This window comes from Ochotona princeps, chromosome 3 (genome assembly GCF_030435755.1).
Source record: "Ochotona princeps isolate mOchPri1 chromosome 3, mOchPri1.hap1, whole genome shotgun sequence".
In the NCBI taxonomy this organism is placed as follows: Eukaryota; Metazoa; Chordata; class Mammalia; order Lagomorpha; family Ochotonidae; genus Ochotona; species Ochotona princeps.
The window spans coordinates 40,840,422-40,912,510 of record NC_080834.1 but is presented as its reverse complement, the minus strand read 5'-3'; positions in this window follow the sequence as shown (position 1 = coordinate 40,912,510).

Genomic DNA, 72,089 nt, shown 5'->3' with positions numbered 1-72,089 from the left:
GACATTGAGGTGACACAGATGTTGAAATAATCTGATCAGGTCTTTAAAGGAAGTAAGGGTGAATGCTTTTTAAATGAATTAGAACATGGGAAATTCCTGCAAATACATAGATTTCTTAAAGAGGACCCAAATAGAAAATTTAGATCTGAAATATACAGTAATCAAAATGAAAGCCTCACCAGATGGCTTTAATGGCATGGTGGAGATGGAAGTGGAAATAGTGGCTTCTAAGATTAGAGATTATATAACAAAGAAAAAAGATTAAAACAGAAATAGACAGCACTGCCTAATACATGTGTCATCAGTGTCTCAAAAGAAAGAGAAATATTGTGATGCATTAAAAAAAATACTTGAGGGGCCTGGCACGGTGGCATAGTGGCTAAAGTCCTCACCCTGCATATGCCAGGATCCCATATGGGCGCTAGTTCTAATCACGGCTACTCCACTTCCCATCCAGCTCCCTGCTTGTGGCCTGGGACGACCCTGCACCTGTGTGGGAGATCCAGGGGGAAGCTCTTGGTCCCTGGCTTTGGATTGGCTCAGCTCCAGCTGTGGTGGCTGCTTGAGGAGTGAATCAGCAGATGAAAGATATTTCCTCTCTGTTTCTCCTTCTCTTTGCATATATGCCTTTAAAAAGAAACAAATTTAGTTTTAAATTTTTTCTTTTTATTTATTAAGAAGAAATAAATTTAAAAAATACTCAAAGAGAAATGTTCCTAATTTTGCAAAGTTGGAAAATTTATTTGGTTTTAGCAGTTTGAAAGGCAGGAGAGAATAGAGATGAGACGAGAGAAAAGGGGCGAGGAAGGAGGGGAGAGAGAGAAAGAGAGATTGAAAATTGATGTCTTACATTGGCTGGCTTGCTTTGCAGGTGACCGCAACAACCAGGCCTGGTCTAGGTCTCCATCCAGACCATGCACGTAGGTGCCAGGGACTCAGGTATTTGAGACATCGTCTATTGTCCCCAAAAGTGTGCGTTAGCAAAGCTGGACTGGAGGTAGAGGTGGGATTTGAATTCAGGCACTTGGTTTGGAATGTGAACACCTCCAACAACAGTTTAATTTGCTATACCACAACACAGTTCATTGAACAAAAATTCAAGGAACTCAGAAACCAAAACTAGGTAAATCAGAAAACTTACCCCTAGTGCAAAGTTTGAACATGTTGCTCAAAGTTCACATGGTGGAAACTTGATCCTCAGGGTAGTGAGACTGGGAAAGGAGCCTTTATGGAATAAAGTCATCATGGGATTGGGTAAGCCATGGTTATAAAACAAATTCTGTCTTTGCTTTCTCTTTTGCATTTCTGTCTTTGCAGAATGATGCAGTATGAAGACCCTCACCAGCTACTTGCAGCTTCATTTTGGACTTCCTGGCTTCCAGCACAGCAAGCCATGAACTATTTTTCTGTGGTAGTCCATGGTTTTCTGTGGTAGTCACACATAAACGGACCAAGGCACTTGGACACATCAAAAACAAGTGGTTGAAAGCTAAAGACAGTGAAAAAAAAAAGCTTGCAAACAGCTTGACCAAAAATAACTCACTACTTCTAATGGAGCTCTGATGTTAAGACTGCAAATTTCTTGCAAAAATATTTCAGCATCACCAAGAAGTGAAAAAAACAAAGTTTTATATAAAAGATTGTGCTGCTGGGGGCCTGTGTCAAGGCACAGTAAGCTTTAGCATCTGTCTGTGCACTGGTATCCCGTGTGGGTTTTGGTGCAAATTCCAACTGCTCTACTTCCCATCCAGCTCCCTGGGAAAGGGAAATGGCATGGGTAAACAATGGAGGAAGTTGAAGCCCTTAAGGCCCTGCATCTATACGGGAGATCTGGAGGATTTTCCTGGCTCCCAACTTCAGTTCAGCTCAGCTCTGGCCCTTGTGACCATTTCAAGAGTGAACCAGCTGATGGAAGACCTCTCTCTTTGTCTCTCCTTATCTATGAAAAATCTGCCTTTCACATTAAAAAAAAATCTTCATCTATATAAAAATTTGACCAGCGATTGTATTGAATTTGTGCATACATTTGGAGAACAGATATCTTTTTCTGTTGAATTTGTCCTCTAGAAGCATATTTTTTTTGTGTTAAATTGGGAAACTTCAATTTTATTTTGTAAGTTTTACACTAAACCACATCATATCCAATTGTGGATACACTATCGTTTTTCTTGATCTTATTTTGGGATTTTCAGCTACATCCTAATCAGTGCTTCAGTTATTTAAAAAGTTGCTACTAATTCTCATTTGAACTTGCATCCACAAAACCAAACCTTCTGTTTGTTGAATATGCTTATCTTTTGAACTGTGCATTCTAGCTTGGCACTCACATTGTCTGATAACAATAATTATTGTTTTCATTTAATTTTCCTTTCCAATAGCTGCCTCAATATTTTTGCCTGCCTTTTTTTTTTCTGATTCTGGCTTATTTCCCCCAGGATTTTTCATTGTGGAGTTTTTTTTTTCTTTAAATTTATTTTATGATACAGTTCTATAGGTTCTGGGATTTTCCTCCCCTCTTTGCAAGTTCCCTCTCCTACCCCCAACGGTTGCTCTATATCATTACAATAGTATAGTCCTTCAAAAAACAGTCATAAGTCCATCATTCTGTTATTTAAGCATATCCTGATATTATAGGTATGGACAATGGAAGAGTGTACAGCATTCTGCTGTCAAGATATATTTAACACTTTCATTGCAAGTCCATACTGTATTATATCTTCACATTTGGATATGATAGTTTCTATTACACAGTTACTGTACATCCTCTTAAATGAAAAGCCATAAAGCAAAATCAACAACAGAAGGAAAAATAGAAAATTTACAATAAAATGAAGTTGAATATGCTACTGAATGATCAATGTGTTGCTAAAGAAATGACAAAGAAAATTAAAAAAACCTTGAAGCAAACGATGCTACTGTATGATCCATGAATCACTGAGCAAATTAAAATAAAAAAAAAAACTTTTTGAAAAAATGAAAATAAAAACCAAAATATCAAAATCCACGGGATCTAGCAGAAACAGTATTATAGGTATGGACAATGGCAGAGAGTCCTGCATCCTATTGTCACGATAAATTTAACAGTTATATTGGGTGTCCAGCTTTGGCTTGAAAGTAAAGATGTGTGCTGCATATCTTCACGTCTTGATAAGATATTATACAGTTCTTGTATATGACTATATGCACTTGCATGTTTGTTTATGTATCTATTGTATTTTGCACAAAGGTTACCTTATATCAGTGAGAAGCAGAAAAAGATCAATGAAACTGAATATGAATCACAGAAGGGAGCCCACACATACACAGGCAACTAATCTTCAGCAAGAGAACTAAAACTAATACAGAGAAAAAGCCTGGTCTCTTCAACAAATGTTCTTGGGACAATTGGATAACAGTCTGCAGAAGAAAGAAGCAAGACCCCCACCTGAAACCTTACACAAAAAATCAGCTTTGCCTACCTATCATTTTAAACATTTTCCAGTTTCCTCTAGCAGTGATTTATTACGTATTAATACTTAGCATTTCTTGTTGGCCCTTATTTACAGATGAAGTCCCAGACTGTACTGCTTTTGGGTTGTGTTTTCTCAGCTCAGTTGAAGATCCCTGTTTGGCATTATGTAAATTCTCTGATGATTTTACAGGAGTTAAGGACTGAGTGTGGCTAGTAAGACGTGAAGATGCCTTACATTTCTGAAATACATCCCTGTGGCTCTGGTAGTTTCAAATGTTCGTAGAAGCCGTATTCTGGAGACAAATTCACGAGGTGAGAACAAGGAGGGTAGAGGTTTTTTGCTATTCATGCCATCCTTTGGATAATTTCCTTGAATGCTGTTTAACTCTTTCATGCTTTCCTGCTTTTCACTTTGGACTTAATTCTAGAATTCTACATGGGGAATGCACTATTTTGCCATGTTTTACTTGTGTACTGAGAGGTTCAGTTCTTTCGGGATATTTTATCAATGTAGTAACTAACTCTATGGTACCTCTTGAAAACTTATTATTCTGGCCTGCTGGTAAACCTGCCTTCCAACGGCATTTGGAATTTGCTGATTTGTTTTCTTTTTATCTATTGTATGCATGCATTGATTTCATGTTACATCATTTAAATTCATCCTATACATATGGCTAAACATGATGCCATTCATGCTTAACTGTCTGAAAAACTAAATAGGTGACAGAGAAGGTCAGAGCTTAATTTTATTCACTACTTAAGATTCTTTTTTAAAATATTTGTTTTATTGGAAAGTCAGATTTACAGAGGTTAGAAGAGACAGAAAGAAAGATCTTCCATCTGCTGGTTCACTCCCCAAGTGTCAGAACATTTGGAGCTGAGCCGATCTGAAGCCAGGAGCCAGGAGCTTCTTCTTGGTCTCTTATGTGGTTGCAAGATCTTAAGGCTTTGGATCATCCTCAACTGCTTTCCCAGGCCATAAGGAGGGAACTGGAATGGAAGTGGAACAATTGGGACACGAACTGACACCCAAATAGGATCCTGGCATATGTAAGGCTGCTGAGCCATTGTGCTAGGCTCAACTATTTAAAATTCTTCTTCTTCTTCTTGTTTTATTTATTTATTTTTCTTAGAAAGTCAGATACACGGAGAGGAGGAGAGACAGAGAGGAAGGTTTGTCTACTGATTCACTCCCCAAGTGGTCGCAACAGCCAGTGCGAAGCTGATCCAAAGCCAGGAGCCAGTAGCCTCTTCCTAGTCTACCACGCGGGTGCAGGATCCCAAAGCTTCGGGCTGTCCTCCATTGCTGTCCCAGGCCAGAAGCAGGGAGCTGGCTGGGAAGCAGGGCCACCGGAACATGAATTGGCACCCTTATGGGATCCTGGCACATTGAAGTCGAGGACTTTAAACACTGGGTTACTGTGCTGGGCCCCAACTATTTAAAATTCTAAATGCTTTTTAAACTGTGACATGGCTCATTATCAAGCATGCAGAAAATACAGAAAAACAAAAGGAATAAAGCACCCTTCATAATTTATTCATGATCAAAATAGGTAATGCATAGATAATTTACTTCTAGTCATCTAATGCATATTTTAACATCCTTGTTTACATTTTCTATGGCATTTATATTCACTTTATCAATTATCAATCATTCATGTTTAAATTCTGTAATAATATAGAATGCAATACAATAATCTTCAGGGTAATATTTCAAGGGTAATATTTACTTGTGTTAAGTAACCATGGGTTAGTTTTATTTTTAAAAAGAAAACTTTAGAAATATTATTTATTTTTTTTGTGAAAACTACACTGAAATGCATAGTACACAACTTATTAGATGAATTTTAAATAATCTTTTACTGATTGTATTTATTTTATGTATATGTTTATTTGAAAAGCAGAATAAGAGGAAGAGAGAAAGAGGAACAGAGAAATAGAAAAACAGAAAAAGAGAGATCTTCTACCTGTTAGTTTCCTCCACAAATGGCCACTATGATCATGTCTGGTTAGCAATTCCATCCTGGTCTTTCACATGATTGTCAAGAGGTCAAGTATTATATCTTCTACTATTTTCCAAAGCATATTACCAGAATCTGGTCTGGAAGCAGAGTAACCCTAATAAAGTTTGTATTCACAGATAGGATTTTGGTGTCAGAGGCAGTGACTTAATATACTGTGCCACAATTTCACCTGTTGATGAATTTTTAAGAATTATTTATTTGAGAAGCAGAAAGACAGGGAGAAGTAGATTGCAGGACTGAGCACAATCCAGTTTTCCAATCCAGGCCTCTCACCTGGATAATTAGGAACCTAATTACATTAAGTAGAAAGTTTAATACAGGAGCAGAGAAGCAAACCCAACCATGGCAGTGTGAGTCAGGGACTCTTCCTCCCACTTTTTTTTTTTTATTTTTAAAGATACACAGAGAGGAAGAAAGACAATAGAGGAAGATATTCTGTTCACTACTTCACTCCCCAAGTGGCCACAATAGCCAGAGCCGAGCCTAAGCCTATCTGAAGCCAAAAGCCTATCTGGGCCAGAAGCTTCTTCCATGTCTCCCATGCAGGTGCAGGATCCCAAGGCTTTGGCTGTCCTCAAATGCTTTCCCAGGCCACAAGCAGGGAGCCATGGGAAGCAGTGCTGGGATACGATCTGGCGCCCATATGGGATCCTGGTGCGTGCAAGGCAAGGAGTTCAGCTACTAGGCTATAATGCTGGGCCCCAGTCAGGGACTCTTAACTGACGTCTTATTTGTTAGGCCCAACACCTACAGAGAGTCTGATGATTTTTGATAAATGTTTACAAACAGGAAGCTATGTACATGATATGCTGAGTAATTTCAGTGGTAAGTAGGCGACTCACCTAGGCCAGTGTCTGCCAGAGGAGACCATGTCTCAGGAGCTCTTTTGATTTCTTGTGAAGAGTCTTGGGTGCTTCTAGTAACTTGAACTCTAAAACTCAAGACATCAGCTAACGTCTCTCTTGCTCTGAGTGATGTCAACCATTATTTATTCTATTCCTCCAACTCTCACTTCCCCTTTTCTCTTTCTGGTTCCATTCCTAGTCTTATTTTTTACTTTCTGGCTACACATTTTTTTTGGCAGTTGTCCCATAACAAGTACAGATTGCCTGTCTGTGGATGCAACCATTTTGAATAGAAAACACACCTCCCACTTACATTTAAGAGATTTGAAAAAGCGAAACCTGGACTAGCTCTGTGCTGAGTACTGGGCTAAATCATGAGTGAAGTGCCGGGCCCAGAGCAAGGTTCAATGACTAGATCCTCACCTTGCATGCACTGCAATGCCACATGCATTCTAGTTCCTGCCCCAACTGCTCTGCTTCTCACCTCCAGCTCCCTGGTTGTAGCTGGGAAAGCAGCAGAGGAAGGCTGGAAGGGAAGTGGAACAGCCAGGTTATGAACCAGTGCCAGATGGTATCCCTGTGCATGCAAGGTGAGGACTTAGCCACTAGGTTAGCATACAGGGCCCAAAATAAATAAATGAGAGGGAGAGAGAGAGAGAGAGAGAGAGAGAGAGAGAGAGAGAGAGAAAGAAAGTGCTATCAAGGCAGTCTGAGCCTGGCTTCGGTTTGGCTCAGCTCCAGCCGTTGCGGCCACTTGGGGAGTGAACCATCGGATGGAAGATGTTCCTCTCTGTCTCTCCTTCTTTGTATATCTGACTTGCCAATAAAAATAAATAAATCTTCTTAAAAAACAGAAATGCAGAGGTCAGTGGAAAAGCATATCCCCTAATGTTGTTATAAACATATAGAAAGAATTAACATTTGTCTATAATGATTCAATATGACTAAGGCCTAACAAGTTGTTGTTTTAATCTATTTTTTTTAAAGATTTATTTTATTTTTATTGCAAAGGTTGATATGCAGAGGAGGAGAGACAGAGAGGAACATCTTCCATCCGATGGTTCACTCCCTAAGCGGCTGCAATGGCTGGAGCTGAGCCAGTCTGAAGCCAGGAGTCAGGAGCCAGGAGCTTCTTCTGGGTCTCCATCTGGGTGCAGGGTCCCAAGGCTTTGGGCTGTCCTCGACTGTTTTCCCAGGCCACAGGCAGGGAGTTGGACGGGAAGCAGGGCCATCGGGATTAGAACTGGCTTCCATATGGGATCCCAATGCATTCAAGGTGAGCACTTCAACAGCTATGCTATCACTCTGGGCCCTGTTGCTTTAATCTTATAGAAACTAAATATTTATTAAAAGTCACCATCTATCACTTTAGTTGCTAAAATGGTATGTTTTTAGGACAGAGCCCATGGTGTAGACATTTAGCTTATTAGTTAAGACTCTGGTGAACCACATCGGTGTGTGTGAGTTTGATGGCAGTCACTGCCTTTTGACTGTAGCTTCTGCTGATGCAAATCCTCTGAGATAGTTGTGATGGCTCTAGTACCCCGATTCTCACCACTCACATTGGAATCTTGAGTTGGGTTCCCTGCTCCAGGCTCCAGCCTTGGCCCAGCCCCTGCTGCAGTGGGCATTTGGAAAGTGAACCTATAGACAAGTCCATTTATCTGCTTCTCAAAAACAATTCTTTTTTAAGGATAGAGTAGCTTCTTCATGGTAGTCTTACATTTTCCAGAGTAGGTGGGCATGCATCTTACATAATCATTTTGTACACATTGTAATGTGGATTTTGGTTCTGTCTGCTGCCTTCGACTTCCACCACTTAAAGATGTAAAATTCTCACTCTTTGTGAGATATGGCCACTATGTTGCAGGCTGTTCTCTGATTTTTTAAAAAATATCTAACACCTTATAGTGAATTGGCATTTTCTTGCTATCCTACTTACTCTTAACAAGGTAAAATATACTCTGCCAAGCAAAAAGTTTATCTTGTTATCTTTCAATAACATTCTGGAGACAGAAAATCTGTCATTTATAAAACCAGAGCATAGGAAGGATTGTTTTGTCTTTCTGCACACTGGGGGGTTCTCTTGCAGAGCTCTGCGGTGACCCCATCTTCTGCCTAGCCCATCACTCTCCACCTACATCATTAATCTGAATAAATTAGCCTCATAGCTAGGGGCACTGCAGCAAAGAGTGTACCTCCAATGTAGTGTGACTGCTGCAGCTTAATCAGGGGTTGCTGTGGAAGCAGGTATTATAAAACAGAGGAGACTTGCTAAGGTTTGGCTGTGAGTGAAATTTGTTTGTCAGAAAACATGATGCATTTGGACTAACGTGTCTTCAGTTTCCTCTGGCAGACCGCCTCCTCACTACCCACAGCCCCCAATAACTGCACCCATTTTTAGGACTTTCACTGTTTTATTGCAGATTATCATTTTAACAGGGTTTTCCTCTCATAGGCTTCTCCAATAACCTTGCCTTCAGAGAGGTGAGTGGTTGAGTTGAGAAAATGTATCAGCTGGGGATTTATTTGTGTTAGAATTAGGCCAGAAAGGACAGTCAGACCCCTCCTAGCCCCTAGCCTGCATTATCATTGAGCTCTCTTGTTTGCAAGTCAACATTCCTCTGGAACTGGAGGGCAGTTTGATAAGGTTCCATAAACCCTGGTCCTAATTGCTCGCAGGGCAGTGGGACTGGCTTAGGGAAGGCTGTGAATTTTGGAGGTAAGGGAGGGCAGAGACAGGTGGTAAGGAAGTCATCACGGTGAACTGTGTAATGGGAACTTCCTGGTGTCTCAAATCTTGGGTGGCCTTTCTTGTTTGAGATGGTGGGTGAAACGTTGAGGCTGGAGTATGATGAAATATTCACCTAGAAGCGATCAGTGGCAAATTTCCTCATCACATTGACTTGCCATACTTTGTGCTTCTGCCCTTTGATTGTCACCACAATTTGAGGAAATCTTGCTACTTTAACTTTCCACATGACACAATGGGAGTGCAGGAAAATCCAGATGAATGGTGAGAGACAGCATGGACAGAACATCTTGAACTCTCACTCTGCTTTCTGGTAAAGCATCTCTCAAGGAAGGGGTGCACTAACCTTCTGCATTAGAATTCTTATGTGATCTTTCCTTATAAATCCATCCCAGTTCATTCGTGGGGTTCCATCACAGCAACCTCGTCCATCCCAATTACTTCCAAAGGTTCCTAACTTCAGTTACCATAATTGGATTAATCTCTAATCTTAATTTACTAATGTATGATTTTTTAGGTTGACATCACATGAATGGGGGAGACAAATCGTGTTGAAACCATACCAGGTGGAAAATTCTATCTGTAAAGCATCTGTTGACATTTTCTCTGAAATAATAGATGGTGAAGAGGGGAGGGTGAGCTTCTAGGAAGGAAAAACTGCCTTCACAGTTTAGAAGTCACTAGTGTAAGCAGAGCTACCGTTTTAATTTTATTTCATAGCTAAATGATAGTTGTGAATGAAATAAAGGCCCTAATCCAGCATTTGTTGTCTGATTCCCTGCAGTAAATTCTAAAACAAAGGAGACTCATCATTTGCTTTAATAACTCTGTTCTGCAGGGACTGAGAGAAAGCAAAATTCCAATTAAAAGGATATTGATTGCTCATAAATTAATGCCTTCCGAACCTCTTCCAGTGATTTTTATTGTGATCCCTTTTGACTCTGGGGATTTCTTTGTTAAATACTTCACTGTAATTGTATGCCCGTTTAACATTGGTGAATCTTTTGCTGTAAACATGGACTTTTCGGTTAGCGGGGATGTACTTATAACTCACTGGGTGGGACACAAAGATTAGTTACTCCTCACTGGGGTATTGACGATTTCTCTGCACTCCCCTCCTAAAACTGTTCACCTAAACTGTTGACATATGTCTTGTTAGAGTTATAGAGTTAGACTAGCCGAAAAACAGCCAGGTTCAGCAAAATCATGCTTCAACGCTATAAACTGTTAAATACTAAAATGAAAATAGACACGAGACAGCTGAATAGTAATATATAGCCATTTTAAGGTGTATAGAACCCGGTTGTATATAAACTAATAATTGAAATGTCAATGTAGAAGTCACAGGATGTGGTTCACAACTTGCATTGTTTTTTTTTTTTCTTTTAGCATATTGATTACTCAATACTATGTCAACTACTTCCATAACGTTATAAATTGTTACTGATGGGGCCTGGCGGCGTGGCCTAGTGGCTAAAGTTTTCGCCTTGAAAGCCCCGGGATCCCATATGGGCGCCGGTTCTAATCCCAGCAGCTTCACTTCCCATCCAGCTCCCTGCTTGTGGCCTGGGAAAGCAGTCGAGGATGGCCCAATGCTTTGGGACACTGCACCCATGTGGGAGACCCGGAAGAGGTTCCTTGTCCCAGCTTCGGTTCGGCGCGTACCGGCCCGTTGCGGCTCACTTGGGGAGTGAAACATCGGATGGAAGATCTTCCTCTCTGTCTCTCCTCCTCTCTGTATATCCGGCTTTCCAATAATAATAAAATCTTAAAAAATAAATAAATAAATTGTTACTGATGTTATGTCGGGGCTTTTAACTGATCGGGATGATACTCTGCCGGCTCTACCTTCAGACCAAAGATGGTCTCCCCAAGAAACCGTTGAACTTATCTGGACAATAAGATGCTGGACTTTATGCTTGGTAAATGCTTGCAATGAAAGAATCTCAACTGAATTTGAACTGTGGTAATGGAGCAATGTGTAGGAATCCACCATGGGGGTGTTTGGGAGGGGTGGGGAGAATCCCAGTGCCTATAAAACTGTGTCACATAATGCAAAGTAATCAATAATAATAATAAAAAATAATAATAAAACAAAAAACTCCAAAAAACATGGACTTTTCAATTTTAGTCTATTTAGCCCTATAAGTCATTGTAAATGAAAGCCATTGGTTTCTAACAAACTTAAATGTCTTTTTTGCTTGCTCCCAGAGATAATTTATGTATCCGTCATTCTTTGGAGCCCAGAGCAGGTAAACATCTTCAGTTAAGCTGAATAGAAAAACAGAAATTCTCTAGAAACAGAAGAAAATCAAACCAATCATCCAAGCAACCATACAAACAAAATCAAGAAAAAAAGCATAAATGTGCTATAGGAAAGTCTTAACTGTATCCACAGAAGATGTAATATCTAATCTGGTATTCTGAGGGTGAGGGCCACTACCCCTCTGTGAGGCCCGTGGAGTCATCCAGAGCATCTGATTCATTCTGAAGGGGAGACATATTGGGTAGCCACCAGGTGCCAGGCAGGCGTCTGGCAGCTAAGTAAAGGGAACTGGGAATGCTGAAGGAGCACACATTTCAGGAGACTGATGTGATCACTGTGTGAGATGTGGGTGAGATTTATCTTCTAGTTCAATGGCTGGCCTGGGACAAGAAAGTAACCTGCGGCCAATCAGGATGATCTTGTGACTAATGTGACCCCTCCTGACTCCCAGGACTTCATGCCACATCTTTCCACTGGTGCCCTAGTGAGAGCCCATTAAGAATGAGCAGTCCAGTGGATTCTGCCTATGTGGGCAGAATGCTCATTTATTTAACCAGTGTCTGAATTCTGCATTAATGGCTCCTGAAGAGAGGAGTAGGGGTGAAAGAGAGGGCAGAATTCCAGAAATGAAGAGGATGAAATACAAGCATTCCTTAGGGACCAGAATGCACAGATTCCAATCCAATTCTGTCACAGATTAATTGTAGATTTCATTTCTCTATAGTTGTTTGCTCACCTATAAATAAACTTGTATCAAATAACCACATCCCTTCCAGATCAATTTTTCTTTTTTGCTGTAGGCCTTAGGTAGGATCTGCTTTGTTTCTTCATGTGCTTGGTAACAGAATTTTAAAAAATATATGCATTTATTTATTTATTTAAATCAGCATGGCCTAACTTTAACTAGCAACAAAAGAGATAGAGCATACTGCATAAGAGTACTAAACATGTGCTAGTCTAAATCATGTATGAATCTCAGCCATGTGGGTTTAGTTGATTCAATTTGTGCTACATGTTGTCACTTTACCTGGCTAACAAAATGAAATTTTTCAGACAAATCAGACTTCCTTTTTCTTAGAAAATGTCTGAATGTAACTTTGTAACTTAACTAACGTAACATGCAGCTTTCTGATCAATGTCTAATTTGGGGTTAGGCACTAGAAAATTGTCTAGCTAGCTAGCTAGAGCAGGGAGCCTTGCCACGAATAATTTGTTATAATGTGCCGAGAACACAGACCCTCAAACAACACGTTCTCTAATTGTTCTGTGGTTTAGTGGCTCTGAGGTTTGCAAATCAAAGCACATGATATGAAGTTTAAGTCCTAGGAGGAGTGAAAAGTTTGCTTTTCTTCTCCAAAGGAAGAGAAGAGTGATCATAGCACAGATAGTTAGAAAAGGAACTAGCAGTTTACAAGCATGTTATCAGAAATCACACATGTGAAAGTTGAGGATCTAGAGAAGAATTCACTTAAAACTCCCATGATGTGTATGTCCTGGGGACTTTATGGAGCCCTGGAAACAAGACTTTATCCAAATGAACAAAGAGGGAAATGGGTTGGGTACTTGCTATTGCCATTTAATGTCAAGCAGATCAATAGAGCCAAAATGACAAGAAGAGTGCTGATAACCGTGGAACATAATGAGTACTCCAATTTGAAATGCACTGGCAAAGCGTGCAATTTTTTATGATGAAATTCCTGGGTCTGTGGTTAAGGATTTGTCATCTTACTTATAGATGATTCTGTATGTTTGGTATATGCTTGCAATGGGGGAATCTCAACTGAACTTGAAATGTGGTTATGCAACAAGGTGGAGGAATCCACCATGGTGGGAGGGTTTGGGGAGGGGTGGGGAGAATCCAAGTACCTATGAAACTGTCACATAATACAATGTAATTAATGAATTAAAAATAATAAATAAATACATAATAAATAAATAATAAATAAAAAATACAAATACAAATACAATTTGTGTAATGTATAGAGAATCAAGTTTTTGCCTAGAATAAATGTGGTAGTAATTAGAAGTATTGAGTTTGGAGTCATTTACACTGGGTTTGAATTTGCACTCTTAAGTGATAGAAGTAGCTTTGACTTTTCATATGTGTAAAAATGGGGAAGATGAAACCTTTCTTATTGTGGTGTTTTATTTCTCCATTCTATTGCTTTCCGCTACTCCCACAACCATGTTTCATCTTTGCTCATATCCATTCTTAGAGAAGCAGGTCCTGGGAGCATATGGCTAGGGTGACTTCTCTGTCAGTTGGCTTGCAGTTGTTGCACAAAACCAGGTAGCAGCAAACGATAGAGGCAAGAGAGAGGTGCAACATCTCCTCCAGGATCTTTTCCCTTTCTGGCAATATGGTTGGCTCCCTCCTGAACTGCAGCTTTCTTTCATCTTTCAAGTCTTCCTTCTCTAATACTATCCCCACTTCTAATGCCTTTAGGTTTGCGGGGCAGTGCAAAGACTTTACACTGTTTCTGACAGCACAAGAAGATACATTTTGTGCTAATTTGTACATTCTGTGATAATTCGTACTGTTCTGTACCCTGTAAGTCTGAGTCTGAAAACAAGCTCATATCTGGAGATTCGGTGTGGAATATTCATTTCATACTGGAGTAGATGCTACTTCAGATTTCTGACCATTCTGATTGTGAGAGAAGAATTATCAGAATTACCATCTTTTGTTGCCTATGTCTTGCCTCTGTGACAATATCTTAACTTTGTTCTGTATTCTCTGTTATGTTGAATCTAACATTTCCATTGCATTTAATAAAGGCTATTGTTACTAAAAAAAACCCCTAGAATAAATAGACAAACAACAACAAGTAAAGCTTAGAATCAGACAGGAAAGAGCTAGCGTGGATTTACTCATACCTCACTAGGTGGAACACAAAGATTAGTCTCTCCTCACTAGCGTATTGAAGATTTCTCTGCACACCCCTCCTAAAAAATGTTCTGCACCTTAATTGTCGACAAATGTCTTGTTAGAGTTATAAGCCAGTTTAGATTATCGTAAAATCCACCAAGTTCAGCAAAATTATGCTTCAACACTACAAACGGCTAAATACTAAAATGAAAATAGACACGAGACAGCTGAATAGTACCCTATAGCCATTTTAAGGGGTATAGCAGCCGGTTCTGTATATAAACTAAAATTGAATTATCAGTGAGCTAATCACAGGATGTGCCTAGGAACTTGCACTTTTTTTTAATATATTGGTTACTCAAAACCATGTCAATTCCATAATGTTGTAAATTGTTGTTGATGTTATGTTGGGACTCTTAATTGATTGGGATGATATTCTGCCAGCCCTACCTTCAGACCAGAGGTGGTCACACCAAGAAACTGTTCAACTTATCTGGACAATAAGATGCTGGACTCTATGCTTGGTATAAGTTTGCAAAGAAAGAATCTTGATTGAATTTGAACTGTAATACTGCAACAAGGTGGAAGAATCCACTATAGGGGAAGGGCATAGGGAGGGGTTGGGGGAATCCCAGAGCCTATGAAACTGTCACATAATGCAATATAATTAATAAAAAAAAGTTAAAAAAAATAAAAGCTATTGTTTAGTCTAAACTTTCAGCATTATTTCATAGTCTTTGTGACTGTTAAATTTGCATTTTAAAAACTTTCAATAGCATTGAAGGCATTCCAACAGGGATCATAGCAATGGTAAAATTAAATGTTTAAATAAATAATTGATATGACAATATTCAAACAGATTTAATTTAATTAATTCTTGATTACATTTACATAAATATTAAAGGACAATATTAAAGTGTAGAAAGTAAATAGTTAAAATTTTCAACAGTTTCATCTGAATTTAGTATAACATAGTGTGCATGCTTGCTACTTGGCATAGCTCTTGTTCCTTAAAGTATTTCAGAATATACTTTTATAATTGACTTTCTTTGCCATTGCTACTTCATTTGTTCAACCATATTTACTTTTCTGAAATTAGATAGAATTACGTGTCAAGGCAGAACAGCTCAAAAATCCATTCCAAATGTTATCCTCAGCTCAGACTCATGATTTCATGTGCCACTCGTTCTACACTATATGTGTGGATTGCAATTCTTTATGTATATGAAAGTCACCTAGTCATGTGTTCCCAGGATCTGCTTCTCTAAGAATGGATATTAGCAAAGATGAAACACGATTGTGGGAGTAGCCGAAAGAGGCAGAATATTTATTTTCCACAATACAGTTCCACTTCCTGGTATACTTTCCAACAGATCCTAAATCTATATATATAGATTTAGTTGTATACCTATTGATCTTGTATTTTGCATGGAGGTTGCCTTAAATCAGAGAGAAAATACGATATTTGTTCTTTTGGGAATGGCTTATTTCACTGTGATGAATGGTTTCTAGTTGGGACCATTTTGTTGCAAATCATCACATTTCCTTCCTTTTAATGGCCGAGGAGTTGTACCACACTTTCTTTATCCACTGCTCTTTTGATAGACATCTGCGTTAATTCATGTCTCTGTGATTGTGCTGCTGTAAATACAGGGAAACAGAACACTTTCTCCTATGTAGATTTCATTTCCTTTGGATATATATCCCAGAATGGGATAGCTGGGTCATATGGTAGATTAATTTTCAGCTCTCTTTTCACTATGCATACTGACCACAAAGAAGGGTACCTTTCTTCCTACATCCATGCCAGCAGGTGTTGTTAGTAGAGTTATGAATGTAAGCCAATCTCACTGGAGTGAGGTGGAACCTCAATGTGATTTTCATTTGTGTTTCCCAGACAGCTAGGGAGCCTGAATATTTTTTTTCCTATGTCTATTAGCCATTTGAATGTGTTCTATTGAAAATGTGTGTTAACTTCCTCTATCAATTTCTTCACAGGGTTGTTTGTACTGCTGTCATTGAGTTTCTGAAGCTCTTTGTAAATGCTGGATATTAGTTCCCTTGGTTGTACAGTGTTCAAAAATTTTTCCCCATTCTGTTGCTTCTTTACTTTGTTGGTCATTTCCTTTGCTGTACTGAAGCTTTTTAGTTTGATATAGTCCCATTTGTTTACTTTGGCTTTGACTTCCTGTGCTTTTGGTATCTTTTCCAACAAGTCTTCCTATGCTTTCCTTGAATAGTTTGAGGGTTTCTGGGTGCAGATTAAGGTCCTTATCCATTTAAAACAGATTTTTGCATAAGGTTATAGGTGGGAGGTCTTGCTTCCTACCTCTGCAGGCTGCTATCCAATTGTCCCAACAGCATTTGTTGAAGAGATCAGGCTTTTCCCCTGGATTGTTTTCAATTTTCTTTTCCAAGATTGCTTGGCTGTACATAGGTGGGCTTCATTCTGGGGTTTCTATTCAGCTCCATTGATCTTCTCTGTTTCTGTACCAGTACCGGACAGTTTTGACGACCACTACTCTCTACTATGTCGTAAAGTCTGGAATTGTGATTCTTTTAACTTGATTTTTTATTCTTCAGGATAGCTTTGGCTATTCGTAGTCACTTGTGTTTTCAGACGAGTTTTATTTCTTCTTTTCTGTTTATGAGAAGCTTGTTGGGATTTTGACTAGGACCACACTGAATCTGCCTGCTTCTGTTCTTACTACAGATTTTAGGTGGAAAGTTTTCAGATACCTTTCCCCAGAGAGTCTTGATGAAAACAGTATATAGAAAGTACATAGTAAGTAAATAGAAAGTTGAATCGATAACAAGAGAAGGTGGTAAATTTCACACAAAATGATAGCTCTGGTTGAGCTAATGTGCAGCCGCCCTGCTGCTTATCTGTATTTTTATGATATATTATTATTTTCTCTTCCCTTCAAAATCAGTCCAAGGTTATGATTTGTAATGAGCTTTTATTTTCAAAGTTCATTTTTTCTTTATAAATAAGGAACTATTTTTCTAATTGGATTAAGGCTTAGTCAGAAATTGCTTAAAATGAAAATCAATTTGTTTTCCACTGACAGCTGTTGAATCTGTCACTGTTTATGATATTAGCAGTTGCAAGACACAGAAAATGTATGGCTTGTGGCTTCCCACCTGCCTGTCCACTTTTAAAAGGAACAGGAAACTTCCTGCATAGGGCTTTGCTGCTCAGCGACACCACGCTTCAACACATGCGCTGCATGTCACAAATGCTGCATAATCAGATACCCTGTCACATAGGGCAGGTAGGTCATAGTCATTGGTATTTAAGTGAATGATGAGTTGTAGTTCATGATAAATAAGTTGAATATTCATGATTGGTCTACTCGGGATTCTGGAAACTCCCTCTACATAGATATGATAAGAGTATCACCTAAATTCTCAAATCTCACTCTCAGTATTACAGTTTAAAATAACACAAAATTATCCTCTAGGTGGATTGCTTTATAATAGATATGGAATCCTATGCAATTCTACTATGGATAAGTTGCAAATATTCCACACTACAATTGAAGCCTGGGGTCTGATTCAGTCAACCTTGAAAAATATCCTTAAGAGACAAGATCAAGGAAGAAGATAAATTCTTTTCATTCTGACTTTTAAATTGCAGGTAACAATATTTGTTGTCACAAGTTTTCAAATCACTGATAGTGGCCATCACATGTAGGCTAGATATGCCTATAAAACATCTACAAGATGTTAATGGAAAGTATTTATTATTAAAACAAAAACTATGCATGTATTCCCAAATATTTTTATATCAAATAAAATTACATTTTGATTCTACTTTCTAAATTTTTGAAGTATCCTCAAGGTCCTTCTGTACAGAAATACAGAAATACAGAAACTGAGATGCACTCGGTTGCTTCCCTCTCATTAAACAAGAATTCTTACAGCCAGGGAGCACAGTCTTGAAACACAAGAGGGCCTGAGGATAAGCAATATTTTAAAGACTGTTGCAAAATGTACCACTATTATTTTTTTTACTCCAATAAGTTGTAAGCAGGTTGCCTCCTGTATAAACAGACAAGTGGAATGGCAAGAAACCGTATGAATGCCTTCTTCTTGGAATCTGGGAAAGAACATTAGCTTAAATGCATCGGAATGTAGTAGAAATGGGGATCCCATGTGAAATAAGACAGTTGGAAAATCCAGGGCTATTTAAGGAACACGGACAGATACTCATTTCATGACACTTTTGCTTATGTGGATTTCTGGGGATGAATTCCATAGTTACAAAGCAAATGTTTTTTCATAGATTTGAACAGATTTTTCCCCAGCATGATTTGTAAACAGAACATGTGAACAGAGGTCAAATAAGTTCTCTATTGTACTGTCTTTTGAACACTACTTATTTCTTACACAATTGTGCTAAAGACTCCAGGTTGAGCTCACGTGATTCTCTTTGAATTCCTATGCATATTGTAAGTTCTGAGGGAAGAATAGGACAGGATAAGAGGGTTCAATGTAGTGTATGTCTATTACTTGTACTATTTAACCTTACCTTAGGCCCCATGCAGAGATACTGCAACACAAGAGTTAAGTGTGAGAGAGTTATTTTCTAAAACCTTTGCTCAGTGTTGAGTACACAGCAGCAATATTTCAAGAGTTTATTGTGGAGTATTCTGGAACACCCTGGACCTACTTATTAGGAAATGTTGCAAAGGTCACATCCACGCTGTGTAGACAATGACGCCCCTGGTGTTAGCATAAAAGTAACTGTATTCTTTAGGCGAAGGCTTGACAGCATCTGGCATTTTTGGGTGTTTTCTCTGTGAACAGTTAGTTGTTTTTACCTAGTGGGGTCTAGCCTGCCAGGGGACATCTGGCAAGGTTCAGAGATATTTTTAGTTACTGCAATTGGTACTGGGTGGATGGGAATACTTTTACTTAATGGGAGGTTACATTTGTTCAGCTTTCTTGGTCTTCTTGATAGCATGGAAAGTGAGTTCCAAGAGCAAATTTCCAAGAGGCTGAGGTCCAAGTGAATGACATTTTTATGATGTAGCTTTGAAAGACACAATGAATCATTTTTTTCCCCTATTCTTTTGGACAAGCAATTCATAAGAGTTCAGATAGTTTCCGAAAACAGATGATAAAGATCCATGCTTCATGGTAGGGGAAGTGTTAACATTGTGAGAAACACAAGTAAAAGGGGAGTACTGTATTTTTAGAGAATACAATCTCCTGCAAGTAAACAAAGTCCAAATTTAAATCACTTTTCTTCCTTGAACCAAAGGAAAACAATGAAATAAATGTAAAGATCAAATTATAGACATTAATAATGCTAAATCAATAGGAAGTCAGCAGGTTAAAAGTTACAGATTCTAGGAAACATTGTGGGTGAATGCAATAGCAATTTTTAACAGAGTAAACTTCAAATTTTAGATTCTTCAGGAATTTTTCAAGCTAATTTAGACTTCAAATATGCAGATCCATTCATGAAATCATGGTTATACATAGTTTTACACAAAAGGGCTTTGTTGTTAGAAAGTTGACATATTTTTGGCCCAAATTTAGGCTGCTATAAAGCTGATCTGTTTAGTCTTCTTGATTTTGGAAAGAACTGAACAAGATCAAGGTAAGTAGCTGAACAGTGTACTCTGGTATAGTTTGATAACTGAACAAAATACTTTGCCATGGTGTATATTTTATTTTGATGTCTCTCATCTCCATTTATTAGACTGAAACCTTATGAACATTCAAATCTTAAAAAATTCCTTTATTTGAAAGGCAGAATAACAGGAAGACGGACACATGCACACACATAATCACACACATACAATGTATCTTCTGTTTACTAGTTCATTGCTCAAATACCTGCAGCATCGTGGGAGGGCCCAGGTCCAAACTAGAAGCCCTTCTGTGTAGTGGAAACCCAAGTACTTAAGTCACTACCTATTGACTCCTAACACACAGTAACAGGATGCTGATTTAGAATCAAAGGCAGGACTAGAAACTGCCACTCCACTATGGAATGTTGGAGTCCAAAGTTGGAGCTCGCTCACTATTTCATAAGGCTCGTCCCACACCATATAAATCTTGAGTGACAAAAATGGAGTTCTCTTGAGCACATGATACTTCTAAAAAGTTAAGTGTAAATCAATGCTTTCTAGAAAAATGATTTTATGATCATTGAAGTGACTGTTAGTAGAACTGTTTCAATAGGTTATTGCTATCAGATTTGAATGTTATTAATTGAGTCATGGCAAGGAAAACCTCGAATACTTGCTTTGCAAATTCTACACACTCTACTACTTATCTCAACATTAAAATTTTATAGATTTCTTAGATGGTGTTATTTTGTGAGTTGGCATTACAGCAGTCATTTGACATTTGATCAAAGCAACTTTTATAATTATATTTGCCCAAGAAAATGCCCTTGCCACAGACTCTGTGGCCTTAGATCACAGAAAAACATCTTGTTCAATATGTGAAGACACAGGACTATGCCAGGTGGTTTACAGCAGATAGAAACATCTGCAGACTCCTTTTATTTCAGTATTGCTGCAGGTCAGGTGGCCCAGGATGCAGCATTCTGTGTGCAGGTTAACTGGGGGAGTGTTCTGCAGAGCAATACCTTTGCGGAGAATGAAGAAAGTACGACTGGGCAGATCAGATCCAGCTGATCCTGCAAGATGAGGTGGAGCTGGGATGACAGAGCTCAAGGTCTTGTACCTTGACACTGACCATCATTGGACATTGACTGACCCAGACAAAGGATCAGAACTTTGGATGAAGTGAGTCTCTTTAGACACAGGCATGTCCAAAGAGGAGATCGATGGAGAATTTTCAGCAATGAAGGCTTGGAGCAACTAAAACTTCAAGTGCCTCATCTCTGAAGGGGCTCATCATAGCACCTAAGTATTGTAGCTAGTGAGGGATACAGCATGATCAAACAGAGTCTGGTTTTAAATATACTCACAGAAGGTGAAGAAAGCCTCATTTTATGAGTTTCTGGGGACAAAACCACCGGTTGATTTTCTAAAATCACAAGTAAATTTGAGGAAGGAACAAGAGGGGGGAAATTCGTGTTTAGTTTCTTTGGTAATATGAGTTTCCATGAATTCTTTTATGGGTAGGGCCTGCTTTACATTTTTCCTTAAAAATTATGTTCTCTGGTTGTTCTTACTGGGAGTTCCAGTGTAATCTAGAAAAATGTAGAAAAAATGGACATGCTTGCATTGTTCCTGTCTCTATAATGAAAGAATACAATCTTTCACCATTGAATAAAATTTGAATGTGGGTTTTACAAAGTTTGAATGTGGGTTTTATTTCAGGTTGAGGAAATTTCATTTTAGTTCTAGTTTGCTTAGATTTTTGATCATCAATGAATTTTAAATTTTGTCAGCTTTTTGCATATCAGCTAAGATAATGTGGCTTTTGCTTACACAGTTACTGTTACAGATTGCATTGGTTTTTTGTAATGTTGAGCAAGTCTTGTTCTCCTGTGCTACATTCCACTTGATCAGTGTGCCTTATCTTTTTACATATTGCTAGATTTGGTTTGTTAGTTTTTGCTGAGGATATTTTTTGGCCTGTTTTATCAAGGACATTGCTCAATAACATTGTTTTCCTACTGTCTATGTAATTTTGATAGAGTAAGTGCAAAAACTGTCCCTATTCTTCTATTTCCTGGGAGAGAGTTTGTTAAATTTGATTTCTTTATTCTATAAAAGTGTGTATGAATGCATCGACGAAACCATCTGAGGCTGCTGATTTCTTTTTTCTAAGAGAGTTCACTTAGAAATTTAGTTTCTTTTCGAGTTACAGGACAATGGAGGTTATGAATTTCATCTGGTTGCAGTTTTTGAAAAACTGGCTTATTTCATCCAAGCTGTCAGACATTTATGGATTGAACTGCTTGTGGCCTAGGCTCAAGGCGTCTAGTAACATATTTTCATCTCTGCCTCACATGGCGGAAGCTTCTTAGAGGTTTATCAAATGTATTGATGTTTTTAAAATTCCATGTTTGTTTTATATTATTTTCTTTCGTTTCATCAAATTCTGCTCTCCTCTTTATTATTTCTTTGATGCTTACTTTGGGGGTCATTTTTCTTTACTTTTTAAATCTATTTTTTGTTTATTCAGAACAACTAGGAGAGGAGGACAGACAGAAGGGGATAGGGACAATTTCTTTCTAAGATTTCTTTTATTTTTTATTAGAAAGTCTGATTTACAAAGAAGGAGAGACAGAGATAAAGGTTTTCTATCTGCTGATTCACTCCCAAAGTGGCCTCAACAGCCAGAGCTGAGCCAATTTGAAGCCAGTAGTCAGGAGCTTCTTCTGGGTCTCCCATGCAGGTGCAGGGCCTCAGGTCTTTGGGCCGTCCTCTACTGCTTTCCCAGGCCACAGACGTGGAGATGGAAGGAGAGTGGAGCAGCTGGGACAGAAACTGAAGCCCATATGGGATTCCTGACACATGCAAGGTGAGGACTTAGGCCACTAGGCTACCACGCTGGGCCCAGACAGGGACAGTCTTATACTCTCTGGTTCACTCCTGAAATGGCCACAATGGCTGCAGGTAGGCCTGTCAGAAGACAGGAGTCTAGACATTCCTCTGGGTCTCGCAATTGGGTGTAGGGGCTCAATCACTTGAGCTGTCTTCTCCTGCTTTCCCAGGCACATTAGTGAGAGCTGCGTTGGAAGTGCAGTGGACAGAACTTGAACTGGCATTCATACAGGATTCTGGCCTTGCACTTGGAGGCTTATTCTGGTATGCCATAATGCTGGTCCCACTTCCTCTATGTCTTATGTTGTGATCTTATAGGATCGCAACTTTTTTTCTGCTGTATAACAGCCTTTGCCTGGCGATGCTTGACTATCAGCATGGCATGTAAGCTGAAGGAGCACATAGCACTCTTAATAATCCATGAGAAAAATTATTATTTTCCTGTGCCTGTTCAGGAGGTTCCTTAGGGTCTCTGCTGTGGATGCAGGGGCCCGGCCCATCCTGTGCTGCATTCACAGGGCAAGTGCCTGGGACTCCTACTGGCACCCTTTTGCATGGCCAGTCCCAACTTCAAAGCATTGTCTTAATTTTTCTTAATGTTTTCCTTTGACCTACAGACTATTTAGAAGTTTGTTATTTTATTTCTATGTGCGTATAGTTTTTCTTGTTATATTCTATTGTTCACATTTGTTTTAATTCCATTATTTCAGAAAGCATACCTTTTATTTATTAAATTCTTCGAATATGTTGAACCTTGTCTAAAAACCCACGATATGGTCCATTTTAAATTAAGTCAGCTGTTACTATTAACATTTTGCAACTATCACTCATTTATACTTGGTTAATGTTGTATTTAGTTTTTTGGTTTTGGCTTAGTTTTTCTATTGTTAAGAAAGGAATTTTTAAGTCTGTTGTTGGAATTTTGGGTTTTTCTATATCTTGTTTCAGCTTTGTCAGTTTTTGCTCTGTGCGAACACATAGGTCCTGAAGCAGTGTGCTTCCATGTATACTATTTGGCATTGTTTTGTCTTTTTGGACAATTGATACATTTTTTTCATCATTGTCAGTTTGCCTCTGTGTCACTGGTCCTTTTCTTTCCTCAGGTCTGCATTCTCTAATACAAGTGTCTTACACCAGTTTTAGTTTAGTTGGTATTTGCATGTTTTCTGTTTTTAAACTTCAGAATTCATTCCAATCAGACAATATGTAGTTGGATCATGAAAAAAAAATTCTGAAAACTCAACTTTGACATGAGAATAGTGAGATTGATGTACAGCTACTATAGTAACAAAAGCCAAGATTTGCTTTGGAAATTTTCTCCTTTTATGAGTAACTAAATCCATGAATGATTAGGAAACATTAGATACAGAAAATAACAGGCAAATTAAAACTTGTGGACTACTTGCAGTTGTTTTTGAAAAAAAAAAATACATGACCCAAAATTTGCATTTTTGATCTAAGTAATGAGAACTTTTCACAAATTTACCCTCTATTTTAGAGCAGAAACTAAAAGTGCTGATTTTATTTCAACAGTATCAGTTAATATCTATGATGCTTATCTTTATGCTTGTGTGCTGCATCCAGTATAAAATGTTGTCATTTTATGTATGAAGATCTTATGTATGCGAAATGATCAAGGTGAGGAAGTTTGCCAATTTAGAAACCTCGAATGAAAGGTTTGGATTAACCCTGAATAGACTGGCTTTGGAGTCCACATTCTAAACTACCACATTATCATCTTTGTCAAAAAGAAGCTGACAGTTTTCTGCCATTCCCACCTGGAGAATCTATGTTATAAAGGAATGACAATATATTATTTTAATATATTATTTTAATGCTTTAAAAAGAAATGACAACATTTTAAGTGTGGCGTGTCTCTGTATTATCTGCATATTTGCTCAGAGTATCTTTCTAATTGCTTGAGCATTTTGTGTGTGTTCCATAATAGGAAAAAGACCCTGCCGGGCATCCATGAATTCTGATAATTTACTGTTTACTTTCAGGCTTCTCTTTGATCTCTTCACATATTGATGTGTGTTCAAATAGCATGAGACAACCATTGAGTCTTGAATGCCACATCTGAGAAAAGCCACAGATTAAACTCTTCAAACTTTAATAAGCACAATCCAAGTTGGTAGAATTTTGCATATGATTATGTCTTCTTTTTAAAGTAGTTCTTTTCTTATGCTGTGCTCCATTTTTTGATAGCTTAATTTAAGAACACTACATGCTAGTAGTTAAATCATCATTATTCTTTCTTGCTTTCTTTCTATTTTTATTTGAATGTTTTTGTCTGTAAAGACTATTCTGAAATAGTAGGTTGGGCATATAGAATTACCATATATTATGATGTTCTGAGAATCAGAAGTAGCTTTGTTGGTATAGAATATGCAGCAGGTATTACCTATTATAGAAGTATGACTTTTCTTATTCTGAAGTGGAAAAATTGAAATATATTAGGTACTATAGTGTAAATAATTTGAACTTCCACTTTCATAAAAAAGACTTATTGATTTTCTTATGTGAAAGAGCATTTGATAAGGGAAAGAGAGAGAGAGAGAGAAAGGGTGAGAGAGAGAGAGAGAGAGAGAGAAACAGACAGACAGAATGTCTTCAGTCTTCTGGGTTATTTCCCAAATGACTGCAACAGTTAGTCCTGGGTCAGGCTGGAGCTGGCATCCAGGAACTACTCTGAAGTTTCTTACATGGTTGGCAGGAACTCAAGCACTTGGCCTGTTGTTTGCTGCCTTTCCACAGCACATTAGTCAGAAAGCAGAGCAACTGGTCCAGAACTAGCATTCATATAGGGGATGTCAGTGCTACAAGCAGAGGCCCACCTTGATGCACCAAAACCCTGGCTTCTCCAGAGTATCTTAGTGTGGAATTGAAATTCTGCATGACTGAACTTCTGAGCAATAATATGTTCATAGACATTAACTGCCCTACACTTACTCCTTACGGAAATCTTGTTTTTAGGTACTGGGAATATACACATTCTTTTGCACCATTTACACTGTTTTGAAGTTTTATTTTCCCCTTAAATACTAACAGTTTTTTGTTAATATCCCTAAATTAAGAATTTTCTAGGAGTCACACTTTGATTTTTATTTCCTGTTTATTCTTAATTGAATCTGTCTGATATAATTTCATCCTTGTGTAGGTTAGAATTTTAAGATTAATTTTAAGATTAATTTTAATTTAAGGAGGCATGCAAATTTCAGAGACTGATGAAATTAGTTAACAGACATTTGGGAAAAGAAACCAAATTGGTACATATTTATGTGCTTACAGAAAAGGACCACAAGTATTTTGTATGTTCGGTAAGTGTGACAATGTTGGAAAGTACACAGTTTTCATCAGCATCATTATAAGCCAATGAAATCAACACAGAAAGAATACCAATAAGAATTCACACAGACATACACTCAATTACATTTAACTTCAGCAATAACAATTGGATTTTATGTAATTTTCCTTTTGCATTGGATAGCTGACAATTTCATTGGAACTAAGGTGGAGAGATAAATTATTACTGAGCCAGCTCACTTGATCTGTAATTTTGATAAAACTAATAACAGGCACGCCATTTGCTGGTATAGATTCAGTCTCATCTAAATTTTTCATCCAGCCTTTCAGCAAAAATGTTTTTTTTTTTTCCGTTTGATTTTCCAATATACACTTGGGTAAGAGACTGAATCACACAAAATACGAATTCTTTTTATTATCATTATTAATTGCATTGCATTATGTGACACAGTTTTACAAGTACTGGGATTCCCCCCACCCCTCCCCAAACCCTCCCACCATGGTGGATTCCTCCACCTTGTTGCATTACCACAGTTCAAGTTCAGTTGAGATTCTTTCATTGCAAGAATATACCAAGCATAGAGTCCAGTATCTCATTGTCCAGATAAGTTCAATGGCTTCTTGAGGAGACCATCTCTGGTCTGAAGGTAGAGCTGGCAGAGTATCATCCCGACCAATTAAAAGCCCTGACATAACATCAGCAACAATTTATAACATTATGAAATTAGTTGACATAGTATTGAGCAACCAATATGTTAAAAAGAATGCAAGTTCTGAACCACATCCTGAGACTTCTTCATTGACATTTCAATTTTAGTTTATATACAGCCGGGTTCTATACACCTTAAAATGGCTATAGATTACTATTCAGCTGTCTCATGTCTTTTTTCATTTTAGTATTTAGCTTTTTATAGCATTAAAGCATAATTTTGCTGAAGCTGGCTTTTTTTTTTTCGGGAAGTCTAGACTGGCTTGTGGGGAGCCATGCAGTTGGGTCGGATGGCATGGGTGTGTGATGAGCACTGCTCCTTGGTTAGCAAGGCTACGAGGAGTTTCTAGCAGCGAGGCAAGGCCCAGCGGATGGTCACCTCATTGCTGCCTCAGCCCGTTGTATGGACACTCAATCACCTCTCTGATGTTTCAAAGAATTCTCCTGAGGGGGGTGTTGTTGTTTTTCTGCTAATGTGAAGTGATTCCTGTAACTGGTATGACACTTCAAGTTGATCAATCATGTTATGATAAAAACAGCTAAAGTATACAATGGTACAATTGAGCCCACTATGTTTCCAAATATCCTGTTATGTGCCCACTTTTGTCCTGGAATTTGCCTTAGTATAAGTAATGTTTTCCTTAAGAAATGGCTTGATAATATCTTGCAACTGATGGCAATCATGGAGGTACAAAGAGTTTGTTTACCATGTTCCTCGAACTGTTACAACACATGATATGATGTATTCTAGTTTCTCACCACAGAAAGCAAAAGTATATGGGGCATCTTCTAAAGGGAAACAAATGTGAACCCCCTCAAAATGGCTTAAAATCTCAATCTTGTATTGGCACTTATGTTTAGGGAAAGAAAACAGTTTATATAGATAAAAGGAAGTTTCTTGCAAAGACCCTCTGTTTGTAGATTGGCTGAGCTGCCTTGATTCCTTTCACTGCCCTTTAACAAAAGAACAAAAAACAATTGAATCAGTACTAGGTGAAGGTGACGGTAATTAATGCATGACTTGATTATAAGATTTAGCAAAGAATCTATGTTATATGCTTTTATAAGATCCTTTTATGATCTTTTAATTCTGTACTCTTAATATTCTAAGCAATATTAGTTTGCTTGTGTTTAGTAAAAATTGATTTTAAGTATAAGTAAATCATTTGTCACTATGTAAACACATGCACTGCCATCTGTGGAGTTCCTGGCTTTAGACAGGTGATTGCAGGTTTCAGTGGGTAATGATTATTGAAAATGTTTTCCTTAGGATTGTTTTTTGTATTCTCTTAATCATGATGTAAAAATGAAACAAGTGGATATTGTGCAAAAGCTTGTGATGATTTGTGTATAAATAAAGAAGGGAGCTTTTCTGAGTTGTCCATTATGAACATTATGCCACAGTGGTCCCTGCCTTATCTCTGCTTCTTATCATCTCGCCGATCCACGCATCCTTTGCAAGCTCTCAGTCAGCTGGAGCTGGTCTCCGGCACTGGCTTATAACTCTAACAAGACATATGTCAACAGTTTAGGTACAGAACAGTTTTAAGGAGGAGTGTGCAGAGAAATCTTCAATACCCCAGTGAGGAGTAACTAATCTTTGTGTCCCACCTAGTAAGATATAAATGAATCCACTCTGACCGTTTCCTGTCTGATTCTAGACTTTCCTTGTTGTTCTCTATCTATTCTAGATTTTTTGTTTGTTTGTTTGTTTTGAAGGGTTTCTGGAGCTATCCTGATGGTCATTGCCAGAGAGGGTGTGGACCCAAAGTTGGAACCAAGTGAGGACCAGAGAGAGCTCCCCTCCCTAGTCCCAAAGGAAGGTTACTATTCTTCTGTTTGCAGACTGCTCAGGGATCCTGGCTGTTGTTCTGATGCTCTTGGATCCTGTGAGGGAGGATTTGGACTGCTTCCATCCCATGTGGTAGATTCAAGCAGGAGGGGATGACCTCAGAGTTCTTGGCCTCCGAGGGCTCTCCAATTCCCTGTGGTCTCCTTGGTAGTTGGGATGCAGTCCTTGGTGCTTGTACTGATAGTCCTTGGTGAGGATCCGGGAGTCTTCAGGGTTGGGATACAAGCCTCCTCCTGTCCACCTGTTCCACTCTGGGGTTCCCCGTCCTGCTCTTTGCATATGACCTCTTGTTAAGAGGTTGTCAGGATCGCTCTTTATTCCCCGTATATGTCTTTGTAGTTTAACTATTGTCTAATGCTGATTCGAGTCTGTTGTCTATGAGTTACCAGTTATGATCCTGGTAGGTTGTATTTCACATCTGCCTCAAACGTTCTAGGGAGATGGAAGCAAAATACGAATTCTTAAAATTAGCAAGAATTATTAAGGAGGAACTAATTTTGATGTGCTTCTTTTGTTCTCTAAGTAATGCATATGATTTTTCCTATGAGTTTTTTTTAAAAATTAATTTATTCATTTATTTGAAAGGCAGAATGATACAGAGAGGGAGAGATGAAGAGAAAGAGATATCTTATACCCGCTGGTTTATTCCCCAAATGCCCACACAGAAAAGGCTGGGTCAGGCTCAGACCAGGAGCTTGGAACTTCACTTAAGTATCCCATATGAGTGACATGAATGTAAGCACTTGTATGTGCAGAGTGGCATGTGCATGCAGTTCACTGTCGTCCCTCCAGCCTCATAACCTTTTCCTCAGTACACAAAATGGTACCAGATTGGCACTGATGGGGACTTTAGCCATGAAATCCACCCTGTTCCTCCACCCACCTACTTGGGCTCTGCCACTCTGCTTGTGATCGAGTCAGGCAAATCAGCAGGATGGACAGTTCTATGTCTGGGTTCACCTGCTGAGCCCCAGCTGAACTTCCCTTCCCACCTAGTTGCTGGTGGAGCTTTGATTGGTGATCACACACTGCTGCTGTTCTCTGTGGTCACTGCAATACTGCTCTGCTCTCTCTGCTGCTTCCCCATGGCCATAGGTTTGCAGGTGTCTCTCTGCCATCAGCCTGTCCTCTCTGATTTCCCAGGATTGTGGCCTCTCTGCTACACCCTGGCTAATGATTCTCCATTTGTATTGTGCTTACTGTATTCAGCCATCTTGATTCTTCCCCAGAATGCTTATTAAAAAAATACCTAGAAATCTACTTTTATTGACTCACCAATTCTGGCACTCTCTCTCTCTCTCTCTCATTCTCTCTCGCTCTCTCTCTCACACACACACACAAATGCTTTTGTGCACCAGATGCTTTTTTTTATTTAACCTTTTGATAGAGGAATGAAACATATTTTTCATCAACCATACACAAAACTGAAGCACCAAATTGTCTTCACATACAAAATTTTGTTAAGAAATGTTATACCATTATGGAAATGAACATATGTTTCAATGTCATAACTTTGTATTAAAGAAAATTTAGAGAAAGACAGTTTTTATGGTGACATTATCCAGAATTTTAGTAAAATGATGAAAAGGGATCCCTGCTTCCACTCCTCCCCCCGGGCCCAGGAATTGAAAACATGACAGTTTCTAGAAGAGGAAAAATAAGAAATACAGACACATTTTAATATTAGGGGCTCTTGATAACAGATATAGACCTCTTGATGTTTAGAGGCTTTTGTGTGCATGCTCAGAGCTTTGCAGGCAAATATACGTGTGTGTGAAGTGGAAAGTAATCCCGTTCTGTGAGTATCAGTTCCACTAAGAAAAACAGTGCTTTTGTGAAAATTTGGAAGAAAATTATATCAATTTAAGACTAACAATCAAGTTCAGCCATAAATGGACAACAGAAGTCGGGTATACCAGAAAAAATGAAAGCCAAAGACCACAAAGAATTACACACTGGCAAAAGAAGGATCTGTATCCTCTTTCAATTGTGTACTTCTTGCCTGGTATGAATTTGGGCATCTGTTGACAGCCTTGTTGTGTTGCACAAAATACTGACACTTGCACTTACACCTGGTGAGATTGGTGCTGTTATGTCAAGTGTCACACTCCATAGGCGTAACATAAGTGTACGCCTAGCTTGGGTATCCGGTCTTTCTTTCTTTGGGTCCCAGGCAGAAACTTCAATCTAGCTGGAGCAACTGAAATTGGGTCATTATCCATTCGATAGAGCTTTGAATGTGCTGCGCACCCCAGGAAGCTGACAGTAAGGGCATAGCTCCTGCTTTCAGATATGATAAATTGTTATGCTTTAAACAAAATGTTGGTTCCTAAGGGTTCAAACTCCAAGTCATAAGCTACTGGTTCTAAAGAGGATGGATACCTGATACAATGATGATAATTGAGAGATGGGCCTAGTGGGAGATGCTGGGGTCACGGGGGGAGTGTCTTTAGAAGGAATTCTTGCATCAGACACTGAATCAGCCTGGGTAAGGCCAGCCCTTTTCTCTTGCTTCCAGCCTCAATCCTATCACACGAGTGATCCACCCTCTGCAACCCTGATCAGCATCAGACCAGATGGATCTGTGTGCCTTCTAAATATGAGCCTAAATGAACCTTCAACCTCTCAAGCAGTTTCTCTTAGATGTTTTAGTTGAAAATCTAGCATACAGAAATTCATAGAAGAATCAAGAAAAAATAATTATAGATTGTGAATATTGCTATGAAGAAAATTATCAAGGTGATGCCTTGGGATTGAATGTTATGGTGTAAACATGATGCGAATTTCTCTGAAACTTCTGATGAAATTCAATCACTTTTTGAGATATTATGTGGTAGGAGCTTGGAGAGGTGACTAAGATTCTGATTAATCCACTTGTGTGATGAATAGGTTTAACCCGTTAATGGATCTGTGATGAAATACAGTTTTGCTAGGTCTCTCGTATGGTCCCTGTCTTTCACCATTTGCTGTCCTATGCCTCCTCAGGGCTCTGACAGCAAGAAACCAACACCAATGCAACCCTACAACCTTGGGCCAGAACCATGACCCAAAGTAAGCATCCTTGTAACTTACATAATAGGAAGTGTTGTGTTTCTGGTGACAGAAAAGAGGCTGGGATGGGTCTGCTTAGAGAAAGTTAAGAAGAGCAACTAAAATGTCAGAGTTGGGATTCTATTTAATGATAAAGCTGTGTTAGACATCCAAAAAGCCATAAGAAAAGATTTCGAATGGGAGGGCAGAGTTCCTGAAGGGATAAAGGATTAAAATAAAGGATTAAGAGAAAACTTTCTCTCTTTCCTTCTCTGTTTCTCTTTTTCTCTGTATCTTTCTTTCATGTCTCTCTTTCATGTCTCTCTTCTTTCTTTCTTTCTTTCTTTCTTTCTTTCTCTCTCTCTCTCTCTCTCTCTCTCTCTCTCTCTCTCTCTCTCTCTCTCTCCTTCCTCCATTTCTGTCTCTTTATCCCTTCCTTCTTTCCTTCCTTCCTTCCTTCCTTCCTTCCTTCCTTCCTTCCTTCCTTCCTTCCTTCCTTCCTTCCTTCCTTCCTTCTTTCCTCTCTCTCCCTCCCTTGCCTTTCTGTGTCTTTCTCCATTTCTTTCTCTCTTTCTTTCTTTCTTTCTTTCTTTCTTTCTTTCTTTCTTTCTTTCTTTCTTTCTTTCTTCTCTCTCTTTCTTTCTTTCTCTCTTTCTTTGTTTTCTTTCTCTCTCTCTCCCTCTTCCATTTCTGTCTCTTTATTCCTTCCTTCCTTCCTTCCTTCCTTCCTTCCTTCCTTCCTTCCTTCCTTCCTTCCTTCCTTTCTTCCTCCTTCATTTGAAGGCAGAGACACACAGAGAAAGGGACAGACAGAAAGGTTTTCCATTTGCTGTCTCACTCTTCAAATTGACCTAACAGTTAGGTGTAGGCCAGGTCAAAGTCAGGAGCCAGTGAATTAATCTGTGATGGTTTCCAAAATGTGTGGTAAGTGCCCATCCTCTGCTTCTCTCCCAGGTGCATTAGCAGGAAGAGCTCTAGTAGTAAGCACTCTAACCAGCGCTCAACATGGGATGCCAGAGTCACCAGTAGCAGCTAATCCAATTCTGCCACAACACTGGCCCAGAGAAAGGAACTTTTCTGCTGTTCAACAGATGTTGCTGCACAAAACCCAAGTAAACAACAGGGAACAAAGACATTTGTGACCAGAGGGCTTTTTTCCCCAGTAACTTAAATATCAAAAACTTAGTTTTGTGAGACCCCAATATCCTGGCTGTGCTCTGAGATGATCTGGCATTACTAATGGCATCTGTGGTTCACCTCAGCTTCTGTAGCCCACTTTCTTTGAGATCACATGCCTTTTGGAGATCTGATGAAACTGATTAGAGACTTTCTGATGGTGATAGATCAGAGAGAAGACGCACATAGGCTTCTAGGAAGAAAAGCAACTCAGATTTGTTCCAATTACAGTTTCTGATTTTGCAAGGCACACACAGGAAATGACTCATTTAGCAGTTTAAGAATCCTCTTTTTTTTTTTTTTTGTCACTGAGTTACTTCTGATAAGAACTACCGAGCACAACTATGCTTGTGAACTTGGACATTATTGAAGGCGTGGGGTAACAGAAAGGAGGCTGCAACTTAGCTTTGGGGCAGGTGTTTGTCAAGTTGGATTTTGAACTTTCTGAGTCTATAGAAGACCATAGGAACTTCCATCAGCTCTGACTCTGGGTTTCATCACCATTTCTTGTTTTCTTTCCTTCTCCTTCCATTTGAAAAAAGTAATTGAGAAATAAGAATGGCATACATTGATGGGGAAAATGTTTTGATCCTCATCTACATTGTGGAATGTTAAGCATGAAAATTATCTTATCCATCATGTCACCTACTGATGCTCACTTTTTTGTGATGAGAACATGTAAAACCAGCTCTTTTAGTCATTTTCAAATATAAAGATCTTCAAAAAATCATAGAATATGTCTATTATGAAAAAAACACATGCATCTCAAGCATTTTTATATGAAAATGAACATAATATTTAATTTCATTTTTCCATGTTGAATAACATATATATAAAGTACTTTTGTTTTCATTTTTCAAATTAAAAACTGTGTTTGAGAGAACTATCCAATGGTTCACCACACAAATGCCTGTTACCACCAAGGTCAGACTGAGCTGGGAGCCAGGAACTCCAGCCACATTTCCCACAAAAGGGGCAGAAACCTAATTACTTGAGCCACCCCTGCTGCTTCCCTGAGCTTGCACTGGCTGAAAGTCAGAGTCAACAGATGGAGCTGGGAATTGAACCCAGGCATTCCAATGTGTGTTATGTGTCTTAATTGCTAAGTTAAATGCCTGTTTCCAATATATTTTTATTAACTATGGTTACTTTGCTGTGCAAAACTTTCAGGTACATTGGAGGAATCAGTTTTAGTGATTTTCCCTTGTTATCACCCACAGTAAATCCAATAAAATGCTGCTTTGGTATTTTTAAGTTGCTTACACAGACTTTCTATCAGTGGTTTACTCTTTCTGTCAGAATGGGTGGCTTCCGACATGATGTGACTCAAAACACCTGCCTGACTCAGTCTACTTTCACCAGGTTGGACAACATCTGCAATTCTGAGCACCACAGACATTGTGCTGTCTTACGCAGTGTGTCTGAAGGAGCCCCGGGTCTTCTGCTTAAGAGACGAAAACCCCATGACCAAATCTCAGGTCCTGCCAGAAGAAAGAATTTTTTTTTCCTAAAGGGCAAAACAGTTCTTCAGATTGAGTGGAGATTAACATATAAGACTGAGGTCCAAACAGGAAGTACAGGATCCAAGACGGATGAACTCTCACAGCTGGGGTAAAAGGGTGAGCTGGTTCAGGTGCAGGAGAGGCTGGGAATGCAGGCAAAGCAGAGGTAAGAAGTCCAGCAAGGAGAGATGTATCCCTGTGTGGCGTATACAGCACAGAGGATGGAAATTGCTAGCCTCCACACGTTACTTACAGCTCACTCCACTCTATAACCCTGACTGATTCAATGACCCTGCCTGGCCTTGGAGGAATTTTATAGACACATCCTTGATTCAGCATGACCTTGCAAAAGCTAAGTTGTTCAGACAACTCTGTATTCTAGCTAGAGACAAGAATCTGCGCTAAAGTTTTGCTCTCTTGCTCTTCATTTGTCCTTATTTGTCCTGAAATTTCCCAATCAATGTAATCTATAGTTGTATTTTTTCCCTTAAGGACTTAGTAGATCAACTTATCTCCTTAATATTGACTTATTTAACATTCTGTTTTAGCTGAGAGTGGCTTGTTGGTCTTTTCCAATGTAGCAAAATCAACCATTTAAAATGTGAGGGATCCAAATGAAAGGAATATCATTTATTTAGTATCTTTTTGTAATCTTCAGACTATTTAGCACTCCTCTATCTTTAAATAATTAGTTGGTGAATAATTATGTATACAGTGTAGTATTTTTGTGTATGGATTTCTGATTCTTTGCATCTCTGCGTATAATTTATTTTTTCCTTCATGGTTTTAACACTCCAGTAGAGAATGATATTAATACACGACAAGCGAAAGATAATAATGAAACAACAAACAAAAAGCCCAGGCAAGCAGACACATTGGTCATTCAGTAGCATATTATTTAACTTCATGTTGTTGTAAATTTCCTATTTTTTCACTTGTTGTTGATTTTATTTTATGGCTTTTCATTGACATAATGTCTAGTAACTGTAAAGGGACTATCCTGTTCAGATGTAAAGATTCAATGCAGTATGCATCTGTACTTTCAGATCAAAGATGGACTCCTAATGAAACTGCTAAATATATCCTGACAATAGGATGCTGGACTCTCTGCCATTGTCCATACCTACAATGTCAGGATATGCTTAAATAGCAGAATGATGGACTTACGACTTTTTTGAAAGACTATACTATTATAATAATAGAGGGACAGTCAGTGGTGGGGAGGGGACTTTGGGAGGGGAAAAGGGAAATCCCAAAGCCTATGGAACAATATCATATAATAATAATGTTAGTAAATGAAAAAGCATTATTACCTTTAATAATGAGAAGTTTTAAGTACTAGCCACCTGTAAATTAACTGCTCTTGCTTTGTTGTTTTCCTGGTAGTTAGGTGCTCCTGGTGTTGCCTTGCATTTGTTCAGCTTGGCCAATTCACCCACAACACCGGTGGACAGCCTGTGAAGGCACAGACTCTTCACTCCATACTAGAATCTTGCTGCAAGCTCTTATAGGTGTCCCTCTGAATTCTGCCTTCTCCAGCACACACATAGCCCACATGCTTAGCACGGGGCAACCCAAACATGAAGGGATGGGGGAAGAGATTAATTCCCAGGGGATACCTCTCAAAAATTTGAATGTATCTTTTAGGTGAATACTTCTGGGAAGCATTTGACATATGCTTCAGAGATTCTGGCACAATGTCTTTTGCCGTATCTAGCAGAAAATTTTAAAAAGTGCAGTGTAATTTTTTTTTATTATTTGACTCTTCCCTACAATCAGGTCCTCATACTAGGCAGGAGAACCTTAACCAAGATATCATTTTTTCCTCCACCCCAATGCTAAATTTATCCCTTTTTTCTTTGTAGAATATTCAACCAACTAACTCAGCCATTATGTGCTGGTGCTTTTCACATGCTGGGTAGCACTATTGGAGGAATATGGCCAGCATGCGGCTACATCTAGTGGAAGAAGTACAAAATATGCTAAGAAGGAACAAATAGATTCTTATTTGGATAAAAATCTGAAGAAGATGTGGGAGTGAGCCACGCTGCTATTTATAGGGAAAAAAATGCTCTACCTGAAGATATATCGCATGCATGGGCACGTGGTGGGAATACTCCTGGGGCATTAGAAATTCTGAACATACCTGGGTGGCTGAGCAGGTTGAGAGGGCAGGAGGAGATGTGGTCAGAGAGGGCAGGAGGTGGTGGATGACACAGGAACTTAGATGTCTTTGGCTTTTACGTTGAGTTTCATGGTAATGACCGGAGAATTTGGAGCACAAGGATCTCAGCGTTGTAAAGATTTCTCTGATGACTACACTGAGAATAGACATATAAGGACAAGGAGGAAAAGAGGACTCAGTAAGAAGTTGTTGCAGTAATCCATGAGAAATACAAGGTGGCTTGCCCTGAGTCCTGGCAGTGGAGGTGGTGAGAAGTATTCAATTCTATATATATGTTGAAAAGTTAACAGAATGTGTTAATGGCTGGGGTGTGAGGTATGACGGAGGTGAGGAGTCATGGACAATTCTGATGCATGACTGGACGAATGGGAAGTACTGGACTTGCATTTGCTAAGCTGGAAAAATTATAACAAGGGAAGGTTTGAGGGGAACTGTTGAAGCTAGTTTATCCACATAATGTATAGAAGTTTTCTATTTACTATTCCCCAGGAGGAATTTCAAAGAAAGTAGGTAGTTGCAGAGATTAGTCTGTATTTCAGAAACACAGAATTGGAGTGTCACAACATGCACACGGTATTGTAGTCTTGAGGGCAGGATGAGATTCCCCACAGAGAAGGGGAGTGTGTGTGTGTGGACACAATAGAGGAGTGATGTAGAGGTGACAAATTAGTCTGCCAAGGGCCATTGTAACAAATTACCACAGACTGATGGATGAAACAACAAAAACACATTTTTTTAAATTTGTTTCACAACTCTGAAGTCTGGACGTCTGAGCCCAAGGTGCCTGCTGGACTAACGTCTTATGAAACTGCTCTCCTTGGCTGGCACAAAACAAGCACCCACCTTACTGTGGACACAGCCTTTTGTCCATGTGTGCACATACTTGCTGTATCTTTCTTTTCTCCAAGGAATACAAGTTCCAATGGAATAGGGCTCTTCTCTTATGTCCTGATTTAATCTTTACTACTTTGTAGACCCATTCCAAATGCAGTCACACTCTACGATACAGGGGTTAGGACATCAATGCACAAATTTTAAATGTATATAGTTCTGCTCATAACATGAGGATATCTTGGACATTCTGCAGTTAGGATGGTGGGGAAATGAGTAGAAATGAACCAAAGTGACCAACATGGGAAGACAGATGTGAAAGAACAATTTAGCATATATGAATTAAATAACATACTTTAAGAATGTTATTTATAGAATAAATACTTTATATTTTATAGAAGGAATTTTTAAATTTTATTTTATTTGGAACTCCCCAAACTCCCATCCCCCAACAAGTTTTCCCCACATTGCTACAATAGTATAGTCCTTCAGAAGGAGTCATAATTCCATCAGTCTCTTATTTAAGTGTGCCCGACTTTACTGGTACAGACAGTGTCAGACAGTCTGATATCCCATTTTCTACACATTTCCAACAGTTTCATTAGGAGTCCATCCTTTGTTTGGAAACATGAATGCATGTTGCATTATACCCCCACATTATAGAAGGAATTTTAAGAAGGAAAAGTGGATCCGAGTGATAACGAGGTATAAAAGGCTGATGATAGGTCAAGCAAGAAAAGCACAGAGGACCCAGTGCTGGTTTTAGAAATGAACCCATGATAACAGTGGTACAGCAGATTGATTGGGGTGAGCACTTGACCGGAGTGGATTTGAGATCAAATAAACGAAGGAAAGTTGGGGGCAGAAAATGAAGATAACTCTTTGAAAATGTTTTCTCAACATGACTGGGAAAATGTATGCATAACAAAGCAGGAGGACAAATTCAAATTTAGAACTCTCAAATGTCTTGAGAAAAATCCAAGAGGGAATCCTCTTTATATTCTGCCTCAGACTCCTCTTCTTGATATAATTATGATCCCAAGCCAGTCAGGTGTTCATCCCATCACTCTACGTTACTAGACTAGTGAAGGTATCCAATGACCCCTAAATTCCTAAATTTAGTACTTGGCCCTCAATCTTTATCTTACTCGATCTGCTAGTGAACTTGGACACAATGTTTCCTTTTGTTTTTATTATTTTTTTTAAAAAAATAATTTATTTGAAAGCTAGAATAAGAAACAAAGAGAATGAGCGGAGAGAGAAACATTTCTCATCCTCCCCAGAATAGTGGCAGGACTGAGTCATAGGGAAACTAAGACCCTACAATTTCATTGCATTCTTCCTTGTGGGTGTCAGGGGCCCAAGCGCTTAGGTCATAGTTCTGTTGCTTTCCTAGCACATCAGCAGGAAGATGGATTGAAAGTGGAACAGCTGGGACTTGAACTGGTGTCCATATGGGATGCCGATATTGTAGGTGTTAGTTTAGACTATTGAATCACGTAAGATTGGATCTTCCTTTTTCTTTTCTTACTAAAGTGTTTTCTTAAATTTACAAACCTGTAATTTTTTGTCTTAATTCCATGCTCTCTCTCTCTCTCTCTCTCTCTGTCTTATTGATCTATTTTTCTCATCTCCTCAACACCTTAACTCTATAATGTCCTGTAAGTGAAAGTTTAGTACCCATCCCCCATGCCAAATCAAAATAGTTAAGACAGGGTTTGAGAGTGCAGGGAGAGAACTGATTAACCTGTTGATTATCACCTTTCTGACAGAATGATTTGGGAGATTTAAAGGGGCTGTATATAAGATACAGCTGGATTCTCAGGTCTCTGGGGAAGGGCCAGGAGACGAGTCTTCTCCATTTTGTGCTCTGGATAACCGCCAAAAATGTTGAGATAAAGAACAATACAAAGTGCATCTCAGGCAAAGGTCGATGGAAACCAGCCAATGAAGGCTCAGAGCACCAACAAGAAATTCTTCATGAGCTGCCTGTACAACAACATAAGGTTTGTTTGATAGCCATGAGTGATTCATTCAGCCAGGGAATTACATGCAGTTGGTAGATACTCTGTGTCTTGGTCTTGGAATTCTCTCCATAGTTTAAATTTCTCTGGTTTAAACCCATGAAGACAACACTGTCCATCAAGTGTTATCTTTTGGAGAAGCAGATGCCTTCATGGATCTAGTAATTAGAATCTTGTAGAACCAGCTGTATGACTCCTGCATTCAGCAAGTTAAGCTAAGGGGTTTTAGGCCAGGAGGCGGGGGCCTGTTGGAGTCTAGTGTCTACCCTGAAGACACTGCTGAAACGACTCAGTTTCAGTCTCATATACGAATATACATTAGATGGAATTATGTTTCCTCCAAATTTGTATTTATCAAGGAAGAAAATACAATCTATTTCATTGAGAAGTTTATTACTTTGGGTTAAATATTTAATGCCTTCAGATGGTTGAAATATGGGTTTCCATTTGTACACTTGTGTGAGGAGACTTCAGTTGATTGCTTGTGCAGGAATAAATTCAGCAGCGAACATTTGTATAACATAAGGGTCACTTCAACATCTCACAGAAATACAACTTATCTTGGTTGAAGTCTCAATTTTATTTTATTTTTTTCTGTTATACTGCTCTGTCTCATCTAGGTATTTACATCAGAAAAAGAGGATGGGATATCTAGAATTTTTCTAGAAAAGATAAAAATCGTGATCATGTTCATCTCCATACATTCAGTTCAATGGCTTCCACTGTCTTTGCTGAAATCCACATGTTTTAAATTAGGTGTTTTCTTTTTTGTTTAAGATTTATTTATTTTTATTGGAAAGGCAGATATACAGAGAGGAGGAGAAACAGAGAGGAAGATCTTCCATCTGAAGGTTCACTCCCCAAGTGGTCGCAATGGCTGGAGCTGAGCCAATCCGACGCCAGGAGCCAGGAGCTTCTTCTGGGTCTCCCACGCAAGTGCTGGGTCTCAAGGCTTTGGGCCGTCCTCCTCTGCTTTCCCAGGCCACAAGCAGGGAGCTGGATGGGAAGTGGGGCTGCCAGGATTAGAACAGGCACCCATATAGAATCCTGGCGCATTCAAGGCGAGGACTTTAACCACTATTGTATCGCACTGGGCCCCTAAATTAGGTGTTTTCATGGATTATTTTCCATATTCAGAGGGTCAGTGGGAACCATGCTTGGAAGTAATAACACTTTTACAGCAGAGACACATCTCCCAGCTATTTAGTTTTTTCAAAATAATAAAGGAAAAGCCCTTAGATGGAGACACCTAAGGTGCCTGGAGATATCTACCGTGAATGCAGATGGAATGCTTCCCTCCTCTCACCTGGAGGCCAGTCGGAAGTAGATTATTCCCTGTGTGTTGACTACACCATTTGTTCACTTGCTGTTCTTGTTATAGTAGATGTTTATTGCTTTTGTCTGTCCTATACACCTCAATTTTCCTTTGTAAGTCTCTCCTACCCTCTCCATGCATCCTTCCCCTAGTCACAGAATAAGTATGTGTGGGTGTATGGCTTGTGATCCCAGCCCATTTGGAGGATTTTGCTAGATCTCATCTTATGAGTAGGGAAACATTTGAGCTCAAGATGGTGCAGGTTGATTTGTTCTACAGGAAGCACCCCTAAAAGACATGCCACTGCTGCAGAGTTCTTAGGGAACTTTTATCCTGCTCTTGCCAGAGCCTTGTTGAGTTGGTTTTCTCTCAGTTTTCATGAGCTAACCAGAATTTTTCCAAAGAGTTCCTTGTTTATGTAAGTTAGCCAGAGTTGTTTGTATGGAAAGAACTCTGACGCACTCTTCCCTTCATTTGAAATACCTCCCTCCAACCCATCCCTACTTCAACCTTCTCTTTCTACCTCTAGCCTATTTTACCTGAGTGATTGGATGAAAGGAGTGTATTTAATTTTTAAAAGAATGTTTTCTTTACTGATTGCTTGTATAGCAAATTAGAAGTTGCTCAGATCTACTACGGTGAACTTTGATTGTGACAGAGTTGGGTATGTTTCTTCTAGTTCCATTGGGGCACTTTGTTTTCCAGGTTTTAGATTTTACCTGAACCATGCAACATGACTTAGTACAGAGGCTGGATAGAGTGCAAATGGAAATTATTTGCTTCTTTTTTTCAGGATATGGGGGTTAAGCTGACACGAGTACTTAGGAACACATCACATGGGAGAGTAAGAGATGGTCTCATTCTTTGAAATGGCTTGACTGAGAGGCGACCTGTGCAAACCCTATGCGGTATCTCAATTTAAAGGGGAGGTGGATTCAGTGCTTTTTTGACTAGGAGAAGGCCTGATACTTCATCTTAAAGAGGGAAGGACTCTGATGCTGTGGAGGCAATCTAGGTTGAGAAGCAAAAGGCAAAAGTTGCACTCACTCCTTTTTTTTGCAGCATCAAAATGTCATGGGAGAGATACCAACTGAGGCCTGTGTGACAAGTGTTGGAAGAATGCACCTGAGCAATCAGATGGGGTGAGTAGTGTCAGATTTATTGAAAGCACACCGCAAGGAAGCACCAGTCAAGCAGAACATCCAGAAGATGACTACTGCTGCAACATGGACTGCATTCTATCAGCCACATTCACAGTATCTCCTATGTTAGAATGAGTTTTCTGCATGTTCCAACAGATTTCCATTTGTGTTTCTCGGTAGGGTGGAGGAGCCTGCACAGCTCTTTGTTTTGGGACTTTCCCAGTGTCCTGGAGGTGATATCTCACATTACTCAATTCATCTCTAATGCAAATCTAATGCTTATTGGAGAAAAGAAACAAGCCACATAATTTTTTCCTTACCAACTAAAAATGGATGATTGCATCTCTGCTGAAGACCCCATACCAAAGTACCTTCAAAACATATTTGGTTAATTATACATATCATTAAATTTGTAGCAGTGGTGGGAGTTGTAAGATCAAACTCTTAAATGCAGGTGATTTTAGAATGTTCACAGTGAAACAACTGTTTAAGACTCAAGGTCATTGACGTATATCACAATGAACTTTCCTGAGGTTTACATTAAAACACTGTTTTATTGAATGAGCTGATGTTTGAAGAAGTGTTTGTGAGTGTGTGATGTTTTCCTGTAATTGTGTGGGTGCATTAATGTGGTTACAACGATGGAGATATAAATAAAAGATCAGAATACTTTAAAGATACTTTAAAACCACAATGTTTGTTCTTTTAATCCTCCAGTGAGAAAATCAATCACAAATATCTTGCCTATTTTTCAGGATAATTTGTTTTAGGTCACTGTCTCCTATTTAAGAACAAGTATGAGTCAAAAGGCAAGTTAGATGACATTTTTCTTACTTTTAATTTTGTTCTGGGGTTGCTGCAATACAGTGGCCATCAACGCTCAAATAATGTTCTAGGCAGGGCAGTGGCCCAAACTTTGCTTTGGGTAACCAGCAGATTAGAGCCATCCAAAGGTCTTATTATACTCAAATATTCCTCCCAGAATTTCTACTTTTGTCACCTGGCTTGTATCTTTTGGCTATTCTTGCACAAAAGGTACTGTGTTTCATCTCAACACATGCAAATAGGCTATCATTTCCTTTTTTTCTTTCTGCTGTCAAAATTTCATGAAAATTTGTATTGAATGTCTGGGGGAGGTAAAATGGAGCACTGCGGATTGAGCAGTTTAATCACAGACAGTGGTTGGCTCAAGTTTCTGGAAGCTCTAAGTTTGAGCTTGAGATGTCTGCGAGACTTATTTCTGATGTGTACTGGGTTTCCCTCTGGGCTTATTAAATGACCTTTTCTCTATGTTTACACATCTTTTCTCCACACCATGTGATTCTACATTTAAATTTCATTTTCTTACAAGGACACCAGTTAGATTTTGGCCCACTCTAAGGTCTTTGTTTTGACTTAGATACCTCTTTAAAGATCCTATCTTCAGTAGCCTGACATCCTGAAGTCCTAGGGCTTAGGACTTCCGTAAGTAAATCTGGGAGGAGGGACGTAAGTCAGCCCTTAGAAACTAGCTGAAACAGAATCTGCCCTCTTCAACTTTATGCAGCCAATTTTCAATAATCCTGGCATTAGAATATAGTACAAGGTCCCCATTAGCAGGAACATTTTGCCTAAGTATATGGCTTTGGTTAAGATACTAAGATCCACATATTTGTGGGGAGGGAAGCTTCTAAAAATCCAACTTAATATTCCAATTCTGTGTATGCTCCTTTCGATTTGTCTCTGAGAGCATCTCTAGTTTTCCTCTGTACTAGTCTGCATGGGTGGTGACTGGATGTTGCACTTAGCTCTTGAAATTTTGTTTCCTTTGGGAGGAGACTGTCACCTGGAATTAGGTATCAGGAACTGTAGAACTGCATCAGAATACTATACAGCTGTTTCAGAAAAAAAAGACAAGATGTATGTTGATTGCCACAGACAGTTTGCAAATAATAACAATGTGACTTGATAAAGAAGAGCAAGGAAGACTGTGCATGGAGTTTTGAGTTCAATGAGTGCTGCTGCCAGAGACTGACGTCAAACTCTGCAAGTGATGGTCTGTGAGTGGCAGAAGTCTGAGACCAAGGTCAAGGCCTTTGGACAAGGGTCCACAGTTGGGCAATGGTCTAAAGCTACAGGATGGTGTGCTTTAGGATATCTTTGACAGTTGTGTCCCGACTTCTGTATGTGGGTCACACTATTGCTTCCTGATCATCAAGCATTGGCTGGTTAACCTCAATATGGGACATAGCCATTAACGTTTGTGCCACATCAAATAATGTAATATGATTCCCAAACATTTCACTAAAAGATTGAGGCAGTGAGCCTTCTAGGTCAGCCTCCCTCCTCAGTCATAGTCTTTATTGTGTATCTGCTTCATTTCTTATTTTCTCAATGGCACATTGCCCCCTCTCCAACACTATTCATGCTGCTGAAGGCAGTGGTAGCTGATTTAGGCCACCCTGTAAGTAATATGCTGACACAAACCTCTAATTAGGAATCAATGTCAGAACCAGTGTTATGCAGCAAGTTAAGCCGTTGCCTGAGAAGAGAATGCCCCTTTCAAAACCTAGGTGGTGTTCTTCACATCTGGCTCCTATTTGTGTGCTTGGAAGGGCAGCAGAAGATGGCTCAAGTGCTGGGGCTCCTGTACCCATGTTCCCGCTAGAGGAATTTTCCCACTCATGGCTCTGGCATGGCACAACCCTAGCTGTTGCAATCATTTGGGGGGTGAATCAGTGCATTGAAACCCTTCTCTCCCTCTGTATTTCAAATAAACAAAAATAAAAAGTATAACTTAAAAAAAGAGAGAGAATCAATGTCTCCCCTGCTAACAAGTGTTGTCTTAGGTCTCACCCCAAAAAGGTTGACACACTTCCACTGCTGCTTTGGCACACATTGCCACCTCTCAGAAATCACTGTTTTTATATGTATATATTTTTATTATATTATTTATGTATCTGAGGTGAAGGGGGACATTGAGGGAGAATCCCCACCCAGTCTCCCACCCGCCCAAGGTCCCAGATGTGGGGCATGCTGAGATACTTGCTCAAGTGGTCTTAATAGTCTTCCAGTTATGGATCGCTGCCAGTCACATCCCTCCCAGCTTGATTAGGTCATTGAAGAAGCCACTGATTGTCACAGTCCATCATGGAGTCTTCTTTTGCCCAGTATTTCGCTGCCCAACATTTAGCTGAGGTGGTTGATTGACCTGTTCCGTCCTCCGACCTCTCCTAGCCAGGGCTCTGAGTCCAGCAGTTCGATTGGGGAGATCACCAAAGAGACTTAGAGGTATTCCCAGATCAGATTCCCGCATGTTCTGGCTAGCACCAGTCTCGGCACAGTCCATCGCCGCAATCAGTTGGTGGTTGCAATCGCTGGACTGGCTCCATTCTCAGTCCCGACTTGCACTGGAACCAAGAGTGTTGCAGTCCAGCCTGGTTCTGCCCAGCATGCACTCGACTCTTTCATCAACCAGTGGGGTCTACAGCCCAGTCGGGGCGACCCACAATAACCGCCACCAGGCCTGCCCCTCACCCTGGCCTGCCAGTATACATAGCAGACTAGTCCAGTCTGTCCCGCTTCCCATATGGCTCCAGTACCTGTCAATGGGCATTGAAGCTTAGTTCCCTCCAACCAACTCAACTCTCCAGCCCTCACGGATATTGCTGAGTGCCTCTCCTTCTAGCCACCCCAGTCCCCGTCCTAGTTTTCATGCCCTCTCGTGGGAGTAGTGACCCAAGAGGGGGAACCCCACCACTTCCCTCTTGGGTCTCTCTCAGCCCCGGTTTATGATCTCTTTGGGTGGTTCTGTGGTTTGACTTGACAGAATTAGCTCCCAGTGCCAGCTTCTGCCAGCTGTCTGCGGTTAAGCCCAAACAATGTTCACCCACTCCAATTTATGCTAGAACCGGCAGGAATAATCAGCCCAACCTGGCTTTTCCCTGTTCTAGTCCACGTGCGGCGCTCAGGTGTTGCAGCCCTGTGCAGTCTGGTCTGTCCCCATCCCATCCCACACTATCCAGTGAGAGTAGCTGTCCGGCGAGGGGACCAGCCCCTCCATCCCCCCGCTGCTTTGCCCTCTCCCTTCCTGGTTCTCACGCGTGTTGGTTGGGTGCTGCATTCTAATCCAGTACAGGTAATCTCACCCTGGAATTCCGTATCATGCACTAGTTTTAGTCGCGACCGAACCTGGCCCGACCCGCAGTGGATGACATGAACTGATTCAGCCTGGTCCGCCCCTGACCCATGCCAAATGTATGCCAGTGGGAAACTTTCCATGGCCCATTCGGGGCTGTTTCCTATCATACTTCTTGCGCTTATTTTGCGCATACCACGGGGTCCATGAGCCAGCCCTTCTCAGTTCACCTTCTGTCCTAGCAGGAACAGTGGCTTTTCATGGCTGGCTTTCACCCCACTCTAGTTTTTGTTGCTGGATGACTCAGCCCATCCATGGCTCTTCCATACCCATGTATAGCTCACACATGGCTCAGTAGGGGATTGAGACTTAGCCAAGTCAGTCCCACATCCACCCTGGTTCCCCAGGACACCAGATGGTGCTGGGGTCTGGCCCAGCCCGGTGCATCCAATCCTAGCCATACTAGTGTCATGGGAGACCACGACAGTTTCCTAGCTAGAACGCAGCCCCCATTCCAGCACTCGTGTCCCTTGGTGGGAACCTCAACCCAGCTAGGGTATCCCCCCCGCTGACCAAATGGCCTACTCCATGGCGGCAGATCACGCACCCGACAGTGGCTGTTCTGACTCAGCTTGTCTCAGGACCTCTCCTGTCTTGGCTCTACCAGAGAAACCATGGCCCAGCATCCCCGATTAAAGTAGACCTGCAGGTGCAAGCGCAAAGAGTTACATGTCCCTATCACTGGCAGTCGCCAGGAATTCATGTTTCACCTATACTAAAGTTGGCCTAATTCATGAGTGTCCCTGGGCAGCTATTACAAATAATAAAAGCCCCAGAGCTCGCCGCTGGGCGGCCAGCAGGCAGCGCCTGGCACCAATTGGTGCAATGGTCACCGGAAGCCATGGCGGTAGGACGGAGCTGGATTAGTCCAGCTCCCAAATTGCCCTCATGGTTTGCGAACGTACGGGGGTCCGCTTACCGGAGGGATCGTTGCTCCATGGGCGTGGAGAAGACTAAAGGCTCGTTCACCGCCTTGCGGGGTGGTTTTGGCTCGAACCCTTAGCCGGATCCGCCTTAGCTGAGGCGCCACCCTGCAGCTGCCACCCTGCGAAGTGGGTCAGAAATCACTGTTTTTGCACAAAGTCACCACTCAGACGCAAAGTAAACACTAAACATTAGCATAGGTAAACATTAAACATTAAATATTAGAAAGTAAAATTGGGTCTTGCTTCACCACTTTCCCATGTAATAGCAATAATAATATCAATTATTGACTGCCACCAAGTGCTGACTGTAAATTTATAAGGGAGATATTTTATTTATTTATTTTAAATGGACAGATAACATTGAATGTATTTCTTGTGTACCAACTGAAGGTTTGAAGTATATATACACGGATGCTAGGTTTTAATCTTTCTTTCAGATAAGAAAATATCATTTCAGCATGTCTCTGTTATGCATGTGTGCTGATGTTATAAAACACTGTGGGGTGGATAAGTTAGAAACAACAGTAATGGCTCACTTATAAACAACATGACTATTGCTCTTAGCTCGGGATGTGAAATCCAACAGCAAGGCACTGGCAGATTCAGTTTCTGGTGAGTGTTTGCTGTCTGCCCCACAGTTCTGTCTACTTGCTGGTTGTTATTATTATTTTTTTTCATGTGGCATAAGGGGTCAGTGAGTTCCCAGAGTTTCTTTTTACAAGGATAGCAATACCAGCTGTGATGACCCTGCCCTCACAAATTAATCACATCCTAAAGATCTCTTAATACTATTTTTCTGGTGATCAGATTTCAACATATGGATTTTAGGATGACACAAATATACACCACCATAGTGATATCCAACTAGAAAATTTAAGTCATCCACGGATAAATAGTTTGCACGCTATTTGAATTTGGGGATGCCTGAAGCTTACATACATTGTTAATTTTCTGAACTGCAGACTATTCACTATTGACTTGCACTGGTGATTGTTGGTTTTTCTTAATCCAGGTAGGCTAAATCCTGGCATCTGATCAACCTGGTCAGGCTATTGGAATTCAAGCAAGCCTGAAGGAAAATGCTTCCAAGACATGCCACAGCTCCTAGTCTTTGTAAAATGTACGCTTCTCAGTGTCTGCTAATTTTCTTCATGTTTTTATAAGATGATCTTCTAAAATACCTACCAACTTTTCAAGAGAACTAAATTTTACACTTGCAAATTAGCTGGTGAAGTATTTTGCGACATAAGCTAAAACACTTTCAATAGTCATTTCTTTGGAAAAACTGCCTTGTAATGTAGACATGGTATATGCATTAGACATCTGGTCAATTATAGTATCGGTAATAAAAAAAAAGCCTTTTTAAATCCACACCTCATAATGTGTCACTACAAGGAAATGCTTCTTAAAATTTTTCATGGAGATTTTTCTTTTGCACAACAATAAAGGCAATCCTACATTTTGATGCAGCTATTGAACATATTGAAGTTGCCTTTCTAAGTTTACAAGGACAAAAATTAGTTAAGTATTGTTGCCTGAAAGGAATTGTTTATAGTGAAGGCCAAAGTTTTTTTCTTATAGTAAGTTATCACTGCACTGAAGTAAGGAATACAGAAGGGCTTTACTGTATGCATAGGTAAAGCTATGTTAATGTTAAATTTTTTGGAAATGAATTTTAACTTTTAATATAATACCCCAAAATTACTTGCAAACACATTTTTAGCAACATGTTTTGTATAAATAGTTACACAATATGGAATTTGTTTTTTTAAAGAACACATATTTCCTTTCTGCAGAACTGCCTAAGTTTTCTTGTGTCTAGGAAAGTGTTACACATTGGGAGAAAAGCAACCAAGGCAAGTGGGCATTCTGGGTCTGGTTAATGCCAAATTTGCAATAATTATACCAGTTTACCAGCATAGTTGCCTATTCTGTTCTGTTCTATTCTATTCTATTCTATTCTATTCTATTCTATTCTATTGTATTTCTTTTTTTCTTTTAAGATGTGTAGCGAAGGCAGGGAACACCAGGTAAGAACATGCCATCCTGACTCCCAGGTATGGGGGCATGTGCAGATTGCTTGGGAAGGGGGATCTAGGAATGCATTGGAGTGGGAGTCACTGAGGGCATGTTTGACAGGGAAGGAATGACTTCTGGGTGTTTTCATGGACCCAGCCACCACATTTTCAAGTAGGTGAGGGCGTTGAAATATAGTGATTTACAGGGGTGTCTGAGTCAGGGCAAGGTACCACCCATGTGGCAGACCTGGACCAGGCTACATAACACCAGTCACCACCTGCTGGCACATGCAAAAGCTGGGACTGGGTGGTATGTCTGGCTGGGCTTTTCCATGGTACCCACAGTGAGTGTTGAAGCATGAGGTTAGCTATGTCAGGTTGGGTCACGGAACCTGTCAAACTGAGAGAACAGGATCTGGGAGAAGATTCTATAGGGGAGCTGTTTGGAACTGCAGCACCGGCTGGTTTACAAGAGAACTGGAGATGGTGATGGGCAGGGCTGAACTAGGCTGGATATTGGAACTTACCTGATAGGAACCCACCTAACACTCAGGGGAATCAGAGCTGGAAGGAGGCTGGGTGACACCTGCAGGTACATGCAAAGGCCAGAACTGAAGAAAGACCATGCAAAGCAGGCCACAGACCCACTGGTACACGTGAAATTTTGTGCCTTATAGGGGAACTTGGGAAACTTCCATGCTAGGCCGCAGCTCCTGCTGGGGGGCACAACAGCTGGGGGTGGAAGCAGGTCAGGCTAAGCAAAGTGGAACCATTCCTCAGCATTTGTGTGGGCTGGGTCTGGTGGCAGGCCAGGCTGAGCCAGGCCACAGCATCTGCAGGCATGCATGAGAGCCAGGACAGGATTATGAGCCAGGCATGGCTGGGATAGGCTGCAACACCTGCCAGCGAGAGCTGAGGCTGTGGATGGGCCATGCCAGGCTGGGTTAAATCACCTGACAGAGTTGGAAACTGGCCTGGTAAGAGAACTTTGGAGACTCCCCACTAGACTGCAACTTCAACTAGGGAGTGCAAGACTGGGACTGGGGGGTGGACTGGATTGGGCAAGGCTAGAGCACCCATTGGCATGTGTGTGGGCTGGATTAGGAGGTGGTTAGATTATAGCATCTGCTGGCAAATGCTGAGATACCAAAGAATGGCCATCTCAGACTGGCCCACAGCACCTGCTGGCACACACAAGACCCTGGGTATGGGATTGGGCCTGGCTGAAAAATGTTGGGGACCCCATTGCTGGAATGCTGCTTCCACTGGTAAGTGTGAGCTGGGACTGGGGGCAAGCCAGTTTTGGGGAAGGCCAGGCTGTGCTAAGCCATAGCACCTACTAGCAAGTGCTGGGACTGGGTATAAGTCATGTCAGGCTGGAAGACATGATATCCTGTTAAGTGCAAGATCTTAGCCTGGGAGCTGACCTGGAAGGAAAAATGTAGGCATCCGCCTGCTACACTGCAGTTCCTGATGGTGAGCACAAGAGCCAGGGCTGGTGGCAGACCAGGCTGGGCAAGGCGACAGTGCCTGTTGGCATGTGTGTGTGCTGGGTATTGCTGTGGGTTGGACTGAGATGTTAAAATATCCATGGGTGTGCATGAGAGCCAGCTAGGATGTGGTACAGATCGGGCTATGCTGCAGTACAGGCCTACACATGCAAAAACTGGGACTGGGGCAAGCCTGGTTAAGTTTATTAGGGGCACTTTGACTAGGTTGCAGCACTCACTGGTTTATGTAAAGGTAGGGCCTATGGTGGTCTGGGCTGGGCCAAGGGCTTTTTTTGTGTGTGTGCTAATGAGATGATTTCAAAGGCCCAGTGCGGTAGCCTAGTGGCTTAAGTCCTTGCCTTGCTTGTGACAGGATCCCATATGCATGCTGGTTCGTGTTCCGCCTGCTTCACTTCCGTTTCAGCTCCCTGCCTGTGGCCTGGGAAAGCAGCTGATGATGGACCAATGCCTTTGGATGCTGCACTTGCATGGGAGACCCAGGAGAAGCTCCTCGTTCCTGGCTTTGGATTGGCTTAGAGCCGCCATTGTGGCGAGTGAACCAATGGACAGAAGATCTTTCTCTCTGCCTACCCTTCTTTCTGTAAACCTGACTTTCCAATAAATATAAATAAATCTTTAAAAAGAGAGATTATTTCAAATAGGACATTTGGATAACAGGATGAAGCTGAACAACAGCAAAGACCACTGACTTTGAAGGTTAGAATGTTGTTATCGTTCCGTAATCTAGTGAAGAGTTCAATTAAGGTTACAAAATCTCTTTTCAGGCTGGTGAATGTGTTCATATGCTTCAAGAGTGGTGCATCTCAGCTCTACCAGGCTGGCAGCTCCTGCACTTGGGGCCCAGTTTGGGTGAGTGAAGGGGCTGAGTGGAACTGACCAGGCAGCTACATCCACCAGAATATATATTGGCTACTGCAGGTGACAGTCCACACTTGACCTTGTACTGACTGGCACACATCAGAATCAAGTTTGAGGTCAACCTAGATGAGGTTTCTGGGGGTATCTCCCAATTACATGGCTGGACTCAAACTCTGACCACAGGGAAAACCACAATATATGTGGTCTGACCTTGGAGTGCCTGTGTCAGAACCAGGCCTCCTCACTTGCTCATGCCTGTGTAGTGGTCAGCATACCAGATACATACACTAAACATGACAGCCAGCTTATCTAGGCCTGAAGAGGATGTTGGGTGTTTTGTCAGAGGACGGAAAGCAGAACAAGTTAGACAAACTTTGCAACATATTCCTGGACTTGTGAATTCACTAAGGTGCACTTGGTCAACCAATGGATGGACCTTGGAAATATTTTCTTAACTCTGGTGCAAGGAAGTTGATGATGTCTTGGTATTAACAAAACTGCTTAGTAACACTCTTGGAAAGCTTTTTCCCACACCAGAGTCTCTAAAGCATCATCAAACAACTGTCCCTCATTCCCTGGTACTGATACAGTTTGACAGCAAGGCGTGGCCATCTTCCGTTTCCTCCCTGTGGACACAGAAGAAAACAATAAAGCATTTGTTCCATCCATCTTCCTTTATACCTTGACCTTTCCACTCCAACTGGAGACCCATATGGGCATGCCTCCCTCTCAACTATGTAACAATGTTTAAAATAATTAATTAAATTAAGCCAGAATATAAAAGGAACATATTACCGCACATTAGAAAGTAAGCACATTTATCATACATAACATTGAGGACAAAGAGTGTATTTTGCTAAAATTATAATGTCTCTGAAATTGTAATATTTCTGAAACTATAAATATAATGTTTGATAATTGAAGCATGTATGTATGGAACACTTAGAAATAATGTATTATTATAACTTTAGGTGTGTGAAAACTAGAATATATATAAGGAGAAAAAAGAAAATGTTTCTTGTTAATTTTAGCAAAAAACAGCTTTATAAAAACATTAAAATAAAACAGCTTTACAGTTTTAATCAAATGTTTCTATGTAGTATCCAACTGTTTCTTAGGAGGTTTACTTGGACAATATTTTCCTTCGTATCACGCCACTTCTGCCAATTAAATGTTATTAGTTTAAAGTAATTCTGAACTGTATCCCGAGTCACAAGTTCAATGTCATAACCCTTTACTATCAAAGTTACCTCACCCAGTTCTCTGCCATGAACTAAAACTTTCAACCTTACACCTTTCTGGTTGCATTTGGTTAAGCAGAAGATGAAGGAGTGATGAACAAACGTGTCTTGTAAATCTGTTTCATTGATTATCAAGGTGAAATCAGAGAAAAAAGAAATCTCTTCTCTATGTGGAAAATATGAAGGGAATGTGTTACTTTTATTTTCTTATAACTACATGTTATACAATGTTAAATTGATTGCATTTGTTTTAATAAAAGCACATGTTAATGGATGGAAAACAGACTCTGAAAAGATACATTGATACCAAGAACTTGTTAGCAAAAAGTTTTTAAATCCATACTCATTTGATTACTATATGACCCAGCTATCACACTCCTAGGAATATATCCAAAGGAAGTGAAATCTACATATGAGAAAGTGACGAGCATCCTTATATTTATAGCAGTGCAATCCACAATGGTGAAGATATGGAAACAACTCAGATATCACTGAAAGAAGAATGGATAAACAAACTGTGGTACATCTACTCCATTGAATGCTATATAGCCACTAAAAGAATGATGTTCTGGGCCCAGTGGCATAGTCTAGTGGCTAAAGTCCTTATCTTACACGCATTGGAATCCCATATAGGCTTAGGTTCTAATCTAGGTGGCCCCACTTCCCATCCAGCTCCTGCTTGTGGCCTGAGAAAGAAGTTGAGGACTGCCCAGAGCTTTGGAACCCTACGTCTTTGTGGGAGACCTGGAAGGAATTCCTGGCTCCTAGTTTCAGTTTGGCTCAGCTCCTGCTATTGCGGCTACTTTGGGAACAAATCAATGGATGGAAGATCCTCTTCTCTGTCTCTCCTCCTCTCTCTGCATATCTGACTTTGCAATAAGAATAAATAAATCTTAGGAAAAAAATGAAATTCTACCACTTGCAACAAAACGGTCCTAACTGGAGACCATTATGCTCAATGAAATAAGCATATTTCCAGAGAACAAATACTGTATGTTCTCTCTAATATAAGGGAAACTTCATGCAAAATACAAAACAAATGGTTATTTGAAAAATTAAATTTTTCATGATACTGTTCCCTAGGCACAGGGATTCCACTCCTGCGCCCTTATCCCTCTCCGCCATTTCCCCCCATGTTATTGCAATAGTTTCATCCATCAGCAACAGTGACAAGTCCAACATTCTGCTTTTAAGTATATCATGGAATTGTGTGTATTGACAACGATGGACATAGTTGTATTGGTTAACAAGTATATACATATATTCTCATAGATGAAGTATATAAGGGAGACTAGCATACAGGAATGTGAAGATATGTTGCAGTATGTACTTTACTCTTGAATAAAAGGAGAACTGCCAATAAAACAGTTAAATATACCTTGACAACTTGAGACTAGATTTTCTACCATTGTCTATACCTACAATGTCATGGTGCACTTAAATAGCAGAATGTTAAATTTGTAACTGTTTCTAAGGGACTACACTGCTGTGAGAATGTGGGAAACAATAGGGGGAGCAGTAAACGTGGAGGGAGTGGTGGGAATCCCTATACCCACACTATCATGGAAAAACATAATGATAAAAATAAGAATAAACTAATAAAAAAGAAGCACGGGTGAAAAACAGAGGCTGAGATTGGAGTTATGAGACCTCAAGCAAAAGGGCATTTACAGCTCCCAGAGACAGGGAGAGATAGGAAGGATGCCCTCTTCTAGTTCTGGGGAAGGAGCTGAGCTCTGGGAGTGAGGCTTGCCAGTTTCCTTAGTGATTTCCAATCCTGAAAATTGATATTACATATGTGATTCTCATTATTTTAAGTCCCCATGGGTATGGCATCTATTACAGCAGCCCTAAAAAACTCACATACAGTTTATACAAGTACGGACCAATGTGCCAAATGAAACATGACTAGGTGGTTCTTTAGTTATCTCCTGTGTCCTTGCTATGGTATATGGACCTCTAGTAATGGGCTATGTGTGACTTTTTAACTGGCTGCTTTTTAAAACTGCATATAACATGTGGCCTATATAGTAAACAAAGCTCTCGATGAATTTTTACATAAATGCTTCTGTACTACATACATCTATGTGCACATGCACGCATCCACACACATGCAGGGTTGTGTAACCTGAAGCATGCTTCAGATGAAGATACAGGGTATTTCTAGCCTGCTGCACCTCAACCTGAAAACTCAACTATTCACAATTCCCCCCCAAGCCAAATATTTCCTTTTTTTGAGAAAGATTATTTTTACCACTTATAGAACTTTATTAAAATAAAAGGACATAGGTTGTATTCCATTGTGTCTCTTTGCTGATTATCGAATCTGTAAAAGTAATTTGCTACTTGTGTTAAGGAACAGATCTTCCTTTTCAGCTCCTAGACAAGTTAATATTCCACAAATTATTTATTTGCAATGCTGCCAATGGACATTTGCATTGTTTCAGATGACTATGAAGAAAGTTTCCAAGAATATTCTGTTCTTGCTTTGTAGTGGGCATTTAATTTCATTTCTCTTGAGGATATATGTTGGAGTGGAATTAAGATATTCTCAGTTGCTAATAGTTACTGGCAAGAACTATTCCAAGATTATCATACCAGTTTGTATTGCTATTATTAACACAGTGTGATAGCTGCATTTGCTCCATGTCCTTGTCAACACTTAGAATTGTTAGCCTTTTAATTGCTTATCATTCTTGTGCATGTTTAGTAGTGTTTTAGTTGGGGTTCTAATTTGTGCTGCTTTCCTGAGTTAGTATCTTTGTTGGTCTTCTTGATAGCTTCTTTTTGTACAAGTCTTTGCATACTATTTTCTTATTGAAAACTCTTATGCTTGAGAAAATCAAGTTTAGAAATAGTTGCTCCTTCATTGGTAGAATTTTCTATGAATTGATTTATTACCAGAGTTGTCACCTCTATAGCCATATATAATTGAATTTTATTTTGGGTGCATAAGTTTTTCCACTTTAATTTTAGTTACCAAAACGTCTTTTGAAAACATGGTTGTGTCTTTTTGGTATCAGAATACATAATCTTTGGGATGTTAGTGAAATGATAGTTCTCTAATAATTAGTTCTTAATTAAACATTAATTGTGGCAATACAGTACTATGAAAATAATGATTACCAATGATTATAATTATTGAAAGAACAAAATATTCATATAAAGCTAGACACCCAAGATTAGCATTAAAGTCCTCTCCAAACAGCTAGTCAGAAATCCTATTCTTGATTCAGCTGGGGTTTGTTGTCTCAACAGAGACATGGCTTTCTGCTCATAAATTATTCCTGACTTATTTTCCTTACACAGTATAAGTGTTATTGGCCATTAAGACCATTAAGAGAACAAGCTGTTTTTTGGTTGTTAGAATAGCATGATATGTACTTAAGTCCTGGGACCAAACGACTCTTCTTTTATTTAAGATTACATGTTGAGAAGAGTATGGTAGAATACATATTGTGAAAAAATTACATATGAAGAATAAATAATTTGATTTTAATAGTGAAAGTCTTTATATTTCTAACTGAAATGGGTGGCACTGCACAGCTAAAGCTGAAATTTGCCCAGATTTTGAGGGCTGTTTTACCGTTTTAGTGGTAAGAAAAAGAGAAATTGCCTAACACTGGTTTAAACATATGTTCTCATCTGGGGGAGCAGTCATAAAGTTTTAACAGGAAGTATAAAACGTTCAAAGTAGGAGTGTAGATGCCACTTTCTGGAGTTTGATTAGAGAGCAGAACAATCACATGGTGGTTTTATGAGCACTTCTGATGTGTAATATTTATTTTTATTTGCTCTTCATTTATATTTAGTGCATGTTGTAAAAATCCAAAGACTGTCAAGTGACTTCAGAAGTTATAACGGGAAACTGCTGTTTATGAAATCTTTTTTTTAAAGGTGTATTAAAAGGCACATTCAGTTGAGTAAAATGGTTATACACCACAGATTTAATACATACATTTAGTAAAACCCTTCTGTGTGCTTGCAGGAACAACACAGAGATCAGTAACCTGAAAGGAGCCAAAGGGGTGAAAATATACTATAGGTGTAACTTATGTAGAATGAAGCTAGGGAAAGAATATTTAAAACTTGGAGGTAGATTCATGCTATCTTGCCTGTTTTATTATGAAAAGTTACTTCTCTTACCAGAATTTCAATCAAAATCATCGGTAGAAAAAAGTGTGCATTCAGAATGAGTTTCATGTAGGATGAAGGACCTTCAGCAAAATAATACATTCCTACATCATTTATCTCTATTTGACAAGGTCCCAGTGTTTGAACTTTGTTGGGTTCTTCCATGCATAGCATATAAAATTATGATCAATAATATTACCATGTGAGGATAACTTCCTGAATTTTTACCTAGAAAAAAATTCATTGGCATTATACTGTGAATAGTGTTGTAATAAACGTGGCAGAGCAGGTATTTTAATATAATGAGTTCATGTGATTTGGGTAAATGCCTAACAGTAGATTCCTGAATCATATGTTACCCTTATTGCTAGTTTTTCAAGTGCCATCATTTAATAAAGAGAATGGTGTACAATATGCAACGGAGTACTATTCAGCCATAAAAGAAATGGAATCTTGTTATATGCAGTCAAATGAATGAAACTGGAGTACAGCGTGTTACGTGAGATAAGACAAACACTGAATACACGCAGAAGCTGAAAGTGACCCTTAGTGTGAATGTAAAATAGTGACCACTAGAGAGTGGGAGGGGGAAGAAAGGACAGTAGTGGTTTTGATAACAGGCACCAAATCTAAGAAGATTGAAGAAAAACATTCCAGTGAGGTTATTATTTATGGAAACCTGTTAGATACTTCAGGAACAAATTGAACTGAGGAGTACCCAGGCTCCAACTATAAGTCAATACTAACGAATGTTGGTTACCCTTATTTGGTGAGAACATATTATACAGATGTATTGAAATGCTGCACAGAAGCCCTAAATATATATCATTATTACAAATTTGATCAAAAGAAAATGAAACTAGATTTTTGTGTTGAGAAGTGGTGTGACAAAAGAAAACGAGAAAACTGACACTTGGTTTAACAACTATTACTGCACTCCATTTTGATAACTCTTTTAGAACCATATTACCATAACTTCGAGGAATTTCTTTTCTCCATTGACAAAATTGAAACTAAATTCATGAAACACTAGGGGGCTTTTTACTTGGTGTTAATAACATTGTTGCTTTATTGAACAACTCTGCAGCAGAACAGCAGTAATTTTCAGTATAGTTAACGTACCGTCAGAGTGGTGATCATAAAACTAACAGTTTGAAGGTATTCCCTGTGAGAACACTGACTGAGGGAGTACCTACTAAGGGGAGAATTGTGCATACAAATGATGTACATTCTTCACCTTCATAGCCCTGTGATGGTGAAATTGGGTTCACACTTCAAATGCAATCCAAAAACAAGGATTATAAAATATGGTATGTTTCAAACAATGATAAGTTATTTCATACATTGAGCATACTGATTTCAATGTTTATTCTGGTTTGCACCTGTGTAAAATTTTTTAAATAAATATTTATTCATTTTTGTTGGAAAGGCAGATTCACAGAATAGAGATCTTCCATTTACTGGTTTACTCCCCAAGTGGACGCAATGGCCAGATCCAAAACTAAAAGCCAGAAGCCAGGAGCCTCTTCTGGATCTCTCACGTTGGAACAGGGTCCCAAGACTTTGGGCCATCCTCCACTGTTATTTTTTTCCAGACCATAGCAGGGTTCTGGATTGGCAGTGGAGCTGCCCATACACAAATAAGCGCCCATATGAAATGTTGGTGCTTATAGGTGGAGGATTAGCTAGTCAAGCCATTGCGGTGGTCCATGGGTGACAATTCTAATTATCAATATCTCCTCTGCATTTTAACCCTTAAATTCTAATTTCTTATGTTCTGTCAGTGTGAAATTATGAGTAGAATACTAACTTTCTACATTCTTACTGCCAGAGTTTTTATATATTAAATACCATTTAGATTAGAAGATTACATTAGTGCTTCCAAGGATGGTGTAGAAACATTCTTTTTATTATTATTATTATTATTGGAAAGCTGGATATACAGAGAGGAGGAGAGACAGAGAGGAAGATCTTCCATCCGATGTTTCACCCCCCAAGTGAGCCGCAACGGGCCGGTACGCGCCGATCCGATGCCGGGAACCTGGCACCTCTTCCGGGTCTCCCACGCGGGTGCAGGGTCCCAAATCTTTGGGCCGTCCTCGACTGCTTTCCCAGGACACAAGCAGGGAGCTGGATGGGAAGTGGAGCTGCCAGGATTAGAACCGGCGCCCATATGGGATCCCGGGCTTTCAAGACAAGGACTTTTAGCCGCTAGGGCACGCCGCCGGGCCCAGAAGCACTCTTTTAAAAATAAAAGACGAACACAAAAACAAGATTTGGGAGCTAGATTTCTTCACTCCTTGTAGGTTTTCAGTCATTGCATTCCCTTGGCTCTGAAGTGAATAGCAACAAACACCCTCTAGTGCCAATCCTAGCTTCAGTTGTTAATAAGGTGGTGAGGAAATTGGGAGATTGTGAGGTAATCATTCCAACTAGCCTGGTGATTTTCGCCCTTGTACATTGCCCTGTACATTCATCCATTGAGGTAGCCCAGATTGTGGGGTTGGATTTTTACCACTGTGTATTTGGCACTCTGGTTTCCTGATATGCCTGAAACTCAGCCCTGAATTCCCATCTGTAAGCCAAAGATTTACTGCTCCCTTTATAAATATCCTTTCCATGTGACCAACTATGTGATTATCAATCTTCTCAGAGCATCAACAAGAAGCAAATCTGCCCCTTTCTACTGGCCCACTGCGTTATTTAGATATCTCCTGGGGTAGTCAGACGTGTGTGAACCAGGGTGATTTATCTATATTACCTTAAATAAAATTTGTAATTTGTTGGTAACTTCTATAACAAAGTTGTACAGGATTGAGGATCTAGTGCTATCAAGTGTGGACTTTTCCTCACCTTTATTGAGATGAGAGTCCTGAACTGGAGCTCAGCAGTGTATCCTGCATGAGACTGAACAATCTTTGTGAAAGTTCACCGTTTTTACAGATTGACAGCACTAGAATTTAAATCCCAGAACCACCAATAAAGAACAATTTTCAAGATGTCAGTTGGTCTTGCTTCCATAGCACTATCTATATTAAGATATTGAATAACGTCACAAGGTCACAATTACTTGCAAGAAGCTTTTCAATTTGCCTGCATCTACATAGTTCCTGGCCGTGAAATACGCTCACATTGCATTTAACTTCATCTTCTAAAAAAACGAGGCAAACAAGTGCTGGTTTTCACGGTCTTCTTGGCAATGAAATGCTTCCAATGGGAGATGCTACACTTGATGTTAGCCAAAAGGCCAAAAAGTGATCCAGTGGGAGATGCTAACGGTAGACAGATGCACAGTTCCTGCAGATCCCACTGTGCCAGAAATTGTGCATTGCGTACATTCTAGTGTCACTGGAATTGGACTCACATTTCTTGCTAGGTTTTTGTGTCCCTTAATAAAACATTGTCTTTTTAAAATGGTCAGGAAAGACTTGGAAACATGCTTTGAAAACTTTACAAATTGCTTTTCTGACTTCAAATGAGAAGGGAGGAAAGTGAAGATTGTAAAACAGGAAACTATGGCCTTTGAATTAAAATCTGGAGGACCGTAGTCCCGCCGTGCCGCTCTGGTCTAATGGAAATGCCTGCAGTGATGTTGGCTTTGAATATGAGCCCTTCTCCAGTGCATGGAGAATGATTAGAGTGATTAACTAGAAGCATTTTCCTTGCATTTATTTTTGGCTTCAACACAGATTTTATTGGATTCTCTTTCTAAGCCACCATCTATTCTGGTAGGAACATTCATCACGCACTGTAGCTAGGCAGCCATGAAATGTAGCATAATATTGGCTCTGTTAAGGAGAAAAGTCTTTACAAACCTCCTATTTCACATTGTTAAGACTTTTGGACAGAAACACTGTATACTCCCTGAAAGTTAGTTTCTCAGTTTCATTTTCAGAGGCAGGTGATCCACACACATATAATTACATTCTACATTTTGAGGATTACTGAGTACACGGTCGACTGGAATATTGAAGGATATTTACTTGAAAAGTAAGTTATGCTCCCTGATACTGCACTTCGGAAGGCAGTAAAGGATTGCCCAACTTCCTGGGTCCTTTTCCTCAGTGGGGAGACTTACAAGAAGATCCTGGTTCCTGGCTTTGGCCTGGCTCAGGTCCAGCCATTGTGGTCATTTTGCTAGTGAACCAACAGGTGGAAGATCCCTGTATTGTTCTCTCTGTAATTCTGCCTTTCAAACTTTCACACAAATAAAACTAAATAAATATTTAAGTAATAAACATAGAACTGGATAATGTGATGGTTACAAAAATTCTCTTAAGTCTCAGCAAAATTTTCGGGCTAGCGTTTGTCTGTCGGATGGGTCTATGCCCGTCTTCTGCTTTGGCACTATTCGCATTTTGTGTTGAACATTTCCTTCCTTTTGTGAGGGATGGAACTGTACGTACTAGGGTGCATAGCAGTATTTCTGACCTTTCTGTATTATCTGCTAATAATATCCCTCTATATGTGAGGGCCAATGATGTGCATAGTGATTGGAGGCAGTGGGAAAATTCCTCTTTGTTGAAAACCACCATGTACCTTTAAGAGTGAGGTTGTTGGGAAGGGACGTCTGTGCTTACAAGAGGAAGAGAAAGAGGAAGACCAGCTATGGATATATACTAGCTATTATATATGTCTATATGCATATTATATCTATGTGTGCATCTGCATATTACACACATATATTTATATGCATATTATATGTACATGTGTATATAATATGCCTATATATGTATTTATACAAGTTAAAAGTTGAGCTCCTCAGCTTTTTCTCTAAACCAAAGTTTGCTGCATAGACCCTATACATGTTGTTTTTGTAAGTGAAGTTTTAATGAAATGCAGCCATATTTATTCCGCTATGTAGGTATTTATTTTCCCTTGTTACACAGGTAATGGTAGAGTGAAGCGCTTGGATCAGAGTGTATAGCTCTCGAAGCCCAAGATTTTTAATACTTATTCCATTAAAAAAGTTTGTGCAGGATGGGAGCTGTGATGCAGCAGGCTTACATCCAGCTTGGGTTGCGCTCACCTTTTTTTTTTTTTTTTTACAGATATATTTATTTTTTATTGGAAAGTCAGCTATATAGAGAGGAGAGACAGAGAGGAAGATCTTCCATTCATTGATTCACTCCCCAAGTGGCAGCAACAGGTGGAACTAAGCCGTTTGAAGCCAGGAGTCAGGAGCCTCTTCTGGGTTTCCCATGCAGGTGCAGGGTCCTCAACTGCTTTCCTGGGCCGTAAGCAGGGACCACTGGGACACGAACTGGTGCCCATTTGGGATGTCGGAGTGTGTAAGGTGAGGACCTTGGCCTCTAGGCTGCCTCGCTGGGCCCTGTGCTCACCCTTTACGGAGTGACTGGCCATTCTGCTTTGGGTCCAGCTTCCTGTTGACGTGATTCTAGAGTGCTGCAGATGATGGCTCAGGTGCTTGGGTCCTTTGTAACTCCTGTGGGAAACATGGCTAGCTCTAGCTTGACCCACTATGGATGTGTCAGTTATCTGGGGAGTAAGTTAGAGGACAAGAGGTTCTCTGCCTCTCTCTCTTCCTCTCATTGCAATGTATTAACTCTGTAAAATACAGATTGTCTTGTCACTTTACTGCAAGTCTAAACATATGAATACAGATTAATATATCTCATTTTTAACATGGAAATGCATGTCTAATGAGAATTAAATAGTTATTAAGAGTTAATTAAATGTAATTGAATGGTGTAATGATACTTTTTGGTCAAATATACTAAACAATTATTAAAGAAAGTAGAAACTAAAATAATGATTTTGTTAAGAAGCTTGAAAGAAAATGTTAGCTGTAGTATAAATGTGACTGCTTGAACAAATTAATGTTGCTATAATAACTTGCTGAGTATCTTAAAATATGTTTAACATTGAATGTAAATTCTTATTAAAATTAATTAGACATTGAAATGACTGCTCTCATCACAAACTAGTTCATTATATATTTCTTCACATATGTTCACATACCTTTAATTTGTTTTGTGGATCTGTTGCTAAATTGTGTGTATTAGTCAAGGAATGAATAATGTTTATTATTCACTTGATTGTTAAGATATACTTCTCATTATTTTTGGACACTTTGGGTTACCATCTTTGGGATAAGGGATATGGAAAAGATCTTACAAGAAACACATGTTTTAGAATAACAAAGCATCTTTCTATTTAAAGTCACATTCTGTTTGTAACTCTACTCCACATGTCTTCTTACCCTGGAACCTGGGCAGAAGTATCAGAGTATCTCTTGTCCTGTGGAAGTGGGAAAAAAATTAATTACAGACCTAGATGTTGGCTCTCTAAGTTTGTGCTCAGATATGGCACATATTACTTCCACAAATAGTCTGTTTGTTAGAGAAAGCTACCTGGTCAAATATGATGTTAATGAGTGACGGAGGTTTGTCCTGCAAGTGCTCTGACCACACAATTGACAGGTCTTCTTAGGAAGGTAGGAGATAACTGAACATTAACATGACCTACTACAGAGGTTGGGATGGCTCACTTAAGATGGGAGTGGGACTAGAAGTAGACCTCATTGCAGTTATCTTCGTTTCTGTTTTCATTGCATTCTTTCCAGCTTTGATATAGATGTCAATAGGATTCCTGTATTTATTAGCAACAAGAGGTAAAAAAAAAAAAAAAATCTTTCCAAGAATTAGTCTTCAGCAGCCCTAATGGGCAGATTGGCTAGAGGGAGCTTTCTTTACAATAACATGGCTGCTTGACCATAGTCATGTGTCCGGTAGTAGTGTAGTTAATTTAGGCCATTAGTCTAGTCCTTAATCTGTCTAGAGTGGTGAGTGCAGAGAAAGTCTTTCTGTAATGGAGGGTAGGAAATGCTACTGACAGATAAAAGTGCAAGTACCAGCAAGTCCAGAGGTTATGTGTATTTTGTGTGTAGATGACGTTATTGAAGTGCAATATAATTTGAAGAGTATAAGAAACTATGAACTTTTGTGTATTTAATGAGTTTTTGCTCTTGTTTCCTCAAACTTACAAAATATTTTTTTTTGCCACAATCAAGGAGTAATGGTTGTAAAAATATTAACAATCATTTTAAGGGAAGAAATTAATGAAATGTTCCTTATAAACACTTGATTATAGATCCAGAATAAGAAAATCCTATAGCCCTATCAGAAAAACATTATTAGCTTGGCACAAAAAAAGGATTTAAAAAATTTACTTTACTCTTGCTTCCAATCACTGTTGATTTTTAAAAATGCTTAGATGAACTGAGATTCCTTAATGCAAAAAATTGCAAAACCAGCAATTACATATTATGGTTTTTTGTAGGTGTGTTAAAGATGAAAGGAAGGTCAAATTATAATAATTATCTTTGAAGAGTTTGCAAGTTAGTGCAGAGGTAACAGCACAATGTTCTTAATGACTAATACTAGGAAGAAGAAGCTATTCATAGCAAGGTTACTGCATGAAAGCCAGAACCCTGAGATTGTAAGGGCAAGGCAGGCAATCAGATTAGTATTCTTTGTAAGTCGGCCTCAATTTTCAAAGAACATGCCTGTCTAGAGAGGAAATCAGGACCATAGAGTTGGAAGATTTGGCAGAAGGTTCTGGCATTTTAATTTTCCACATTAAGACACTGGTTTACAACCTAGGGTCTGGAAATGGTTTTGTTTTTAAGAACTAGAGTTTAAAACTTTCTTTTTCAGTAAAAGTCTTGATGGTGTTTACGAGGTAGACCCCATAAATGTGCATCCTACATTGAAAAAGACAGCACCTCGCAACAAAGAATGATCCAACCCAAAAGGTTAATAATGTCAAGGTTGAGAATGCTGCATAAGGAGTTCATTGGGAAATGAGATAGATTGAGATTAGCATGGAATGTAGATAAAAGAAGAAGAAAAACAAAACATCAAGAAACATTGCAAGGAATGAATCTGCGTTCTGTTTGGTAAGAGCCAATAAATAACTTACCCTGAGATTTCTTCATTATCACAAGTTCTTTTTAATTTGGACCTATAATTCACTTTATTTCCCTTGATTGATCAAATTATTACAAGATTATTAGAGTAGTTAAGACACATAGATATAATCTGAATTTTTGACTGGAAAAACCCCGGTCTTAAATGGCTGGACTACTCATCAAATGTTTGGCTTAGGGCAGCTGTAAGGTTAAAGAGGAGAGCTAAAAGAAACAGCACCTAGTATCAGCAAGCCCACCTCCTCCTTGCAATGTGGTTATGGATATTTTGTGATAGAAGTCACCAGGGCTCTTTGAGAATTGGTGGATTCTAGAATAGAAACAAGAACTGTAGTATTTAATCTTGGGTATTTCTTAGAGTGTGAAAGGGAGAAACTACTCAACAAGCAAGCAAATCCACATTGAAGAGGTGTATCACGGAAGACCAAAAAGCAAGAACACTTTGATTAATAAAGCAGTTCTGGATTATAACTCAGGCGTATATAGTGTCATAAGTAAGTCATGGAATAAATTTAAAAAGGTGGGGCATCAACTCTCCTATACAGAGGAATTCCACAAAGTTTTTGTAGACATTCCACCTCGAGAAGTAGAAATGTAACTTCCCATGCTTTATGCAGGTGCACAAATTTTATTTTATTCTGCAGCTTGCAATATTGAGAATCACAGAGTGAAGGAGTAATTTTGGAGTGGTGTGGTCTGAAAAGCCAACTCAGCCTGTGATCAGGGTCTACATCAATAGTCATAGGTTGGGTTGACAATAGATACTCTTGGTATAATGTGATAAGAAAAGCATTTTACCTTTGTGATCTTCCTCCACTCACCCCATACCATCAGCCTATTTATGAGAAAAATCAGACCGATTCCAACAGATATGCATCCTGAAAAATAATAGGAGAATATTTCTTAAACTGTCCAAGCTCATCAAAAACAATAAAATTTCAGACAAGTTCACAGTTCGTAGCAACCTAAGGCTATTTGGCATATGTGGCATCATGGATGGCATTCTGAAACAGAAAAATGATATTATATGATATGTATGGAAATCCAGATGAATTATGGACTCTAGTTGATAATCAGGCATCAGTATTAAGATGATAATTTACAAAGAAAAGCGCATGCAGAGGATACATGAGAACGACACTCCCTGGTCAATTTTTCTGCTCAAAAGTTTTAAGCTGTTGAAAAAAGTCACCATGTGTTTACTTCAGCAGCACATATACTAAAAAATGATATCAATTGAAAAAACAGTGAGTCAGAGGTTGAGCCTATCAGAGTAACAGGAAGTGAACATCCAGTCCCATTTTGCGGACTGAAGAAAATGTTTTTGGTTTGCAACGAACCTCTTCTAACTTCCAATGGAATCAATTTCGTTTAGTTCACAGATGGTAGAACATGAGCATCATCATCATTACTGTATAATTAATTATCAATTACAAAGTCAGGTCCCAGAAGCCAACTGGTCTTAACATCCCAGAAGCACATTTTCAGAGTAGCCTGTGCTGTGCTTGCAGTTTTGTATGCTCGTCGTATCGCATCAAAGGTGCCTGCTGTCACCATAGTTTATGACGATTGATGTTGTCCTTGATTATCTGACCAATTAATTTGTCAGGCTTTCCTACTGCAAAGTCTCATTCTCCCAACTAACTTCCCATACTGTATACTGTATAAGGCAGTGGTGAAGATGGCAATTATCCCTTTCTCCCCACTTTTAGGCATATGTGGATAAAAATTGGATATTTTTTTCATACAAGAAAAATAAAAAAGTAATTCTAAATATCAGTAAGTTACAGAACGAACAATTTAGCATTTGTCAAATATCTTTAAGAAATAAATAACATATTTTACTTTGTCATGATCTTCACAGCAGAGAAATTTGCTGAAGTGTTTCTAATGGAAAGGAATCAGTAGGCTGTGTACTTTTGTTTGCTTACACTGGCATTGAAGGTAGAGAAGTGAAAAAATTTGGCGACATAAAAATATCGGAAGTTTGAATGCCATGATATTAGACAATTTAGCAGAAGTCATAAGATACAGATTAATTTCTCACTGATTTTCATGACTAGCTACATGACCGAACTATGAAGACAAGAAAATAGCTCTGTATTGAGTATATTATTGTTACTAAAACACTTTTAATAAATGGAAAGCTTTGTAAATGTGTAATGAATAAAACCAAAGAACACCAGATTCTTAAAATGTACTCTTAAAATGTATCAATAACCTAAATATATCTCTTCCATGTACAGGAAGAAGAAAAAGAAAATGTGTAAGCAATGGTCTCAACCATTATTCCCTGATCCTCAACCCTTCACACCCTGATCAACTATGTAAACATCATCAAAAATAAAATTACAAAACAAACAAAAAATCAGCATGGCAATAACCCATGAGACATCAACGATTGCCAATAACAATCTAAAGTTAAAAAACAGGCATAAAACAAATTTTTTTTCCAGAGTTGGGAGATGGGAACCAAACCTGATTATAAGCTGATTTTGGTCTTTCAGCTTTTGTACCTGCAAAGAAATAAATGTTCAATGTTGAATTCATCAAGTCTATGATGTTACGGGAGAACTAGGCAATTAATACAAAATAATGGGATGGATCTTATGTATTGAGAAAAATGTAAAACCACAGCCTGCATAACACACTCCACATTCCACCCACAAAAAATGATGTCCGTTCCCTTTCTGGACTCATCACTCTCTCATTGCATTTACCATCTGAAGCGAGAGTTCTCCATACCTAACCCTAGGCAGGGTCAGCCAAAGACTTTCAACAGGTTTTCAAGGTCATAAAAGGAGAAACACCGGCGCTGACCTTCATTATTTTTGGGGACAGGGTAAAATCTTCCAGGAATGGAACGAGATGTAAAGAGGTGTAAGGAAAGAACCCAGGATTGAGTGGAAGGGCAATCAGGAATGGAGAGTCAATCAGGGGCTTCTCATTAGAGACAAGTCTTGTAGATTTTCTTTATGATGTTGCAATGGTATGAATGTGGTTTCTCCATGCAAAAACTAATATTGAGATTCAACTCTTAATGTAACGGTGTTAAGTTGGTGGAGCCTTTAAGAGGTACTAGTGTTTATGAATAATTGCTATCAAGATATCTTTTATCAAAAGAAAGATCTGTCTGTTGGTTCACTCCACAAGTAACCACAATGGCGAGAGCTGAGTCAATCTGAAGCCAGGGACTAGGAGCTTCTTCTTGGTCTCCCATGTGGATGCAGGGTGCCAAGACTTTGGACCATCCTCAACTGCTTTCCCAGGCTGTAACCAGGGAGCTGGATGGAACATGGAGCATCCGGGACACTAGCGGTGCCTATAAGGGATCCTGGTGAATGTCAGGTGAGGCATTAGCCACTGAGCTATTGTGCTGAGCCCCAGATCTCTCCGCTTCTAACCCTGGCTCTCTCCCACACCTTTCTGCCATGTGTGGTGATGCAGCAAGGAGTACCAACCTGACCACGCTGCCTTACAGTGTAAAGTTTCCAGCCACCGGTATCATGAGTCAAATAGATTTCTTTCTTGTATAAGTCACAAATCTCAGGTTATTCTGTTATAACACCAAATAGACTAAGACAAAGAGCATAGTATCAGGTTCCGACCATATGTCTTTACAACTCTAGAATCACTTTTTTTTTAAAGATTTATTTATTTATTTGATTGGAAAATCAGATATACAGAGAGGAGGAGAGGCAAACATGAAGATCTTCTGCTGATTCATTCCCCAAGTGGTCACAACAGCTGGAGCTGAGCTGATCCAAATCCAGGAGCCTGGAGACTCTTTCGGGTTTCCCGCACGGATGCAGGGTCCCTAGGTATTGGGCAGTCCTCAGCTGCCTTCACAGGCCACAAGCAGGGAACTATATGGGAAGTGGGGCTGGCGGGACACAAACAGGTGCCCATATGGGATCCTAGCCTGTGCAAGGCGAGGGCCTACCACTAGGCTACTACACTGGACCCAGAACCACTTCTTAATACTGGAACTGTTTGTACAGTGTGTGCAGGTTTTGGGAAAAGCCTGTCATGGATATTTTGTAGAAGCAGGATGTTAACCTCATGCTTTCATTTCAGCTCTGTTACACTGTTCCTGCCAGAACCCCATAGCTCCTTGCAGTGGGAGAAAATGGACCTCGTGTGGTAGGTAATGAACAAGTGGAGAAAGACGTCAGGAGATGCATGATGCCTCATCCTAGCGTGTGTTTTAGGTGAGACTCTCGGAGATGAAAATGAAGTGTCAAATCACACAGTTTACACGTTAGGCCAGCACAAGATCAAATAATTTTCCAAACAATTTGAGTAATTCTTAAGATCCACTCATACCTTATAAAGAAATCTTATCCAATAACTGTTAAACAAAGTTCCTGGTTGGTTCTGCTAGAAAATTACTGTTTCTACTCACTACTCATAGCAACTTAATGATTTGGAAATTGGATTAAATGACCCTCATCAAAATTCATATGGCTTTGCCCCAGGCTCTTACAATCAGTACAGAATGAATAGTTTCATGAAGAAAGGAAAAAGTTCTTGTGCCATAAGAAAAGTAAATCTTTTCAACCATTTTATTATGTTGGCTACTCCATGGCTGATGGGAAGGACTTAAGAAAAATGTGTATTGCCCAAAGGGAAAATTGGGGTTGTCCTTTCGAGTGTCAGTTAGGTAGGATTTTTAATGTTTCCTCTATTACTGCCTGGAGCAAAGAGCGAGTGAGTGATGGAATAACTTACAAAAGGCAGGAGCGAATCCATCTAGTCCAGGAAGCTCACTGAAGGACAAGATATCACCACGGATGTTTTCTGCTCTGAGAAGTGCATGAAGAGTTTATTGACTGAAAGGATCCAGAGTAAAATAAATATTTTTAAAGATTTTATATTTTGTTGATTTTTGGATATTGTATATTTGTTTTGTCTAGCTAACTGACACCTTCCATTTTTCAAAAGCAGTGTAAGAGCTGGTTTGTGTTAACCAATTCCCTTAACATGCCAATCCATCTGTCATGTACACATTTACTTACCTTCAGACTTTCCAGAGAGTCTCTTCACACACTCTGGTCCATAAGGCGCTGCTTTCCTAAGCCAACCACCTGCTTCTGACCTGCCAAGGTAGATTTTCTATTAGTGACAAAGGGAAGATGTTTCAGCTAAAATTCATCATTTACAAACAAGTCTTTAGCGTTGAAATGAGGCTTTGAACTATAGAAAGGAACATTTTCCATGTAAAAATCAGATACTGAATGGTGAGTTCTAGTAAATTGTTCTTTCATTTTGTTCTCAATCAGTCATTTAGCGTAATCGTGCACCATGTTCTAGTTAGTGCCTCCTGAACTTGGCTGGGAATTACATTTCTTTGTCAATTTCAAAGCGAGATGAACAGCGATGTTTGGATCTCTCATTCCTGAGGTTCTAATTCAATTGTTCTGCCTTGGATTTGCACATCTGTTTGCATAAACTCTCTGTTGGTTCAAGTATGATTGTTCCAGGTACTGGATACAACTGAACCACACAGGCGATGATCTTTTTGTAGGAAATTTTTATTCTGTCATCAAAATGATGTATCACAAACTGGTAAGTAAAAGGAATTCATATAACAGAGAGTCCTACAGAGAGGATAAACATCAGGAAAGCAGTCTCTAAAGGGAATCTGCTTAGAAAAGAGCGGTCCAGGAAAAGCTCTTTAGGTAGGCAGGAACTGAGCAGAAACATGGATGAATTTATTGTGTTCCAGAGAGGCAGAGCAGTGACAGAAAGTCGCTCTTGAAAGATAAACCATAATGCATGAAAACAAGCATCTTAGATTTCAGAGTTTTATCATCCTTAGAAAGATAAATGATTCTCTATTTTAGTAATTCGATATTTACTGGGCACCTACTTTATAGCCAGGTCTGTGCCAGGCACAGGGGATAAAGATGAATATGGCAAGGAATTGTTCAGTCTAGTATAGTACAAGCACAATTAACCCATTCTGTGTATTGTGGAGAACACTGTCACAGGGGTAATGACTGACTGGAAGGGGTGTTTGATCAATAGATTCCCAACTTTCTTTAGGGTAGTCAAAGTTCTATTCACTCAAGTTATCTTAAAATTTGCACGCCTTTCATCTTAATCTTGATCTTTGATTTTTTCATGGCTATCTAAGTGGCTATTTAAGTGATGGAATATAGAGATCACCTTGAGGTAGACATAGTTGATTACTTGGATGAATTTAAGGAAGAGTAAAGCAGAAAAGGAAATAATAACAATGCAGAATTAGAAGTGCCAGACACACGTGTAGGCAAGTGGTGGATGAAGAAGCATAACTGATGATAGATGTGGGTGTTCACATTCTGGTTACCTCTGGGGACCTGGACTGTTGTTCTTCACATTATTCCACAGTATAATGTCATCATGATGGAGTGGTTCTTGATGGAGCTTCACTCTCAAAGAGAGAAATTAGCTCATTATTTGATTTCCTAAGAACATCTTGGGGGACAGCTAAACTAATATCTAGTTTTAAATTAATAAGTTATTCATTCTGTTTTCTTTCTAGGTGGTCTTTTATTTTGATCACAGCTCACTGTTTTTTTAAGATTTACTTTGTTTTTATTGGAAAGACAGATATACAGAGAGGAGGAGAAAGAGAGGAAGATTCTCCGTCCAATGACCCAATCCCTAAGTTGCCCTAACTCCCGAAACTGTGTTGATCCAAAGCTAGGAGCCAGGAGCCTCTTCTGGGTCTCCCATGTGGGTGCAGGGTCCCAAGGCTTTGGGCCATACTTGGAGGTGGATGGAAAGCGGGCCTGCTGGGATTAGAACCGGCACCCATATGAGATCCCAGTGCATGCAAAGTGAGGACTTTTAGCCACCAGGCTAACGTGCCAGGCCCCACAGCTGGGTTTCAATTCATAAGAATTCTGGGAGATTTTAAAATGGCTCATTAACACTCCTGAAGTAGCATTCAGTATTTTGCTTTTACAGGAACTGTGAATAGGACTCACAGAGAAATTAGTACAGAGGATAACAGCAGTTGGATAATAATAGTGATTTTGCAACACTTGTTCCCCCTGGGAGTTTAAAAACATCTTGTAAACCACAAACGATAGCGAAAATTCTCAGTAGGAAGGTGAGAAAAATCATAGCCTTTATTTAGATAAAGAGTTTTCCCATAGAATCTCTCTTGGGAAAAAAGTGAGATTACATGATTTTATAGTCACCCTAAAAATACCCTGAGAGGGGTTGGCACTTATCACAGCTAAATTGCTGTTTGAGACATTTGCATATCATATCAGAGTTCCCAGCTCATGTTCCTGTTCCCTCTGCTTGCAATGCAACTCTCTGCTAGTGCAAATCCTGGGACGGCTGTAGATAATGGTTCGAGTATATGTGTCTCTACAATCTGGGATACTGAATTGAGTTCCTGGTTCTCAGATTCAGCTTGGCCAAGTTCTGGTTGTTACAGGCACCTGGGAAATGGCCATGGAAGCATTCACTACCCATTATAGCAATTAAAAATGTTTAATACATATTTGCTA